Here is a 72,089-nt window from a genome sequence, read left to right as displayed (position 1 = left end):
ACAAAATTCGGCTCAAGCAGCAGAATTGATTGCCCTTACAAGAGCATGCGTGTTGTCTGAAGGAATGAGAGTGAACATATATACGGACAGCCAGTACGCCTTTGGCGTGGCTCATAGTTTTGGGCGATTGTGGAAAGAACGTGGGTTCCTGACTTCGCATGGAGCTAAGATTCAGAATGGCAAGTTGGTGAATGATCTCCTTGAGTCACTGACCCTACCGTTGCAAGTTGCGATTATGAAATGCAGTGCGCACAAGAAAATCACTGATGATGTTGGTCGTGGTAATGCGTTTGCTGATGAAGTCGCGAAAGAAACAGCAAAAGATGTAAAGACTCAAATGTATGTTGCAGGCCCTGCAAGATGGGTTGGTGATGTTGGAATGTGTGAAAACACAATAGAAAGTGTAAAGTCCGTTCAAGCTGAAGCCACAGAGAAAGAGTTGAGCAAGTGGAGAGAAAGTATGGGTAAGTTGGATGAGAATGGTTGTTGGGTTGATCTATCAGAACATAGGCGATGGTTGTTACCTGATGCATATGTGCTTCCAGTGGTCACTATGGCACATGGAATGGCACATATCAGTATGAAAGGAATCTGTAAGTTATTGGCTCCAGTATGGCAGATTGCTGGAATTCCCAAGTGTGCAGAGAATGTGGTCAAGAATTGTATGGTATGTTTGAAGTACAACCCTGGTAGGGGAACCCCAACTCCAGCTGGTCATTTTGCTCCTCCATCATATCCATTTGAAGTTTTGCAGTTAGATTTTATTCACATGGAAAGGTGCAAAAACCTGAAATATGTATTGGTGGTTGTTTGCGCTTTTTCAAAATGGATAGAGGCCTATCCCCTAAAAGATAATACCCCTCTATCCACAGCCAAAGCCCTTGTGAAAGAATTTTTCCCCAGGTTTGGAATGCCAAGAATGGTGTGGAGTGATAATGGAAGTGAGTTTGTGGGTAAAGTGATGAAGAATGTGTGTGAGGGACTAGGTATAAAGCAGAAATTCCACGCTACAAATCACCCCCAATCAGCTGGATTAGTAGAGCGCTACAACGGCGCTCTAAAACTTAAATTGGCCAAAATCCAGGCGAGCACCGGTCTTAAATGGCCTGAGGCTCTGCCTTTAGCACTCCTATCCACAAGAATGACCATACACTCACGAGTGGGACTTAGTCCTTATGAGGTAGTTTTTGGCCGCCCGGCCAATGTATGGGGTGTGCCAAGACCTACAAAATTCAGTGAAATCGAGCATCCAGTACTGCTTGATTACTTGTATGATTTGACGGTTAAACTGCGTGTTTTACACCAACAGGTGCATGATACTCTCCCCCCGGCCTCTGAGGCTCCAGGACACCCCATTGACCCTGGCACGTGGGTCCTCATCAAAAACTTCCAGCGGAAAAGCAACGATGAGCCCCGCTGGATTGGCCCTCATCTCGTACTTCTGTCTACAAGATCAGCTGTTCGAGTAAAGGGGAAGAAGAACTGGATCCACGGCGCCCACGTGAAGAGGATCCCTTTGCCTCTGCCGTATGACCAGTGGGTCCAGGAGGGTATCGCTGACTCTGAAACAGACACTGTACCTCGTTTTGTACCATTCAGTGATGCACGCATAAAAGGCACAACTTCAGCACAACAGAGTGACGATATTTTGCAAGAAGCTGTGCCACCGTCAATTCGACTGAACACCACAGAGCCTGAACTCTTGTTTCAAGATCAGACAGTACCTGGCCGTCTCCACTACAATCTGAGACCAAGGCCTATGGACAAATAAATATTCTTTTCCTCACCTTTTTATTTTTTGATACCATAGCTCCCCCATCTGAAGGACTTTCTTGATTTTTGTTTTTCGAACCACCATCCGGGTTCAGCCGCAGGGTCACGGTGCCAAGACTTTGGGGTACAGGCCGAAGACGTTAGGTCAACGGTTCTGGTTGGTCTAGGGCGTTCCCTGGACTGACAGGCGTACTCCTTAGCAGAAGAAACTCACCCGCCGCGAGCGGCACGATTAGAGGATGGAGTTTTTTAAGATGGAGAGACCCGCTGAGGAAATGAACTTTAAAGCAAGAATATGTAAAATAATGAAAAGCAAACGTTTTGTGTTTTTATGCCTGTTTATACTATGTAGTATGGTAGTGTTTTCTGTAGGATTTGTATTCTTCTCCTCTCAAGAGCCCATTGCACCCACTGTACAGCCTATGCCTCCTTCTACTGTCTCCTCACACTCTTTTCACCTTCTGCCTGAACATGAACAAGCCAGACGATCAGAATTTGTAAACAACTCGTTTATTCAGCTCCTGCACCAGCACCAACTAGACATGAATACAACCAATTGCTGGGTGTGTGGTTTAATGCCACATACCATTAACAAGGGTATTCCTTATCTAGTGCTGCCATTTAGTAACAATGGATCGTCATGGGCATTCCAGACCATGTTTCTCTTTGCCCTAGATGCCTACTCCCCGCGACAACCGCGTTCCATCAGACCTAGCACCAATAATAAGGCCTTAATGAAAGGAGTTGCTGATATGAGCAGAGATATCGATGCATACTCATCCATACCCAAGGAGGAATTGAGAGCTTATGTAGGGTGGAACGCAACGGGGTATAGTATTAGTCTGGGTGAAAGACAGCGAAAAATTTCATCCCCAATCTGGGTCGTACCCCACATAGGTCGGTTCTGTTTACAAGGTAATGGTCAGAATCCAAGAGCTCAACTGGGGAGAAGTGACTGTACTGAGACGTACACTTTTCCGTCACAGTTTTCCCCTGCGTTTTTGGCTGCCAAGGGTACCTATTTTGTCTGCAATGACCGAGCATATACATGGTTGCCCCCTGATTTCTCGGGCACATGTTATATTGCAAATCTGCTACCGCTGACATTTACTGCTGCCTCTGACTATCACAAGACCAGAGTTGTGAGAGGCGTGATTAGTAAGGAGGATACTGCCGGTCAGGAAGCGGGAGACTTCTTTTTGGGTTTCTTGCCGTTTTGGGGACCTATGGTCAATAGTAGGAACCTGAGACAACTGACTCGTGTGGTTGAATCCACTGTCAATGTAACGGCTGGTGCCCTTGGTAATTTGACAGCTGAGCTCCAAGCGGATCGCCTCATGACTTTGCAGAACCGCATGGTTCTAGACGTTACACTTGCAGACCGCGGTGGGGTATGTAAGGTCATCCAATCTAGTTGTTGCATTTTCATACCAGATAACGCTCCAACAGTTTATCAAGCCATCTCCAAACTGCATAAAATATCTGAGTCCATACACGTGGATAAAGGAGATTGGTCACTGGTGGGGTGGTTCTGGGAACTGATATCTGCCTGGGGTTGGAAGATTCTGATGGTCATTGGAATGATCTTAGCCATCCTTTTCCTGTTCTGTCTGTGCATTCAGTGTGCTCCTGCGATATGTGGCCTCTGTGCTACATTATGTGTAAGGAAACCTGTATCGAGGGACGAGCTAAGTAATAGGATGATGCTACAGCAACATCTCCATGACTTCGTGAATAGTGACCTAGACTCGGATTGAAATGAGTATAGTTATTGCCTATGTAAGGGCAAAAGGAGGGTCTGTCGTACTTTGCAATTTGGGACCGCGTAGGAGACAGGGGCCTACCCCTGTCTATCCCGGTATTAGCGAACCCCGAATGGTCAATGCGGTATGTACAAGTGCTTTGTATAACGTTCTAGCTATGAATGCACTGTGTATACGTTATTATACATCACTACGTGGGTTCCATCTTAGAGCGGTGGCCATCTTATGGTTGCCCTCACATAGGCTACATATTATGGAGCAAATACGGGCCTTTAGAGCACATGTGCTTTCCTTTGACTTTTCTGTGACCTGGGCAGCTTGGCTCCGCTGCCCCAGGTCAGTCCGGTCTCACGAGTTCCCCGTCCTCTGGCCACCTGTGATTAGCATCAGGGCTTGACACACCATAAAGTCTTTTCATCCAACACGAGCCTCCAGCTAATCTCTTTCACACCTGACTGTTCCTGCTTTATGGCTTGTTTTCCAAACAGGAGATGCTCATGTTTATTGGGGCCTATCGATATCATATCTGATGTGGGATCTGAGCCTTGCTGGGTAAATAATTACGGGCTGGCTTAACTGGAATGTGGGATGGTCATCATGACTCTGCCTTTTCGTTTGAAATGTATACATGTGAATGACCATATCATAAAACGAAGAATGTGTGCCTGAAGCATGATATTTTGTATTTAAGGAGAAGCCCGTTTCTGTGATTTTTAGCAGTCTCCTGAGAACATACACGCTGTTGTACTTCTAGGATACCTGTAATTGGTCTGCAGCCAATAAACTGATCTTTGACTTCACCCAGAAGACTCTGTGTTTCTGTAGGTCTGAAACAGGAAGAACCCCGAAGTCATAGGGTGTGTTCCCCTGCACCGCTGGGCTTAAAATACCCAGTACTTCAATTTGTGGCCTTGATTCATATTATACATGTAGCAATGTCAAACACATATCAAACACAAGATATGTTTTTGTATATAGTACAAATCCTGCACTCATAGATTTCAAGGTGCTCTCATATGGAATAATGAAAGAAGTTACGGTGAAATTAAATATTGCCTAGGGTCACACAATTTGGTCAAGGAGGGAAGCCGGGACTGATCTTAGTTTTTCTGGTTTCACTTTATGCAATTCAGCCCCTAAATGGCTACCAGTAAATCCTGTTTTACATCAATGGTTAATGCTTTGTCTTTGATTCTTGGTGCATGAAGCTAGAGCATGTGTGGCAATGATCTATGCCAGCAGGTTCACCTGATTCGCCAACTTGAAAATTATTTGGGTGTCTGTGTAGCTGTAATAGTTTAGATTGAAGGACTTGATTATGTCTGGTAAGGGGCTGAGGTAAGTGTTCAAGATGAGTGGCATGATGATTGAACCTCGTAGCATTCCAAAGTTACCTATCGAAAAGATAGGAGGAGATTCAGCCAAAAATGATTAGTTGCATGCCAAGATCTCCTAGCCTCTATAGTAGGGTGGGGCAGCGAACATGCCTAGAGGCAGTATATGGCAACTCCATTCCGATCAGCGGTGATGTTCTGGTAAATATGTGGGTGTACTATAATCCACTGCCAGCATTGAAGCCAATGTGACAATAACAGAAGCTGTTTTCTGCCATGAAGTTTGAAATGTGAGTGAATCAGTTCTTTCTTCTAGCTTGCACAGGAGTGCTGTGCTGTAGATGGAGCAGTAGTTGGCTAAATCAACCAGGTCAAGCTTCTTCTTTCGTTTGTATGATTGGCTTGGTGTAGGAGGTATTGAGGGGAAGATGTCTGTGTTTTAGAGTTGCTGGTAATGTGTAAGGCCTGGATTGGACTCTTACTGGATAGTTGTATGTCCTCTAAAGGTTACTGATGAGGGGCTATCTGGGTGGCTGGTATAAAGGAGTTCCTAACATTGGGTGGGGAAGAGTTTCTTAAAGATTGTCACAATCTGTTGTACTCCGGCACAGAATGTTGTGTACTTTGTGGACTGAGGATGGAGGTTGCTGGGTGACTTTGTCTCAGGCAGTGTTCCAGGATATCGGTTATCATGGCAATATAGTCTACAAACACCTCACACAGTTCCTGGGGTAGTGTGACCATGGTAACTGTGAAGGCCAAGTTATGGCCTTTGTTGAGGATGATGCAAAGTACCTTCTGGGGGCATTATACTTTGGAGCTCTAGTGGGAGTTGTGGTCCTTTTGAGTTTTTTTGACAGCCAATGTGTAGTTCTTTATGTGACTCTGGATTACTGAATGTAATCTCCAAGACGTCTTATTTCATGCACCCTTTGGTTTGCACAAGAGTATAATTAGAATATACACACATTGTTATCATTAAACACATGAAGACATTCTTCATGCATCTTTGTGAGTTATTTTAATCAATGCTATTGCTATTTAATAATCTGTCTTACTTCTGTTCAAGGGTAGTTGCTGATTTGGGTATCAGTTCAGAGCTGCCATGGCATTGATTGGCTAAAATGCTTAAGAGCCATCACAGTGTGATCCCTTGACACATGCTTAGCTCCACAGCAGCTACTTATTTGCTGCCCAATGATGAGCTGGAGAGACTGGATCTTGAGAAAATAAATAGGACTATTAGAGGTCTGTTTACTTTCATGGGGGCATATTATAGAGACGACGGCGTTAAAATTATTGCCGCTTGAGCAGCAGAAAACTGCTGCTAAAGCGGCGATAATGGGCTTGATAATATGCCCTTGAGAATTCCCATAGAAGCCCATGTTCTGGTGTCAACATGGGCTTCTATTGGAATGCTCTGCGGCATATTATCAAGCCCATTATCGCCGCTTTTAGTGCAGTGTAATGGGGGTTCCCAAATGGAAAACTAGAGCTACTATCCCTAATAACTCACAAATAAACATCCATGTGTGATGTGGGGATATCATGAATTATCTTACTTGTATGCTCCGTTTCTATCCTTAATGCATGTTATTAGAATACATTTTATCAAATATGGATTGCATTTTAGGCTAAATGACTACCCAAACATTTTCAAAATCAAGAATATTTGGTGTGAGTTGTCACAAAGTACCATTAATATATATTCAATATCCTATGTGCCATAGAGTTTGGACATGAGGAAGCCGCCTTCAGACAGCAACAGAGTTATCTACTTTTCTAACATCATAGTCTTGTTCCTATTTTGAAAAGGGCAAATTTTCCCCAAGATAGTCCAGCACTTATGTATTTATAGATTCTTTTAGGGGATATTATTTTTAGCATACTTAGTTTCCTAAAGGTTGCCGTAAGGTTAAGGAATAGACGTGATTTCGGCTCTGATGAGTTTTCAGTTGCCTATCAATTGCTATGATGCACTGTGTAACAACCTTCGCACTTTTAGTATTGTAAAAAGATTTGCTGATGTTTTATTTAACTTTTTATCTGTATTTATTGTTGATTTTATCGGATTTATGGTTTTACTGCAGTTGCTTTTATGGTTTCTATTCTCAAAACCGAATAAAGCTAATTTGAACTTGAACATCAAACAACATAAAAGTATCATGTGCAGGTAAATTAAGCATTAACAGAATAATAACTAAAGAATTGTGCTTGAACTCCACTGTTTGCTTCCTATTTTAGAAACCTTTCTGTGAGGAAACGATGCTCAAATTTCTTATAAAAGATTTTTTAAGGACTATTGTGTTGACGCTATTGGCCCAGTGGATAGTGCCACTTCCCACAAATTGTTAAGTAAAATAGAATCTGGTGTTTCAAATAGTACCAGGTCTATTGACCTAATGGGTATTAAAATAGAATATTTTTCATTCATTGTGCTAAGATTTCTTCAGGGAGATCCCCAAAATCCGCTATGTGGAGAACAATATTACTGACCCAGTATGCTAAAAAATTTGCTATTTGCCACATGTAGTCTTGACGAATGACTGTGTTAAAAACATTGGTCAAAACAGCGAAGGAAGCCCCCCAACAAGTAATTTTTACTCTGCTATTATGATGTCTCTGCCTCCGCTGATCAACATGTTAGCCCCCCCAAAGTTTGAGTCTAGTTGCGCCCCTGCCAGTTTCCCAAGATACAGGATATTACTGTAAAGAAGCCTGAAGATGACACATAAGGCCAGCACATCAACATGGAATTCCATCAGGAGAAATGGGAGAATTCTTCCGGAAAGACTCCCAGACATTTAACATTCATCGCATGGTTGGCCGAGTCACTTGTTCTGAAAGGCCAGAGGATGTTGTCCTATTTTTCTCTGTGTTTCCTCACTATCATCAGCTGGTCTTGCTGGAATTTAATTGAAGGGAATAGTGGGGTGTTTATTATTGTATGATTGCAAAACAATTCCCAAGAGACAAGTCAGACAGTGGTGGCTCCTCCGCGAAGACGTAGGAGCGGCGCCCACTACTCGTTGAGCAGTGCAAAAGACAAATAAAAAGAGAATAACAAGAAGTTATTATCATTTTAGTTTTATGTGTGGGACTCCAGCCAGGTCAGGCATGGTGGGGCTGGTCTCGCCGCTGTCAGAGGGAGCAGGAGTGGTTTGAACTCCCTTCCTAAGTGCACATGACGGCTTGGCCGGCCGTCTGGGGCAGGCCAAACAGTAATGCGCACTTGACGTGTTCTCCACTGGGCTGTGTTGCACAGCCTTGTGAAGAACATGCCCTGTCTCCCAGGTACTGCCTAAGCTGCCAAACAGGCGGCTCAGACCAATCATGATGCTGCCCCTTCAGCGTCATGATTGGCTGGGAGAGTCAGGGAGCCTGGGTGCTTCCGGTGGCAGAAAGCGAGGACTGAGGAAAGATGTGCGGCGGTGCTGGCGGCGGCGAAGAAGGTAAGTTAATTTTTAATTTTATTTTTTTGTACTGTGTTTCTGCAGGTGAAATTCAGTTGCCAAACCACTTCTTGCCTAATACTTTATTTCCAGGCAGCTCTCCAGGAAATCCAAAAATTCACTGAATTTCCCATCTTGCCTCTTTATATCAGGACGATCTTTCACCTGTTTTGCGCCATCTCTCTAATGACAGTCAGCTCAGTCAAAACAGCGTTTGTAAAGCGGAACACTGTCACCCCTAGGGGCATGTGGTCACTGTGTCTCGGTCGAAGAGCCAGGTCTCGAGTCTCTTTCTGAAGTCTGCCAGCGAGTGGGCTTTACAGAGCTGGAAGGCATGGTCATTCCAGGTCTTGGCATAGATGTAGGAGAAGGAGCGGCCACTGCTGCGGCTGCGCCGGATGCGGGCAGTGTGTGCTAGTGCACAGAGTGAAGAGGAGCGCAGGTGTCTAGCGAGTTGGTGGAAGTTCAGTCGGTGTTTGAGGTAGGCAGGTTCTAGGTCGTGGAGAGCTTCGCAGTCTTGTGTGAGTTTTGACAATAAGTGAATATATCTTTTTTAGATATATCCATCTCGAGCAGGACTATTGATTTTTTTTTTTCTGTTGTCATTGGCGCCAGAAAAGGTTCTGGGCTATCAGTTTGTGCTCCACAAATTCCCAAACTCATTTGTGAATCTGAAAATAAAGCTTCTCTGCTCTTCCTATTTCCTAGCTCTCCGCCACTCAGTAAGCACTTTGTCCCAATACCAGCACCACTTAAACATGCATTATTCAAGTTCTGAGATTAGAAGTACACTTACAATGAGAAAACTGTCATCAATGTGTAAGAATACCCACAAAGTTGCAGTGGCCACCACTGGTTGCCATTCTTTTGGCAACACTTCAGTGTTGTTCTTTTAAGTACAAAATTAAATATAAAGATGAGCACTGTATGTGGTGGTATCATTGGCCTCCTGTGACTTAACAAATGTGCTCATTTCACTAAAGGTCCTACAGGCTCTCGATGGGCAAAATCGGTGAGGTTTAGTTCTGATTCAAGATATATTTTCACTTTGCATATATGGACTGTAATTCAAATTCAGCTACACTGAAACAAAAAATCCACACATTTAGGATTTGATTATACCTAAACTACAAAAGGTAGCTCTGTTTCTAACTGGTTGCTGCATGTTTTTTTGTTTTTAAAGCTATGTTAGGTCAGAAGACTCAGCAGGCTTATGCGTAGCCTTTCTTGAGGACCTGATCTCCAAAATTACAAATCTAAAATTTGACCGCCAATTTGAGCTGGACAGGGCGCACGGAGTCCCCACTTTTAAATCTACAACAAGGCAAGCGGCCCGGCCTATCATTTGCAAACCGCTGAGATCACAGCACACGGAGGCCATCTTTAACTTTGCACGTACAAACCACCAGATAACCTGGAAAGGTCACAAGATCATTTTTACACAGGACTACTCAAAGCCCACGGTCGATACCAGGAAGGGATTCCTTGCCCTACGCGACAAATTCAGGAGCAAAAACATACATTTCTCATTTGTGGTCCCAGCCAAATTCAGGATAATCGACACCGGAAGACACCACCACTTCAACGACCCTAAGGAACTGGCTGTTTACCTGGACGGCCCAACATCCCAAGAAATGGAGACATCACACAAGCCGGATCCAGCAAAAGAGAGCGTCACCAGAGCCGGCCACTGTATGAACACAACTATATTACTAGGCCACTTTCAGGTCCCACCCTTCTTGGGTCTACGATGGAACCAATATTCACACCGACCTCACCAGCTACCCCGGTGTGCCATTTGGTCAAGATTGGTCTTGCAACCGCTATCTACCTCAATTATATACACACTTCCACCTCAATGGATACCTCAGTCTCCAACCACAGCCCATCAAGCGCCCGGCAACGGCGGGACAACGGCATGGGGGACCTATGCACAGCCTAAGAGACAAACCCTCATATCCTTTGTAGACTCTATTGTAGAATTGTAGAATTTTTTAATGCATAAGGGGGGCCTACAAGGTACAGAGACGGAAGTATACTTAACAGAATCTATTGGGACTACAGCTATATAAACTACACCACAGTTATTCTCCGAGAGACGGGACGACGATCCTGTCGCCGCATGTCCGACATACAAGATTTGACAGTAGGGGGGTAGGGGGGAGTGTGGGGGAGGGGAATCCGCACTAGGGTTTCTCAGTTCTTTGCTTTCTATATTCTCGATCTTCCTTTCCTTTTTCACCTCTTTCTTCTCTATAACCTGGCATGCCCTGTTAGCAATCATATTTAGGAGACCTGGCATATATGCATACCCAGACATGTTAAGTACACTGCTTGCAGAACACTTGGGGGATGTTGATGCAATATACTGTGGGTGTATGGAGTTTGAACAAATAGTCCTGCCTCTCAACTACAAGGCCCGAGACAGGGAATTTGAGAAAGGGAAAGATAGAACGGAGGCTCCCGCCACGCAACACCCTAGATGGTGGCCCGCAATAACACACTCAATCTGGCAACGGACCTCAACATAGTGTCCCTCAATGTCAAAGGTCTTAACCACCCTATTATGCACCGGAAGATTGTAGACTACCTAGCTAAAACTAAGGGCGATATAATCCTACTACAAGAAACCAAACTATCCATGGAGGATGCCAAACTAGTGAAAGGTAATTGGATCTCACAGACGGCTTGCTCACCCGCCGACAAAAAAAAAGCGAGGGGTTATGACACTGATATACAAAATAAAAATAGAATCACAATCCCACGATAGTGAAGGTAGGCTTCTGGTGACTCATCTGAGAAGGGGGAGGAGCTAATCCACGTGGCAAACGTATATGGCCCCAATGCGGATGATCCACCATTCTGGACGGAGGTGGCATGTACGCTAGCTTCCCCCAAAGCAACCACATGGTGGTGGCAGGGGATTTTAACATCTCATTGGACCACATAACGGATAGACAATCCTCCTGTCAGTATCACCCCACGAACTTGCATGCAGCGCTCCAAAATATCTTCTCCGAATTTAACCTGAAAGATGCATGGCGCCTCCAGCACCCGGACACTAGGGACAACATTTTCTACTCTAACCCTCACAACTCTTACACCAGGATAGATTATATACTAATATCTGGGACTCATACACATCTAATCGAACACTCAGACATAGCTCCAAGACTAGTATCGGACCACTCATGTATCAGCCTAAAATCGAGCGGGTGTCATAACAAAGCCGTTCCGCGGAGGTAGCGGTTTAACAGCGATGTGCTGTCAGACCCCGCAGACAAAAAAAGGATTGAGGAGGCTATAACGGACTACCTCACATATAACGCCTCCCCGGAGACTAATTCCAACACACTATGGGATGCCCTGAAAGCAACCGTCAGAGGCACAATAATTGAGATTAAGTCCAAAATAAACAAGAGTACAAACTTGAGACCTGCACAGCTTGAGCAGGAGGTCAAAAGCCTAGAATTGACCCATGCTAAGACCTTACAAGATAGCAAGCTCCTAACTAAACTAACACAGAAGAAGTACGAGTACAACAAAATCCTGAGTGAGAGAGCGGGACTGTGGATTAATAAATACAAAGCTCTTAACCTGTGCGAGGCCAATAAAGCAGGGAAATTGCTTGCCTCCTACCTAAAACACAAACGCAACCAGTTTGCTGTCTCTTCCATCACAGACTCAAATAACAAAACTCACACAAAACACAAAGACATCCTTAACACCTTCCAAGAGTTCTGTCAAGAACTTTACAGGAAAGATCAGAGCCTGAATTTAGAGGAATGCTCAAGATACCTCGATAGACTCGGGCTACCACAGCTAAGTACAGAAGAGACGCTCAGGTTAGGTCAAGAAATTAACTATGCCGAAATTGAAATGGCGGTCAAATCACTGAAAGATAATAAAGCCCCCGTGCCGGACGGGTTTACTGCTGCCTTCTTAACCTGTGCGAGGCCAATAAAGCAGGGAAATTGCTTGCCTCCTGCCTAAAACACGCAACCAGTTTGCTGTCTCTTCCATCACGTACTCAAATAACAAAACCCACACAAAACACAAAGACATCCATAACACCTTCCAAGAGTTCTATCAAGAACTTTACAGGAAAGATCAGAGCCTCAATTTAGAGGAATGCTCAAGATACCTCGATAGACTCGGGCTACCACAGCTAAGTACCGAAGAGACGCTCAGGTTAGGTCAAGAAATTAACTATGCCGAAATTGAAATGGCTGTCAAATCACTGAAGATAATGAAGCCCCCGTGCCGGACGGGTTTACTGCTGCCTTCTTAACCTGTGCGAGGCCAATAAAGCAGGGAAATTGCTTGCCTCCTGCCTAAAACACGCAACCAGTTTGCTGTCTCTTCCATCACGTACTCAAATAACAAGACCCACACAAAACACACAGACATCCTTAACACCTTCCAAGAGTTCTATCAAGAACTTTACAGGAAAGATCAGAGCCTGAATTTAGAGGAATGCTCAAGATACCTCGATAGACTCGGGCTACCACAGCTAAGTACCGAAGAGACGCTCAGGTTAGGTCAAGAAATTAACTATGCCGAAATTGAAATGGCTGTCAAATCACTGAAAGATAATAAAGCCCCTGTGCCGGACGGGTTTACTGCTGCCTTCTTAACCTGTGCGAGGCCAATAAAGCAGGGAAATTGCTTGCCTCCTACCTAAAACACAAACGCAACCAGTTTGCTGTCTCTTCCATCACAGACTCAAATAACAAAACCCACACAAAGCACAAAGACATCCTTAACACCTTCCAAGAGTTCTATCAAGAACTTTACAGGAAAGATCAGAGCCTCAATTTAGAGGAATGCTCAAGATACCACGATAGACTTGGGCTACCACAGCTAAGTACCGAAGAGACGCTCAGGTTAGGTCAAGAAATTAACTGTGCCGAAATTGAAATGGCGGTCAAATCACTAAAAGATAATAAAGCCCCCGTGCCGGACGGGTTTACTGCTGCCTTCTACAAGGCTGTCTTAAACCAACCATGAAACAGGTCTTTAACCACTCTGCATCTAGAGGGGAGGTGTCACAATCCATGTCAGAAGCTAACATAATAGTCATCACAAAGGAAGTTAAAGACCACCTGTCACCAAAAAACTACAAACCCATATCGCTTATTAACGTGGACTGCAAAATATATGCTAAAATACTGGCAGTCAGACTCAGTTCCGCTCTCCCCAAACTAATAAGCAACTCCCAGGTGGGTTTCTTACGTACTCGAATGTCTAATGACAAAAGGCGACTTCTCCACCATATTATGGAGCATGCGGCCACTAAATCAGAACCGGCACTTGCCATCACATTAGATGCCGAGAAGGGCTTCGATAGAGTCTCCTGGACTTTCCTGGAGTGCTGCATGCAATCTTTCAACTTAGGGTAAGGATATGGCCCTTTATGGGAAACCATCAGCCCGTATAATCGTTAATGGGTCACTCTCTGAACCATTTACACTGCAACAAGGTACCAGACAGGGTTGCTCACTGTTCCCCTTGATATTTTTACTAGCACTGGAAACCCTTATCCCAGATATCAAAATAAACATGAACATAAAAGGGGTAGATATCAACAGCGTTGAAATAAAATTAGCCGCCTATGCTGATGACATATTAATAGTAACGGAACAACCGAAGATCTCAATCGATGCCCTGATGCATACGATAGCAGAATATTCCGGATTGTCAGGGTATAATTTAAACAAAGACAAATCAGAATGCAAACCACTAAATATTCATTGCACGAGAGACAGCCTGGGAAGGTCGGGTTTAGCATGGCAAGCGGGGTATATCAAATACCTAGGTATAAAATTTGGTAGTGACCTAATTGACACGCTACATCATAATGAGAAAATGCTGCTAGAGAAGATTAAGAGACTTCTAGACTCTTGGTCAACAAAGTTCATAACGTGGTGGGGCAGAATTGAAACTATTAAAATGATGATCACACCAATGATTAACTATTTGAACAGTAGGCTCATGCTCCTCATCACAGATGATTTCCACCGCAAAGTTGATATTCTGATCTCTAAATTCCTCTGGCGAGGGAAGAAAGCTCGGATAAGCATCAAAAAACTAAGACAGGAGAAGAACCAAGGAGGGGTAAATCTAGCAGACTTCAGAACTTTCCAGATAGCTTTTCTGGCAAAACAAGGCTCATACTGGATTGCACCTCCGACCGGCTACACTCCGACATGGTTACGGGTTGAAAGGGCCATCCCAAACAACTGAAGCCCACTCGCTCTACTAACAGCAAATAGCTACCCCCATACCTCAAAGCCGATCTTTAAAAACACAAAAATCGCCCTACTAAAGGTAGATATGAAGCTAGAAAATAGCATCAAAGGTTCCAAAATGGAATCACTCTGGGCCAATAGCAAGATTCTTTATAAAGGGAAAAGCTTAACCTTCGAATCATGGATCGAGAAAGGGATCTACTATCCTTACCAATTAGAAAACAAAGCTTACCTCATTACATTCACCGCCCTCAAGGCAAGACATAACCTAACCGACATTGAATTCTATAACTTTTTGAAAATCAGATCGGCCTTGTCTAAAACCAAATTATCCACCTCACAACTTTCAATCTCCTGGTACGTGTCAAACATAAATAAATTAGGACAGCAGGTCTCGCAACTCTACAAACTCCTCCGCCCTAAATCCTCTAAACTTACTGAGAAGACAGTTGCCTATTGGAATAATCAAACTAAAACCACATATAACGAACAAGAATGGTCCACACTATGGTCCTCGGCCTCACGCAAAAGGATTTCCCCAGTGCTCTCACATACAAAATTTTGGCTGCTCCACAAGGCTTTTTGGACCCCTGCACGGTTATACTTATTAGGCCTCAGGGAGGATGCATTATGCTGGAACTGTAACAATGAAAAAGGGGATCTAGCACACCTTATCCTTTATTGCCCATCACTCAAAATATTCTGGGAGAAAATCTTTGCTCTTATAAATAAATTGTTTGACTGTACGCTAACAAAAGAATTCTCCACCCTCACCACGGCATTTATGAGCACAGAACTGAGTTCAGAACACGATAAGGACCTACTAGACCTGCTACTGACAGCAGCCGTGAAAATGGTCCTCGCCAATTGTAAAGACACAAGTAAGACATCGTACAAACGCTGTTTCAACTGCATCACGCATCTTAGAGGAGCGGACATCATTGCATTACAAAACTCACCCTGGAAACCAGCCTTCAGAAGGATGTGGAAGTTCCTCGACACGTTCCTTGACTCTTTTGAGCCCCCATGAAAACGAGTCAGGCCGGCGAGACACAGCCTGGCACCCCTATGTAAGCTCCACCCTGACAAAGGAACTTAACTGGGCCCTACTGGCCGCAACCAATGTGGCCCTTTCAGGTCTGTATGTGTGCCATCATGTGTAACAACATCCCCACTGTATGTCAGAGTAATGCAACTCTCAGGTGCCTGCCCCCTATCTCTTCTTTCACCCCTTGCTTTCCTGTCTTTTTTTGTCTTCTTTTCTCTCTTCTTCAATGATAACGGCATGTAGGGCTAGCTAAGAATCATAATGTCTAAAAAGCGATTGGTATACCTTATGCTAACCCTGTACAGAATTGCTAATGTGTTCTTGCATAAAAAATTAATAAAACAAGTTGAAATAAAAAGAAAGAAAGCACACATGAAAAAAAAAAAAGCTATGTTAGGTGAGAGAGAGAGGGGTGAGGTCAGTGCTCAAACCTCCTGCCAGCAAAGACTTGCTCATATTTTGAAAACGGGCAGTTTTCCACAAGTTAGGCCAGCTCTTATGTATTTACAGATGCTTTGAAGGGATATTATTTTAGCATACTTAGTTTCCTGAAGGTTGCCTTAAGGAGAGATAACACGGAACCATACATTTGCCTGGATGAAACTTTGTCTGGCCACGTGTGTATGTAGATTTGATAATCCTCAAGCGCCATCCTCTGTCCTGGGTGCCGTTCACTACTTCAGGAGGACTCATTCAGGAAACATTATGACCCATAGGTGCTTACACATTTTTCCATAGGTACAGAATAAGGAAACTCCTATGTCTAAAGAACTAGTTAACAAACCCATCAGGACCCTTGGAGCATGGCCTCAGCTACTCTTGACTAGCCCATGGTGGAAGCTAAAAGAAATTTTATTGTTTGGCCATCAGCACGAAGAAAACATTATGATATATAAAATACTGCTTTAATTGAAAGAAACAGAAGTTACATACCATAAAATAAATGCAATTAAAATATATTCGCACAAACTTTTTTAATTCGAAAACATGTTGAATAAATAGTAAACCATGCCTTGGAACTAATAATTTAGCATTTACTAACACATTAAATTTACCTACAAAAGCTTTTAGTCCTAAAGTCTTACATCTATGAAATCTAGGTAAGCTTTTTCCTTGATAATAACTTTCTGTTCCCCGGTATTGTTATTTGGTTCAGGTACTTCTCAAAATTAAAATACAAATTAAAGTCTCTTGGAATTCTGAATAATTAACTTCCTGAAAAAAACTATGGTACATTAAGCCTTTAATTTTGGCTTTTTGGTGCAGTGTGAGGTTTTATAAGTAACCAATTTTCGTGATAAATTTAGTTGGCTTTATCTTATTTTGAATTTCACAAATGAGGATTCGTATTGTAAAGGAAAGTGTATGCTTTCTATCAATGGGACTAGACAATAAATTGCACTATACTTTGAAGGAAAAGAGTTTGAGCTAAAAGGCTCTTTGAAGATCCCTAAATGAATTAGATAACGGGTGCTAGAACACACCAGAAATTAGTCAACGTGTAATAATAAAACAGAGTAATACTACTGAGAAAGCGAGGTAGACAAACTCAGACTTGCTCCTTCATCAAAGAGTTTTAATGGAGTATTTTTGTTAAACAATGTGGCAAAAATCAACAAGGGAGACTTCAAACATTCACAGACATTCACTTTTATTTATCTAATTGGTAATTCATTCTTTATAGTACATATATGGTCAGCGGACCCATCTGATTTGTACATGACATCGAAAGTCACGAAAGAGTGTTCCAATAGATGAATGCATCACAGTAGATTTTTAATGGTTTTGTCTTTTTAAATGTATCTCACAGTTAGTAACTTCTAAATATGCAAACGTCTTCTGAATGACACTTTGGATGTTTAAGTGTACCTTATTGAAACACTTATAATGAAGTTCCATAAAAGACAAAAAGTAAGTCGCATGAGGTGTCATCTCCCAAAGACAATTGCATTTATGATGTAAAGTTGAGGCGCCTAACCCACAAGTCTGCTCTGATAGCCTAAGTGTAAAAGCATCAAGCAAAAATGTCTTCGGAACTATAGGATTCTGAGGCGCCCAAGCATGGGTGTGGTTTCCGCTTTAGCAAAAGTTATAAATCAATATCGTTGATAATTATTTCCCGATGGATTTTAACCACTTGCTATAGCGAAATGTGCTGATAGTTTGAACAATACATATTGGAAAGTGTTTGTCTAGATTAAGAATCGAACCAAAAAGGTGGAGCCGTACTATTGCTGCAAATACTCTCTGGGATAGACAGTAACCCATTTAAATACTGCTGCTGGTATTAATACACATAGCCTTTAAGTCACCACCCGCCTTGTTGCTAAAGACTTATGGAATAGATTCTGCTAGGCTTAAATTAGGTACAAATTACAATAGCTTCTGTATACCATAATATCACAGATCATGCACCATCAACTAAGGTATGCTCTGTCAATATTGCTGTGGCAAAAACAAAAAATTAATAACCCTGGGAGTTTCTCCTCGGGTAAGGGGTGATTTTGTTTTCTGTTGAGGACTGCCAGTCTTTTCCTGGCAGTTCTGAACATGAAAAAAGTATGCCTGAACATCCACCCTAAATAGGACAGATGGTCTGTGGTACTGAGACCGAGACGCCATGTTTGTAGGACTGTAGGTCTAAGGTTTCCACCAGCAGAGCCAGCACCGATCCGCCGACTGAAACAGGGTGGTTTGCCTGACTCTATACAGAGCATCCGAATCTACACTTTGGGCAAGAGAGTACAACATCAAACTATGTCTGTACTACCTGCTTTTTTTTGCGGTCATTGTAATACAGTTTACCTGTAGACCATAAGTGCGCCATGGTGGAAGCAAACATGAACATTGTTGTCTCTATTACAGGATATTACCATATGTGAACAAGTGATTGGTCTGAAACTATGACCCTTCCATTGTGCCATAATCATAGCTTTCATTTGGTACAAATTCCCTTGCAGATTTAAAAATTCCATCAATACTTTGGACATTGAAATGCACAGCACAGCCACTTGATGAATGCCACAAATTGCAGTTTATCATTGTGCAGGTTAAGCTCTTAAGCAGTCACGTGTTCTTTTTGGAGATGAGAATCCATGGAAGTACAGCTGCCAAAATGGCGACCACCAGGATCATCAGTAAAAGCAGTATCAATGATGGAGAATGACAGCAGTTGAGTCCTGTGCGTGGGCTTGCTGGGGTTGGCCTTTCACTCTCTTCATTATCCATTGGCTGGCCAAATTCACTGATGACGAAGATCTGGGATGTGGCCAAGTTGTTGGTGGATGCAGTTCGCGATTCCGTCGGACAGATTGCTAGGTACCTTGCAAAGTCGTGCTGGATGTCATTCTCAATGGTTATGACCTCAGAGTTGGGAACTACCAATGTGTTTGTAGATCCCACTCCCGCGGGATGCCTCAAACAAGACGGCGACAGTGGCACCTCCAGGGTTTGTGCTTTCTCTTCGGGCTTGGGGTGCCAGCATATGGCTTTCTTGTTCAGAAATGTGACATATCTGCAGAGGGGGCAGACAATGTTCTTCTTGATTGGTCCTTCTTGTTTGGCCGTCACCAGATACTTCACCAAGCAGTCGTGGCAGAAAGTGTGGCCGCAGCTCAGCCTCCTCTCCGCCGTGGACTTACTGTGGAGGCGCTCATAGCAAACCGGGCACTCGGGGGAGCTATCCTTACTGCTCTCCTCATCTGACATTGTTGTGAAACGGCCGGGTCAATTTTCGGTCGCCGCCTCACTGAAAACGAAAAATCGGAATAATAAGTGGAGATGCAACAAGAAACATAGGCTATGTGGTTTTCATAAAAATAAATAAAGCTATTTTAGATACAGACATTTTCTTAAAAATCTAAGTGCTTATTACTGTAAACCACAACATTGATGCCCAGAGAAGAAGGGCACAACGTATACTGAGATGTGTCTGCTACTGTATGCTGTTTTTAACCAAAATATAGCATTTGCACACAGTAGAAAAGAGAGAAGTTTGTATATAATGAGAGTTAGAAGGGAGATGTGGAACATATGATAGGGTGTTGGGGGAAAAACCTTTGACTAGAATTCCTGTATTAAAAGAGTGAAATAAAATGTCAGATGTTGCTATAAGGTAGTAGGAAAAACCAATAATCATTTAAAAAGTCAACATGGCTTGTGTAGGTGCGTTGACATGGGTCTAGTTGTGTTGGATTCTTCGTGCAAGGAGGATGCTGGCACTTGATGGTAGTCTCAGAAGAGAGCTGAGAAGCCGAAACGCCACTCAGGCACAATTTCCCCTTTTCCCTTCTGAGTAGGTGTAATATAATCACACTGAAAAAGTGAGAAAGTGAGAAGCTTCACCAAAACGACATTGATAGCAGAAGTGACGTCAAACACCATTGGACGTCACAATTGTGTGACAGGGAGTGTGCTTTCTGACAGAGGCTGTGTCACATTACTTTGGTATGTTTGGCATCGGAGGGAGTGATTGTGAAAGGCCATGAACAGCGAGTTTGGCAGTTCAGCCTCCCTTGTAAATGCACTGAGGGTTGTTTTACTGGGCAGGAACCTATGAGCGAACAGAGGTCGTGTTTACAAGTATTATCATTTGACCTACATGCAAAAGGGTGGGGAGGTTATTGGAAGATATGTTTTTAGGAGGACACGCCAGTTAACTCGAGTTCACTTCCTGAAACATAAGTCGAGAGTAGAGTGTACCGTCATGCTGCCGTGCTGCTTGTAACACTTTAACTGCGTTCACCCTTATACCGTAATATTGTTTTGTACTTCAGTGAACAGAGGTGAGTCCGTGCACCTCTGCTTACTACAAACAACCATGCATCTGTACGTCCTAGTCTAGCTGGGGCAGAGGTTTTGTGTACTTTACTCTCTTTGAATAAACGTCCACCTTTACTGCCATACACCACTTTAGAGTTAACTTATCATCCATCACCCATGCAGCCTGTAAAATGCTGTAAACAGAAGATGGAAATGTTCAGTGATGTGCAGCAAGCCATGGACTTCTAAGAAGAGGCCAGGGTCTGATGCACAGCTGAAATATTAATGCAGCTATTCGATTCTATTCTATTCTATTCTATTCTGTTCTATTCGATTCGATTCGATTCGATTCTATTCTGTTCTATTCTATTCTGTTCTGTTCTGTTCTGTTCTGTTCTATTCTATTCTATTCTGTTCTGTTCTGTTCTATTCTATTCTATTCTGTTCTATTCGATTCGATTCGATTCTATTCTGTTCTATTCGATTCGATTCGATTCTATTCTGTTCTATTCTATTCTATTCTGTTCTATTCGATTCTATTCGATTCGATTCTATTCTGTTCTATTCTATTCTATTCGATTCGATTCGATTCTCTTCTATGCGGCACTAAAATAGCGCATAGCTACCCTTAGGCATCCCAACGGAACTGGCAGTTATACTTATAACAGTGTGGTGCTACCACCCGTTCGCTGTCTCCAAGTAGTCAAGACTCAATGGACACCGAATCAGAAGTCTCTTTTCACTTATAAGTTAGCGTGTTTCACTCTTGTGCAGTATTATTGTGCACACCGGAGCGTTCACAAGCTCTCAAGCTAGACACTCATACACACCCATTCTTGTCTTGTGGGCACCTGCTACATACTCCTATTAAAGAGGATTTTACTATTGTAACTTCAACAATATGTTAGAGCATCAAAACACAATTGCACAGATATAGGCGCACACACATTCGCACTTAGTTTATCTTTAGGGAGTTTTGTAAAGCTCTGCCTGTCTCCTTTGGGAAGGGCGATTGGAGAGCCCAAAGTCTCTTAAATAACCAATGGACCTCTTAGTCCTTAGATATTTCAAGTCTCTGGTCCTGGATTTCAATCTGGCCCTATCCCTTCAATCCCTTTTCGGTCGCGCCAGTGGGTCCTCAATTGTATAACACTGTATCTTGAACAAGCCAGTCCGCCTTACCAACTGACCTCTTACTCGCCTCACCCAACTTAAATCATCAGCACATATTTCTCTGGCACATAGAGCAGATACTTTTGTATTACATGCTATAATTAGTTTATGCCCAGACCTCAAGCAGAGGGTTGATGCAGTAATATTCCAGGAATTCACCTTAATTTCCAATCTAATAGCCTGGATCATAGAGCATAAGAGGGCATCTTAGAGTTTGTTCAGACACTCTTTCCAGTTTCATCCAATCGTGCCCTTGTCCTGGGCCAAGAATCTCTGCTTCATGAAGCAATTGAGGGAGTACCATTGCATTAAAAGCTATAATGACAAGTTAAAATGGGGCCCTGCAAAATCTCGTTTACATTTCTTCAGCCCACCTACTGTAGCTAATTCCCCCTGTTTTCACTGCGTGTTATAAGAAACAAGGGGACCCAATTACAATGTTCAGGGACCTTGGGTATCAATGAGTTTTGAACACAATGGCCCCGGATATGGACAATAGGAGCAGAGGAAAATGAATATGGACTATGAATCAGTTCTATATTTGTGCTGTCCAACCGGACAGGATCAATTTATTAGTTCACATATTTACAAAAAACTAAAGTGGGGACACAATCCTGTATCCAACTAGGTACACATAAAACAAAGCAAAAAAAAGGCTCAGGCAGAACAAATGTTTGTACGTGATACATTAAATAAAAAACAAGCATAGATGCGCGTTCTATTTTTAAAAAGCCCGTTTTGTACTTTTGTTCGTTTATTTTATTTTTCCCCTGATTTTAATAGGCAGTACTCCTGGGGCTCACCCCTTACTTGCACTGTAATTGGTAAGAACACCGCCGCTTGTGCGGGCCCGGTTTCGGGGTTGTGGAGGGTTTCTTTTTACTTCCTAGCGGGCGCCATCTTGAGAAGGGCTTTGACGCTCTTCCAGCACCATCTTGGGTGTACCGGAGGGTCGTTTTGCTCCCCACCTGGAGGGACTATTTAAGGCGGTCCTTGGGCACTGAACACATTGATAGAAACGATTGGCCAGGTATTGGCAGCTAGTAACAGCTCTTGCGCAGCGTGGTGAGCGCGTTCTGTTTTTAAAAAGCCCGTTTTGTACTTTTGTTCGTTTATTTTATTTTTCCCCTGATTTTAATAGGCAGTACTCCTGGGGCTCACCCCTTACTTGCACTGTAATTGGTAAGAACACCGCCGCTTGTGCGGGCCCGGTTTCGGGGTTGTGGAGGGTTTCTTTTTACTTCCTAGCGGGCGCCATCTTGAGAAGGGCTTTGACGCTCTTCCAGCACCATCTTGGGTGTACCGGAGGGTCGTTTTGCTCCCCACCTGGAGGGACTATTTAAGGCGGTCCTTGGGCACTGAACACATTGATAGAAACGATTGGCCAAGTATTGGCAGCTAGTAACAGCTCTTGCGCAGCGTGGTGAGCGCGTTCTGTTTTTAAAAAGCCCGTTTTGTACTTTTGTTCGTTTATTTTATTTTTCCCCTGATTTTAATAGGCAGTACTCCTGGGGCTCACCCCTTACTTGCACTGTAATTGGTAAGAACACCGCCGCTTGTGCGGGCCCGGTTTCGGGGTTGTGGAGGGTTTCTTTTTACTTCCTAGCGGGCGCCATCTTGAGAAGGGCTTTGACGCTCTTCCAGCGCCATCTTGGGTGTACCGGAGGGTCGTTTTGCTCCCCGCCTGGAGGGACTATTTAAGGCGGTCCTTGGGCACTGAACACATTGATAGAAACGATTGGCCAGGTATTGGCAGCTAGTAACAGCTCTTGCGCAGCGTGGTGAGCGTGTTCTGTTTTTAAAAAGCCCGTTTTGTACTTTTGTTCGTTTATTTTATTTTTCCCCTGATTTTAATAGGCAGTACTCCTGGGGCTCACCCCTTACTTGCACTGTAATTGGTAAGAACACCGCCGCTTGTACGGGCCCGGTTTCGGGGTTGTGGAGGGTTTCTTTTTACTTCCTAGCGGGCGCCATCTTGAGAAGGGCTTTGACGCTCTTCCAGCGCCTTCTTGGGTGTACCGGAGGGTCGTTTTGCTCCCCACCTGGAGGGACTATTTAAACCAGTCCTCCGAGCGCAGCGGGATCGCGCAGCGGGTCGGCCTCCGCTTTGCCGGAGTCTTGCCAGAGTCCTGCCCGTCTGCGCCCGTCAGCGTCTCGGCAGCGGCCGGAGCTGGACGGTGGGGTGCCTATTTTTGTATTTGCTTGTAGTACTTCTGTGTTATCTCACAGATATGTTTTGCTATATTTCGGCAGACTTACTTGCCTTACGCCCCCCTAGTGGCCAATGTCATTCTTTCTTTCCTGGCAGCCGGGCCTTAAGAAAAGGTTGTCCAACTTGCGGTTGGCGTCTTCCAACGTCTATCGGAACTGCGCTGGACAATATTCCGGCCCCTTATCAATGTCTTCTTCTTAATACTAGATCCTTGACCTGTCACTCCCTTGATATCTGGAATTTATTACAGAATTCCAATATATCATGCCTATTTCTTACTGAGACCTGGCTGAGTGACTGCTCTGCACCTGATTTAGCCAACGCCATCCCTCCGGAATACAACATCTTTAGGAGGGATAGAATATCAGGCAGAGGGGGAGGTGTAGCTCTTGTGGTAAATAAACACATTCCTTGCTTAACCTTCCCGGTAGAGAATATTCAGGGATGTGAAGCCTTGGGTTTCACCCTTCAGCTCTCCCCCCTCCAGGCTTGTACCGGGATTCTCCTGTATAGAGCCCCGGGACTTGCAGGGCCGTTCTTTGATGAACTACAAGTAGCTCTCTCAGTCCCTTGTCTCAGATCTGAGCATTGTATTCTTCTTGGGGATCTCAATGTTCACATGGATAATACAGCGGACCTCGATGCAATGAAACTCAGTGACATCACAGTTCCATTAGGATTGTCTCAGTTTCTGCAGAAACCGACGCACAACAAAGGCCATACTCTTGACCAGATTTTTTCAACAAAATCTATTACGATAACGTCTATACAACCAGTATTATGGTCTGATCATTTTTTGATCTCCTTTTTTGTGCCTGCCACTGCTCTTACTCGGGTGAGAGAATCAATAGAGACCACGCGAACTTCGCGCCCTTTCCATCTGCTTTCGGTGGATATGTTATCTGAGGCCCTTACCACCTTTCCATGTCCTCTTTTGGGCAATTTGGAAGAGAATCTTAGTCTCTTTCAGAATTGGCTGACAGCCAGATTTCAGACCTTAATCCCCGAAAAAAAGCTTAAAGCAGGCGAACGTAGAGCGTCGGCCCCATGGTTCACTCCCCAGCTAAGGGAGCAGCGGCAGGGTTGTAAAAGGGCTGAGAGAGTTTGGAGACGGACCTATGATATGACTGAGAAATTGAAATTTCGAGCAATAACTAAAGCCTACCACCAGTCAATCTGGAATGAAAAAAAGGCCTATTTTGAGCGTCGAATTGATGAGGCTGAAAATGGCTGTAAAGAAATTTTAAAAGTTGTTCTGGATTTCACCTCTCCAGCTATCTGTACACCATCTCATACTCATTCAGAAGTATGGATAAAACAGCTTGCAACTTTCTTCACCAGTAAAATCACAACCATTCAAGCCTCTCTTTTCCACCCTAGCTCTCAGTCGATCGTGGGTCCCTCATCCCCCCCTTCATGTAGGGAGGGTCTAGGCCCTTTTCTTTTACAATTTCCACATCTATGCCTTGACACTTCTCTCGAGCTTTTGTCAAGCTTGAAATCAGGTTCTCCACTTGATCCGTGCCCGGCTAAACATCTGGGGAAGGTGGCACCCGCTTTAAATGCCTTGCTGAACCCCCTTCTGAATTCTTCGCTGTCAACGGGAGTGGTCCCGCAGGCATGGAAACATGCTCTGATCCTGCCATTGATCAAGAAGCCTACCTTGGACCCCCTCATCCATGCCAACTATAGGCCTATTTCCCTTCTCCCTGCCCTGGCGAAAGTGGCCGAGAAATTTGCACATCGGACGATTTCCAATTTCATCGAAGGAAACGACCTGTTGCATGACACGCAATCTGGGTTCCGTGCAAATTTCAGCACGGAGTCGGCTCTTCTCGAGGTCACGGATGCCATCAGGGAAGTACTCGACTCTGGAGGAAGGGCCATGTTGGTAATGTTAGATCTGTCGGCGGCCTTCGACACCGTCCCTCATGATCGCCTCCTTGTAAGACTTTGGGAGAGCGGCATTCGGGGAACGGTGTGGAATTGGCTTAAATCTTTTCTGGCCGGCCGCCGGCAAACGATCTGGGCGCCCCCTTTCTCCGCTGATATGGCCCCACTAGAGGTAGGGGTACCGCAGGGTTCCATTCTTAGCCCCATGCTATTTAACATCTTTATGGCCCCTCTGGCGGTAGTCGCGGAGTCTTTTGGCGCCCAGATCGTATCTTACGCCGATGACACCCAGCTCCTGTTCACTTGTGATAGGGGCGGGTCATTCGACGGCGTACAGATCAGGGATTGCCTTGGTGCGGTTTTTGAGTGGTTCAGGTGTAATGGATTAAAGTGCAATTCCGATAAGTCGGAGCTGCTCTTTTTTGGTTGCACCTGTGAACCAGACTGGAAAGCTTGGTGGCCACAAGATCTGTTTCCACCTGACAACGTGTCTCTCAAGGCAAAAAATTTGGGCGTGATTGTGGACAGTGAATTGTCCTTTGGGCCACATGTTTCGTGCCTCTCAGGTAAATGCTTTGGCATTTTACGGATGCTGAGGAAGTTTCTTCCTCTAGTGTCTTTCCAGCATAGGAAGATTATTGTTCAGGCCTTGATCGGATCTCGACTGGACTACGCAAACGCCCTTTTCTTGGGTCTACCAAAATATCTTTTGACCCGTTTGTAAGTGGTCCAGAACTCGGCAGCCCGTGCTATTTACGGGCTCCCGAGAAGAGCAGGTGCCACGGCTTTACTGAATTCTTTACACTGGCTACCGATCGCTAAAAGAATTCTTTTTAAGTGCCTGACTTTTGCCTTCAAAGCTTTACAAGGATCTGGCCCTAAGTACATAAGGAAACGTCTCTCCCGATATGTACCCAGCAGGTCTTTGAGATCATCTTGTCTATCCAAAATGACAGTCCCGGTTATCAGGCGTGCAAGGATGGGAGGTCGATCGTTCCGCTACCTAGCCCCGAAGGAGTGGAATGAACTACCACTTTCTCTCAGACAGGCTCCCAGTCTCCTTGCTTTTAGAAAAGAGCTTAAAACGTGGCTTTTTACTAAATAAACTTTTTACTAAATAAACTTGATCCTTCTCTTCTCTCTGCTTTTTTAGTTGTTATGTCTTGTTTTGCCTGCCGATATTCTTCATCAAAGCGCCGGGATGCTCCTCGGAGTAGCCGAGCGCTATAGAAGAAATAAATTAACATAACATAACATAACATGTGCGGAGACACCGTTACACATGAGTAATGACAGGTTAAATAAGGTTTACGGTGTACAGAGAGTCGACGATGTTTCAATCCCATGTAAACAATTGTTGAATCATCATCAGAACATTACATTACATGCCAGAGTCAAAATTACTGTAGAGTTAGAACGGCGGTGCAATGCCACGCTACCAATGGCCGTGAGAAGTACCGCAGCAGCATGTCAATATGGGAAACAGATAGATTGAGTGCTGAGTATAGCGGCTCAATGAGCCATACAAATTGCCCAGGTTCCCTGCTCGGACACGCCGCTGCGTTTTTGATCGAGATGTTTACATTGATGCGCCCGGCACAGTTTATAGTTGATCGGACCTAGCTACTGGCACTCCCTCCCAGTTTCCCATCCAAGTACCTCCAATGGACACGGGGTTGCGGTCCTTGACTAGGCAATTTTGATCCCATGGCCTTACACCACAGGTCAATTTGTACAGCTCATTGATCCACTATACTCAGCACTCGATCTATCTGTTTTCCATTTGGACACGCTGCTGCTGTCCTTCTCACAGCAATTGGTAGCGTGGCATCGCACCGCCATTCTAACTCCACACCAAAGAGATTGCTAACATTTTCTGATACATCGTCTTCAGAGTCAACAGGCGATTCTGATCTGGGGGAGGGCCCTTCCAATCAAAATAAACAAATAAAGCCTTCTTTTTTAGGATCAGGCCAACAAAAAACGCGAGAAAGATACAAACCACAACCATGGAAAATGAGAACACGACGACAATAATACAAAACATAAAAAAATCGTCCATCATAAATCTGTCCAATACAGGTCTCACAAAAGAACAATCAGCAGTTTTGGAACTAGGACTCCCATTTGTTCCAGGGGTAAGACCTGACTTCACAAAATTGAAAATGGAAGCCATGGAATTTTTTCGAAAAATACGTCTAAGCATTTTCTTCAAATATAAGGAAGATACCACACGATCTGAGGCGAACGGATTACGGATGAAATCTAACTTTTGCTCTCCCACACACAGCATCTCCAAGGACATTGTAACATTTGAGCATGCCGTACTATCATCCTTAAATGTACTTGAAAAGAAAAAAGTGGTTGTTAAAAACAACATCTCACGCGAACACAGAATGGCCATTCAATCAATCAAGGAGTAAAAACCTTCAGTCATCAGGCCAGCTGATAAAGGTGGTGCCGTGGTCATATGGTCAAAAGAAGCATACCTCAAGGAGGGCAAAAGTCATGTGCACAATCCCCTGTGGTATTGACGCATCCCGCAGGATCCCACAAAAGAAGTTCAAAATGAAATAGCGATGACAGTCAACAAAGGGTTTGAAATGGGCATTTTGGGACCAAAGGAGTCTGAGTTTCTGATTAATAAACATCCACGCACTCCAATATTATACGTTTTGCCCAAGGTTCTCAAGGACGCTGTACACCCCCCAGGCAGACCAATTGTTTCTGGATGTGATTCCGTTCTAGAGCCACTTTCCAAGTATATGGACATCTTTTTGAAACCGTTCTTACCTGCAGTTCTATCGTATTCGCGCAATACCATGGAATTCAACAATAAAGTGGAGGGTTTTGAGTTTGACCCTCCAATCCATATCTCGGTAGCAATGGACGTAACATCCCTCTACACACAAATTCCCCACCAGGATGAGCTGGTTCAATGGAATTTTATTTGGAGCAGCGGCTAAGACCACACCCAGTACCAACTCAGTTCATCCTCCGTTTGGCCTCCACATCCTTACGCAAGAAATTTTTCAAATTTAAGGAGGATTTCTTCCTACAAGTCAAAGGGACAGCCATTGGTTGTCCTTTCGCTCCTGAAATGGCAGTACTGTACATGGCAAGGTACGAACACTGATATATTTACAACAACAATCCATTCATTGATCAAATATTGCAATGGTACAGATATATTGACGACGTTTGGTGCATTTGGAAAGGCACTGAATCATCCCTGAAGGAGTTCCACATGTGGCTGAACAACCTCAATCCTGCTATAAAATTCAGCCTGTCACACAGCAAAAAAGTCTCACATTTTTGGGACGTGGAGGTAAAAACATTGCCAAATGGTCTGATCATGACGTTACACACCAAACCAACGGATAAAAACAACGCCTTACATTGCAGCAGCTACCACCCAAGAAACGTGAAAAATAATTTGCCGTATGGCCAATTTTTGCGTATTAGACGTAATTATACCAGACAAGAAGATTATGAATTACACGCTGAAACGTTGGTAGGGACATTGAAGGAAAGATGTTATCCCCACAAGCTACTCAAGCCTTCCATGAAAAAAGCATGGTTTACACCAAGGGAACATCTTTTGACAAAAAAGCATAAAGCACCAACAGACCGTACAGTTTGTGTCACAACTTTTGGTCCTCACACTCATTCTTTCAAGAAGATTGTAAGCAACAATTGGCATCTGATCGAGAGTTCCATACAAAACGTAGGCCCCCCACTCTTTGCCCTGAGAAAGAACCGTGTCATTGGACAACAATTCATACGCACCACAGCAGCGTTCACTAAAAGGCAAGAAACTCGTATGCATTTCTTTGAAGAGATTGCTGCCAGCAGTCACTTTTGACAAGCAACCTGTGCAGAAGCTCCCAGAGTCATCCAGGAGAGAACAATCATCTACAGGCAAGTGAACTGGCACTGGCGACACAGCATCGTGATCGCCCATTGAGAAGATGTAGCCGCTTTTAAAATAGCGCAAGGGATGTCCCCCATGCTTGACGATCACGTTTGTCCTTCATTTAGGTGGAGCATATACAACAAGGCCAGATATCTCAACAAACTAAAGAATGGTATAGATACAGGCAAGTGTTTCCGTTTCTCGCACTCAGTCAGAGTCACCACTCAGTAAAGATTATACATCACCATTGAAACTTCCACATACTTTCTCCTGACAGGAATTGGATGCATTACAAAAACATTTTCCACTCAATCCTTTGACGATTTGCTCATGATTGTCACAGAGGACCATTGCAGCCCTCCCACACTCTCAACACATTGAAGTTACTTTGCTAAGTTGAATAAGAACACAGCAGTGGATCAGGGTTCCCTCAGTAAAATGCAAGCTTTTTATTTACTTTTTATTTATTTTCAGCTGACACAACCAAGTCCAGGCCCTGATGAGAACCCCTCAACAGGTCGGGGTCTGAAACGTGTTGACCCCAGCTCTTGGGATAAGGCACTCGCAGGGTATGCTGCGAGAGATTTTTTTCTACCAAAACTACTCTCTAACCGACAATACCCCAAAAAACTGGAATTCCCAGAGCCACATACACTGGCAGGACAAAAAAGACATTTTTCGTAAAAGTATATTTTTCCGCCTAGTGTTTCAGAATAGAGTAAGGGACTGGTCCTACATGTTTTGTTTAAGAATCTGTCATTATGTTTTGATATGTCATTTTTTGTTCAATTATTTGTTTGTTATGTATTTTTTCATTATGTTTGTACATATGTTTCAAAATCAAATGTTTGCCTTCATGTTGACCTGACCCAAATGCAATAATCTTGTTTTTCTGAATTAGATAAAGAAAATTGAAATAAATCACACAGGCTTTTGAATTAAGGACATTGGCTCGTTTATTGTAGAAACCTTTTTGTTAAATAATGCTATTTAGACACCAGGGGGCCGATTCCGATCCTGGAAAAACCGGGTACAAACCGTCGGTCGGAGCGTTTTCTCCGTCCGACTCGTACCCGGGAAAAAAAACCCTACAAACTTGCAAGTACGATTCGTACGCAAACACCATTTCCGTACGAATCGGAAAAAAGACCGACCGACAGAAAAATACATACAAATGTGATCCGGGACACCGCGGACGTGACGTCCGGATGGAGTTTGGCAGCTTTTTACGTACCAGCAAGTACGATTCGTACCGACTGCAGTCCGGATGGGAATATTTTTACGGCACCCAAAAAGTGCCGGAAAAGCTAAGTATGCGGCGATGCGAGCTAATTAGGGGGCCCGGTACGCGCTGTAACCCCCCCGCCCCCGTATGTTTGCGCAGTACCCCCAGCCCCCCCGCAGGTGGACGTGCCGTACCCCCCAGCCCCCCGTATGTACGGAGCGTACCCCCACCCCCGTATGTACGGAGCGTACCCCCAGCCCCCCGTATGTACGGAGCGTACCCCCAGCCCCCCGTATGTACGGAGCATACCCCCAGCCCCCCATATGTACGGAGCGTACCCCCACCCCCGTATGTACGGTGCGGACCCCCAGCTACGTGCTGGGGGTCCGCACCGTGCATACGGGGGTGGGGGTACGCTCCGTACATACGGGGTGCTGGGGGTACGCTCCGTACATACGGGTGGCTGGGGGTCCGCACCGTACATACCGGGTGGGGGTACGCTCCGTACATACGGGGGTGGGGGTACGCTCCGTACATACGGGGTGCTGGGGGTACGCCCCGTACATACGGGGGTGGGGGTACGCTCTGTACATACGGGGGGCTGGGGGTCCGCACCATACATACGGGGGTGGGGGTACGCTCCGTACATACGGGGGGCTGGGGGTCCGCACCGTACATACGGGGCTGGGGGTACGCTCCGTACATACGGGGGTGGGGGTACGCTCCGTACATATGGGGTGCTGGGGGTACGGTGCGTACACACGGGATGGGGGGCTGGGGGGGTGTTCGGCGCGTACCGGGCACCTGTTTGGACATCTCCATGGTTGCTATGGGAGTTCGCTCCGGACGGTCTTTTTTCCATACAGTTGTACAATCGGACGGATGGGAAGGATCGTACTTGCGCATTCGGACTTCAGTTTTCCCATTGTACGTAAAAATGTCCGGGGACGTGTCGGAGACTTTTCCCGACCCGAGGACGTGTGGGGGAATTTTCCCAATGCGATTCGCATGGACTTTTTCCCATACGAATCGTACTTGCCAGTTTGTACGGGACTTGTACGATTCGGTCGGAAAAAAATCCAGATACGATTCGTACGGGGAATATTTTTCCAGGATCGGAATCGGCCCCCAGGTGTGTATACAATATTAAAGTGGTACAATCTAGTTAGCGTAAGGACCCAAGCCTCCTTTAGGTTACAAACTAAATAAGACATACCGTGTGACAACAGAAGTAAAAGGAACAGTCCTCATGGGAGGTTACAAATGAAGACAAGGCGGTACTAAGGAGGGACTAGCAAGCCTATTAACGAATCAGAAACCAGCGTTTACAAAGGACAATGACTCAATCCAATGAAAAATATGGGCGGAGAGTGGGGGAGCTTCAAGTCCATACTTGAATACAGCATGCCTCTCAGAGCAGCGCATGCGCTGCCTAGGCTCGACCTAAAAATACTAACATGCAGCCCACAGCTCTTTATTATAGAGGAATACCAGTTGGGAGATGCATGGTACTTCCCTTCTCCCTTTTTTAAGTCTGTAGAAATTTGGAATTGTGCTATTAGGGCCAGCTGTTTTTCATCAATAAATTAGGCCTCTGTCTAGGGAAACTAATTTCCAGAAGTAGGGTTTGTTTTCTTACCACGATGCTCATATGTAACTCCATGGATAACAGCCAGTAATAGCTACCATTGCACTCTAACTTCTGGATGGTTTTATATTTCTCAAAATTCCAACTTGTGTAAAAATATAATTAATTGCCCCCTTCAAATTACCATGTTTGTTTTGAGGGCCTATCCAAGACCTTAGGGCCTTTAAGACATACAAATCCCCCTTCAAGTAGGGTTTTTTGCATTTCTTGTGCTATTACTACATTTTGGAAAAACAGCTAATAGGATTTCATAGGCAGTTAGCATATCTCCTAGTACCCTATCCTCTCGTAATGGTGACAAGCGCATATTGAATTACCCCATTATTAAAACTGGAGTATGTCCATATAATGCTTCTAGATGTGCTAGGTCTGTAGTAAACCGTTGTACTTGATCTATTTCACATAACTTTCCTTCCAGTTCCCCATTCACCACCACAACTCTTTTTAATTAGCACAGAGTTTTTGTCAGTTTTATAACATATGGTTATATCCAATCACAACCTCTTCTGAACCGTTCAATATCTTTGCAATTTTGGTTGAGACAAGAGTCATCAGCTCACCCAAAGATTGCCCATGATACATTTTCAAGCGTTTTCACTAATCAGAACAAAGCCATCCATAACAATACTTTCCTCAGACAGCCAGGTCTTTCGACATAATCGACTACGACCTTTGTAGAGCAGTCTAACTTTGATTATCCTCTTTAGCCATGTGCATTCCAAGAGAAGACTGCACGGTTGTCTGGGGTATACTCATCCTAGTCTATAACTCTAAGATTGATTTTGACGTTTTGATTTCTGGAGTTTTCTAAACTTCAGGTAGTTGAGCTCAAATGGTATAACAGGTATTCCAGATCCCCAGTTCTCATGTGTCATCTTCCTGAAAGATTGCTGATCAATCAGGTGTGCACAAAAGTGACATGGGTTCCTGGTAGGGACATAGTGAGGTGGCAGTTTCAAGGCTTTGTGGGTGGAGCATGGGACCTTAAATTCCCTGGGAGTCAGTGGAACGATGTTTGGCAATTTTGAGAAGTGTAAGGCACATTCTGGCTGCCTGGTTCCATGGTCTTAGGAGTCTGGAATTATTTTCTTTTTAGGGAACCCAGACTAGGTGATGTGTCAGTAGCCCAAATGAGCCAGAATGGTGTGTTTTGTCAGCTCAGTTCTGTGGTCAGTGTGAAGGACTGTAAGGATCTTCTTAAGTGGTGAGAACTGTAAGATGCCACCTCTTGCCGCTGCATTGATTTGGTGTGCTAGGGTAAGATTAGCGTCAAACAGAATTTCCAACTTTCATACTTTTGGTAAAGTGGATGTTGCATTCAGGGGCCAGTAGGACAGTCTAAAGTAATCCCATCTTAGTGCCATTAATACATAGGAAGTGCTGTTTTCTTACAGTGGAACACACGGTCTAAATTAATGTAATTCTGGTTGGATTCTCTTAACTGCTTTCCATGCGGCGGTGGATTTGAATACTGTTGTTAAACCACTGGAAGTTCATTCGATACTCTTCGATGAGATATACCAAAGGCCATAATCTAGATTATTAAAAAAAAAAAAGGTAATAAGGCATGATTCTAGGGGAGCGTGTGGAGAATTCAAATAAACTGATTCTTGTCTTATGACTGTCCTTAGTGGGAAAGGATTGGCCACGTTGTGAAGGCCCAGAGATGTCTGTCCAGTGTTCAAGTCTTTCTAGCAGCATTGTGTCATTGATGGCGTTGTAGGCTTCAGGCAGGTCAGTGAGAATCGGGGTCGTTTTTCCCCACTTCCAGGGAGAGGAGAAGCTTTTCCCTCATATTGGCTAGCGGAGTTTTGATCCTCCTGATGGCTCAGAATCCGTAATAGTAGTGTTGGAGAAAGCCGTTAGTTTTGTGTAGGCTTGCGTTCTCTCATCACCTTCCTTTCTATAAGTTTGATTAGGAAAGGGAGATTGGCGCTAGATTGGCGATTGGGCAATACATGTAGGTCAGCAGGAGGTGTTTTCAGTAGTTGGGTAATGATGGACCTGGAACACTTCCTGGTGTGAGGGAGGTGCTCCTCATGTCTGTAGAAAGGGGTGGAGAGTTGTTTGAGGTATGCAGTTGTTGGGTGGCAGTGAAGGGGTATTAGATGCCTTAGTACTGTGGAACGGGTTTAGGACCTCAATTGTTTTCAAGGCTTTTTACGAGGTGTGTCAATCTTCGTTTACGCGGTAGGACTGGATCCTAACCAATCACTTCCAGAGTGCTAACGATGGATTAATGGAGTTTAGTAATTTTGGATTCAAAGAACTCAAAGGAGAGGTTGTCCAGTAGTGTTTAAGGAATAACTGTGGCGAGTTAGTAAATTTTGGTAGCAAGATAGAATGTTTAAACACCATTGTGATTACATTTTTTAAATGTATGGAGGAATTAGGGAGATAGCTGGTCGCTTCTGAGGAAGGCAATTGGTCAGTGGGCTAGGTGTGAGAGGTCGGTAGTGGCATAGGAAGGAATGGCCACACCAAACCTGCAGTTGCAGTGCCACATTTGAGGTTTCAAGTTTAATATGAGGTCAAGTATGTGTCCTGCCGAGTACTTAGGGCAACATATCACTTGTGTAAACCTGGGCCTGCATTTTGTGAGGTCAGTGGCAGGTTTCATGTCAGGTTTCTTGCTCCATAGGTTAAAGACTCCCCCTGTAACAAATGTATTTGCTGGGGACTGCAAGTGGAAAGTGAGTTCAAGGAACATGTCCATGAAGGTGGGTTTTGTACAGCGGGATGGGGAGCTACTACAGGGATATATTTTTGGGGCTGATGATGCAGTGACCTTCTGTGTGTAGGGTATTTGGTTTAAAATATTTCACTGAAGGACAGTCTGGGAGTGCAGTCCTATGTTATCTTAGCAGCCGACTAAGTGACATTGAGAATTGGGCAGAAGTTTGTAGAAATCATGGGAATGGCTCGAGGCAGAGCGGGAGTTAGTTAATTAGGTAAGTTTTTAGATAACGATTTGTGCTTTGAGATGTGTCACAATCAGTTCTGGCACTAGGGCATGGATTTAGCGGTAACGAGGCAATGGGGTTCAGTGTATAGTGCAAGATGGGGGTGCCAGAGTGTTGTTGTGGCAAGATCCACGTAAGAGGGTGAAGCTCGTCCGTGGCTGTCTGAGTAGTGTGTGGCTGGGTTGAAGATCCAAGTTTTTTCTGGTCACACGTTTTTATTTCGAAATATATATAAGAAAGAAAAAACTGAGAAACAATGAGCTGATACATAGTGAATGATATTTGGCCACCACAAGGTTCAAGATCCGAGTTTTAATGGCAATGCAGGTACGTGTGCTAGAAGCAGTGGTGGGAAAGGGTGGAAACGGGTAAGTCTGCTGGGGTGTGAGGGTGACATGTTAGTGACAGTCTGGATAGACTGGAGGCAGTAGGTATTTCTGAAAGCTCAGTTTTTGTTTCCAGTCTCCCTGTGGTTTGAAATATGTTATGATTTTAAAAGCACCTGCTTCAGAGTTCCTTGTAAATCCAGCAGTTTTCAGCAACAATAAAAGTGTCAAGATATCTCTGGTGATAAATATTCCTGCTGGGGACAGTTTGAAGTTTTGTTTAGAGGCATCTTTGACTCGTTTAAGGTAGCACAGCGGGTTAATATGCCTGCTGGAAAGAGCTAGTACCACAGAGATCACAGAACTGTATTTTATGTGCATAGCTCAGTGGGATTCTACTTTTGTTGCAGAGCTCCATTTGCTACTGTGCAGTTCAGAAGGTACAATTGTAATCTAGCACAGCAAGCTATCTACTGCCATCAAAGAGCTGAATGCAAACTGCATAGAACAGACTAGAAAGTTATATTTTTCCCAGTCTTTCATTATCCTAACGTTGCTAAATGTTTGTTTGGGTAGAAATACATTCTTATTAGTAAAACCAACCCTAACTACTGAGTTATGTTTGAATCCTGAGTTTGTGCTTCTCAGGATCTAGCACTCTTAAAAAATGCTTTCCAGTATGGATAACATGTAAATCCTACATCTCATAGTACCTTTTGCCTTATGTAACATTTTCTAAATACTGATTTACACATGTTTTATTGATTGTCTCTATGTATGTGTGATGTAAAGAACTCTGATACCCTACACTACTTTGAGAGGTGATATAAAACAAAGGAAATACATGTGAGAAAGGGCTATGGGTAGATGAGGGGTACTGTTGGAGAGTGATACTGAGGGAATCTTTGAAGGGACCTTACAAAGATTGTCACATCCTGGTGAACTCTAAGTTCATCATTTACAATGCTTTAAAAGCTAATACAATTGACTTCATAGTGAGAAATGTGTTGTAGAATACACATTTTTTGCCATTTCCCCCAAATTGTCTTGGGGGGAGAACTCCCCAAACTTCCCTCCCCCCGTGTAGTGGTGATGCTCTCTTGCTGCACTCACTCACTACACAATTTGCCTGTCCTGCTTTGAGTCCCAGTCCTGCCCTAGCTATGAGCCTTTATGGATGTACTGGTTATTTAGTGGTCTCTGTTAGACATTACCAGCCTTAGGGTGGTCTTCCTCCCAACTTTTATCCTTCCTCCTCCATTTTTTCTGACCTCTCTTTTGCTGGTAATTTGGACTCTGTGCATGTTACCACTGCTAATCAGTGCTAAAGTGCTTGTGCTCTCTCCCCTAAAAATTATAATATTGGCTCATACCCAATTGGCATATTTCATTTACTTGTAAGTCCCTAGTAAAGCGGTACTCTCTGTATCCAAGGACCTTCAATTAAATGCTACTAGTGGGCCTGTAGCCCTGACTGTGCCACTCCTTTACCTTTAGAAAACTTTATTCGACAATTAAGTCATGAAAGTATCGTACATCAAGCAATTACATTAACATAATTTATAAAAAAACTGTGATAAAATAAACTCAACACATGATTTTTATACTTAAACACCCTAGATTACGAAATACTCCATGATTACTAATCGATATTAATTCCTAAGCATCCAATTCGATTAAAACAATTCATTTTTAAACGACAAAATTAACTCATCCTCAACAAAAATAAGTTGAAACCACAAAAAAACCAAGGCTAAAAAGTTTTTACATGTGAGGATGGATGAGTAAATTTATATGACTTGATAAAAACATGACTACATTAGGGTGCCTTATCATTAGTCACTTTCACATTAGAGTGTCTATTACGTATAGTCCAAGCCCACTTAATATATTTAGCCATTGCTATTGCAATTGTCGGGCTTGGGTCTGAGCGCAAGATTCTTAGTGCCTCCTCGTACCTTCGAATGCCTACAGACAGGTAATACCCATTTTTTGCGAGGGTGCTCATAAAGAGGACAAAAAAAATGAAATGACTAAGAGACTCAGTCGTGTCTCTACATTTAGGACATTTGTCCTGGGACCCGTTAGTCCATTTGCACGTAAATGTACAAATGGGAAGGGTACCTATCCTAAACTGAAAATATAATTTGCGGTCAGTTGGTTCTTCAATCATGCCCCAAAATTGTTCCTGCCCAGGGTGGGCCTTTATCTCTAGGTATCTAGCTGTTAACTGGGATGTACTCCCCCTGGAAACAGATTCCGTAACTACGAATTCCCAATACTTAGCTTTAACAATATCTTTTGAAGGGAAAACCGCATTTTGGGGATCATCCCATAGATTGCTCCACCCCAATCTAAAAAGTAATGTTTTGATAGACTTCAGCCATTCTATTTTGTGAAAGAGGTCTTTCTCCATTATTTCTTTTAATCCCAGGGCATAATGCCTGAGCTCCTCAGTTGACCAAACCCTACGCCAATACAACAATGGTCGCAAATTAGCAGTATCTTGTAAGGTTTTCAGACCGAGGTCCCAAAAGAGGGGTAACAGGGGAGTACTTTGTGGTACACCAACGATTTTCCGTATAAACTCACTCTCCATTGTATTCAAGCGTTTGGGATTGTTACCGTAGCCCCATAGCTCTGAACCATATAATATTGAGCTACGGATCTTCATTGAATACATTTCTAGAAGTGGGCTTATTGGCTGCGAGTGCGAGGCTTTAAATCTTTTTATAAGAAAGCCTGTCTGCTGTTGGAACTTCAGAATTGACATGTCTAGTTGGCTTTTCCAGCACATATTCTTCTGTATAGTTACTCCCAGATATGTAAAGGCGTCAACTTGTTCCAGGGGCGAGCCACCCATTACAATTTTACCACCAAACGGTTTGTAGGATCTACATGGGTTAGGACCGTTAAGAACCATAAACTTGGTCTTGGAAACATTTATTTCCAGACCACGAAGCAAGCAAAACTCTTCAAAGCGTCGGAGGGTAAGCTGCAGGCCACTCGGAGTTTTAGAAATCAGCAATGTGTCGTCCGCGAACATGAGAACTGGAATTCGAGTACCATTCATAGCCGGTGCATCCGAGGGGACCCGGGAGAGGAACTCGGCCACCCCGTTCACGAAGAGCGAGAACAAGGTCGGTGCCAAAACACAGCCCTGCCGAACTCCTCGCTCCACGGGAAAGGACTCCGTTACCTCCCCCTGCCGCCCCCATCGGACCCGCGCAAAATTGTTCTCATGTAAGCGGACCACCAATGCCAACAACTCCGGCGCCATCCCCAACTCCTCCAATACCCTCCACAGCTTGCCTCGTGGGACCAAGTCGAAGGCCGCCCGTAGGTCAACAAACACAGCATACAAAACCCCTTTTTCTAGGACGACTGTCCGCCAATAGAGGACGACAAACCTGAAGACCTGATCTATTGTACTTGTTTTTGGACGAAACCCAGCCTGTAAAGGACTTAATATACTGTTATCTTCCATCCAAGTCTGAATTTTGCCCAAAACCAGTCTGCCCAGAATTTTTTGCATGGCGTCTATTAGGCTTATGGGCCTATAATTGCAAGCCAGCGATTTGTCCCCTTTTTTATATATCGGGACGATTTCGGCACCCTTCCAGGAGTGAGGGATACTCATTCCCTGAGCTATGGCGTTAGCTAGATGAGTAATATATAAACACCATCTTTTTCTATTGTACAGAAATGCATCAGCCGGGATACAATCCATGCCAGGTGCGCGTCCCTGGGTAATCATGTCAAGCGCTGTGTCAACCTCCTCTGTGGTAAACACAGGGCTATTATAGAACGGCCTCTCCCGTTGGGGCATTCTAGCATCCTCGATACCTTTACAATATTGTGTCTTAAAGAAGTCTATCCAAGAATTCTGGGGTACATGATTATGGGGACTGTCAGTAATTTCGCCCCTCTTCCATTTGAAAATATCCCAGAATTTTTTCTGGTTTTTATCAGCGCATGCTGCTTTTAAGTCTTGCCACTCACACTCGTCCCAATCTTTTTTTGCTTTCCATAAGGTCTTTTTGTGTGCATTACGAGCTATTTTAATCTTGCTCATATCCTTAGTTTTAAGAGCAAGACCCAGGTTGCTGCGGGCATATTTACAGGAGGCGTTATACCAATCCTCCTGTTTACGTTTAGGGGCTTGTTTTGCTTTAGAAGGTCTACAAAAACATGATTTCAAATTGGCTACTAGTTTTTCATGTATAATCTCTAGTTCAACTAAAGGTTGACAATTGTTACCTATTGTCATGATTGATAATAACGCCTCTTCCACATAGGACTCGATACTGCCTAAAAGATCAGGGTGCTCAACTACGTTACGCCATTTAAGGTGGCGTTCATCATTTGATAAAACAGCAGCTGGACCAATCATTTTTCCAGAACCATGGGCCTCCCTATCGCCCAATCCTAACTTGAAAGTTGCAACTAACGGATTATGATCGCTTTCTATCCGTGTCACAACCACCATATCCACAAGGGTATACCACATCCTTAGGTGAACCAAGAGGTAATCTATGTTGCTTGCCCTGATACCATTATCGTACGTTTTCTTGCATGTCCTATCTGATATGGTTCTGCCGTTAGCCGCCCTCAATTGGTTGCTCAGGCAAAACCCATTCAGGTACAGGGCCGCCTCAGTCCACTTAGCCACTGCCTTTGTCTCAAGCAGTGGAACACCCCACTTCAAATCTTCTTCCTCTACTAAAAGCATATCTTGAGACCCTAGAGGCTCAAAATTTGTATTAAAATCACCCGCACATCGATGGGATTAGATTCGACGAGAGTACTTAGTGCAGGCATCACCTCAGAAATTTTCCCACCAGGTAAGCCCCTTACGTATACATTGTATACGTCAACTTTGAGGTTTGGCATACAGGTCAGTCTGACTCCCAATATATCATTAGTCTGAGTTGGGATGGATTGAGTTTTACACCCTAGACTCTGTTTGATCCAAATAACCAAGCCTCCTGATGGCCGTCCCTTGGAATTTTTGACCGCGGGGACAAAAAAATTCAAATAGCCCAACATAAATACAGGCTCTGTTGACCATGTCTCCTGAAAAAGACAGATATCATGCTTGTTAATGAAGTCTGCCCACAAAGGAGAAAGAAGTTTAGAACCAATACCCGCAACATTCCAGGATAGGAACAGCACATGACCAGCGGGATTAGTTCCGCCTTTAACACTCCCATTTTTTGATATAGGTAAAGGGACTACACCTTGTGAAAGGCTAGGGGTGCCCTCAGTGCTTAGATTTTTATTTTGGAATTCACCTTGTGAGCCTCCCTCACCAGCCCCTCCAATGTTAGTTTGGTCGTGAAACCTACTGGCGTTTGTTCCATCAACTATTCTAGGGAGGTCCCATTGGCGTGTGCCCTCTACTTCCTCTGTGGCTATATGCAGTTTATCATGATTGCCCGATGACATCGGGGCCGCATATAACATTTTGTGTTTAGAATATACTCTACCCTTATTCAGACTGTGCCACTCAGTTAAGTAGCCCTTTAACTAAGTCTCTGCCTGCCATTGCAGAGCATGTGTGTGCAGTTTATACAGACCATGTCAACCTGGCAAAAGAAACCCTTTGCCAGGCCAAAACATTCCTTTTTATACATATAAAGGTAGGCCCTGGATAACACAGAGGACAGGGTGCACCCTATTTAAAAGGCAGAAAATGTACTTTTAAGTTTTACATGTCATGGTAGTGAAAACTCTCAAAGTATTTTTTCACTACTGCAAGTCCTATATCTCCCACAGGATAACATTGAGACTACCTTATTACATTTTATAAGGGTAATTTCCAAATAGGAAGATATGACTGATTCAGGGTTGGTGCCTCCGGAACCCTAATTTAAAATCTTAACTTATGGTGAAGTTAGATTTCAAATTGCAATTCTGAAAATGCCACTTTTAGAAAGTTTGCATTTTCTTGCTTTAGCCATTTGGTGCCTAGTGTCAGCCTCTGATAACATGTCTGGGGTGGATGACTGCTGGGCTGTGTGTATTCACCCTAGACAGCATCGCACAATTGGAGATTAGGTGTGACATGATGCGCCATCCTGGCAGGATGGGAAGGAGGAGCCGGACACAGCCTCACTTACACCTGAATAGGGTGTGTACTGTTGTCCGCACACAAAGGGCTGCATACCCCCCCCCCCCCCCCCTGTAGTGAGTCTGGAACCAGGGCAGGAAAGAAGGACTTCTGTGCATTTCAAAGTCATGCCTTTGAAATCCCCCATATCCCAAAGGAACCACTGGGTATGTGTACTGGACGCAAAAACTTGGGGTCACTGTTCCTAGTAAGGAAAGAAAAACTGGAGACGTTTTTCTCAAGGTTCGACTTACTCGTGGAGTGGCTGTCAACTAGACTGTTCTATGTTGCCCTCACACATCCCGAGGGATGTCATGCTTCGTCATAGGGTGATTGCTCCTCGTCGGGCGAGCGCCGCAATGCCTTACAGGTCCCCCGAAGGCTCATTTCAGGAGAAATCTTTTGTTTTTTTTGCTGTATGATGAGTGCAAGTAAGGTCTAGGTGGGGTGGAGAAGGGTGTGTAATTGTGTAAAAAGTAATTAGGGGTATCAGTAAAACCTTTAATAACTGAATTCACCATCAGATTAAAAATACCTTTTTAAGGTCGGTGCTACTAGTGGGATGAGAAGGTAGCCTAGTAGCTTATCGTTTGTACCTAAAGATGGGTTCAAATGCTAGTCAACATGTTTCGCGCCCCTGGTGGTCATAAGGATCCATGGCGCTTCTTCAGGACAAAACTAATTATGAGTGAAACTTCCAACCACACATTTGTGTTGGTATAAGTGTCCTAAGGGTGGTACCTACTTGTCTTGGTATTGGCTGTCTAACCTAAGACTGAAAAGTAAGGTGCCCCTCTTAGATGAGGCAGAGATACAGCACTCAGGCATGCTGTAGGTTCCCGACAGCAAGCCACGTGTCGCACCTACCCTGGTCGCACCTACTCCAAAAGGGGGAGCAGGGGACCAGGGTAGGTGCGACGATCACTGGATTTTCATCCAGCTCCTAGTCCCCCCTCCTTCATTTTTGACAGATATAAGTACTGGACTTCAAGCACCACCACTTCAGTACACGTCTGGACATGTGGATGTGGATACTGTGCCTGGAAGAAGGACTGCTGTGCTGTTGGAGGACTGCCACTCTATTGAACTAATGCTTTGTTGTGCTAACCTGCTGGCCTGATGGCCTGCTGCCCTCCTGCCTGGGTGAGAAGGACTAGACCTGCATTACTTGGCCCCAGAACCCAAGTGAATCCAAGGGCTAGCTGGCTGGCCACCTGGTCTGAAGTCTTAGGGACATAAAAGACTTCCAAAAAACCTGCTTCAGCACCTAGACTCCGCCATCTGTGAGTCTGCCCTGCCAAGTGATTCCACCCCAGTCCTAGACCCTTGGAAGTGGGTCTAAGGTGTATCTCCAGTAGAATCAACATGTCTTCTGCTGAGCGACGCATCCCTGAACAGAACCGATGCATCTCCTCGGCTGAGCGGCACATCTTTGAGCAGAACTTATGCATTTCCGCTATTGTGTGGATTGGACCCATTGCAAAAGACTCACATCACCACCGCCTTCCGCATCTGGGAGTAACGCATCGTCTTCGGAATTGCCGCTGTGCGATGCTCTACTCAGTACAAGTTACTCACTACACTCACCTACAGCACAATTTTGCTGCATCGCAGCTCGTCAAACATCAGAAAAGATGCACTGCCTCTGCTGCGCCTTGCATCCTTGACACCGGCCTTTGCATCGCAAGCCCCATCGACAGTATCCTTGGTGACGACACATCATCTTTGCTTCTGAGAACCAACGTATCGCCTTGGCTGCGCAAAGCATCTTCAATATGGATCCATGCAAGGGCTTTACAACCAGGATTATGGTACTTTGATTCAGCTGGCCTAACTGAGTCCCTGTAGCTGGCCCACGCTCCATCGCGGTCGGCCTGTACTTTGACTTTGTCCCAATCTGGCGAGACCAATATCCCAAATAGCACTTTTTGCTTCTTTAAAACTTTGACATTCAATATCTCAAGTGCTACTTATTGGATTTTGTCGTTTTGGTCTTTGTTTATTTATTAAATTAATCTCTATTGTTCTAACCTGATGTGGAATCTTTTTGTGTGGTGTTTTCAGTTTTACTGTTTAAAGTGTTGCACAAATACTTTCCACTAAGTTAAGCCTAACTGCTCTGTGCCAAGCTACCAGAAGGTGAGCACAGGTTAATTTAGGGTTTGCCTGCTTCTTACCCTAGGATTGTGGTTGCTGCTTGACTAGAGCTCATACCCCAGTCAACTAACAACCCGATTACTGACAGTCTCTTTATAGCCTTTTTGGAATTAGGAGTTGGTGAATAGGGGATACAATAACACTCAGGCATGCATGCATCCCCTACGAAGCACAGCCAGCAGTAGTGCAATCTTACTCATACAGTGCAAGCTTTCACTTACTCAACAGGCACAGCACATCCATTATCTACAAGGCTTTATTGGCACACACAGAATGAGTAAAGCAAAGGCAGCAGCAGTGAAAACCTCTTACTCCTCCACTCAAAGCATAAATGGCTGCAAACAAATGTGTTGGTAACGTGAATATCAAAGTAAAATGGCCATTCAAAGCGTGCAGGCTTGCATACAAGTGCAGCCTAAGCGCTCCTCAATTCCAGGGGCGTAAGGAGGGGTCCCTGAGTGTCCCATGCCTCACAAATACTCATTGACTGTGGACGGAATGGGGCCCATCTGAAAGCTTTAGGGGCCCCTGGGGGTTGGGAGCCCTCGTGCGCTGCAGGGGGGGCTCCATGCTACATTACTACCCCTAGCTCAGTCCAAAGGTCAAATGTGCTTCAAGTCACTGTTACTGGCCCATTCAAAGCAATGCAGCCCTGTGTGAAATACTAGAGTTCTAGTTACTTGGATTGAGGGCCTGAAGAAAATGCTGGTACTGTCCTGCAAAGGAGTACCGTATTCAGCTGTAAATTACTTATTTGTTCATTTTTGGGGAGGGAGGAGGGGGCGGAGGAGCGGTGAGTACAAGTGAGTGTCTGTGTCATCTTGAAGAGTTTGTGGGCCTGTGGCAAGAAATGTTTTGAGGGTCGCTGTTTGGGGCAACTTTTAGTTGTATTATCCATTTTATGCTAATTCAAGCCTAATGTTACCGAACATACTGAATTATACATTGAAGATTGAGAAACCTAAATACGCATAGATAGAGAGAACATTCACTTTCCCAGGCACCCCTGGAATGGGGTACCCTGGGCACTTTGCCCAAGGCTCTCTGAGGAGGGCTTAGGGAGGAGGCAGGCAATACTGCTCCTGGCCATTCAAAAAGAATCCACTCAGGAGACCGTTCGGGAGCACGAGTTCCTCATAAGAGCAGTGACTCCTACCTTCAAAGAAGCAGATAGCTCACTGGGTTGAACACTGGCTGCAGCGATCTGCGCATAACTAGAGGGTCGCAGGTTTGAATCCCGATGGAGCCGACACAACCTTTCCCACCCATGAGTGCTGTGCGTCTTATCAATCGCAAATCCGGAATGCCAGAAATATATGCTTCTTAAATGTTTGTTGTAATTCCTCACTCATTTGGTCATGACATGAGCCCTTTCCGTTTCTGCCAATCCATACTATGTTTCCAGAATGTATACCTTTTGGACATTGAACGGTATGCACATTTTATTTTGCACACTCCTTCCGTATTTAGTGATCTTTGGTCCTTTGTTAGACACTTGTGTTTCGTTTCTATTTCGAGACCTTGGTTACACACAGCACATTTTTAATTTGCAAATAAGTAACTCAGGAGGGAAGCTCTTAGAAACTTCACTGTGAGTTATGTATCTCCTTAAGAGTTCAGTTGTGCCTTGAAACTATTATTCATCCGTTTCCGCTCACTGTTTTTGAAATCTGGTTGAATAAATTCTTTGAAATGTTCAGTACCACCTCAAGAAAGAGATAGACTTCATGAAAACAGGATGCAAAGTCAGCGTTGGTTTACTTCCTCCTTTGGGTGAATTCGTCACATTTCAATGACTAACAGGCGCTATGCTTGCAAGAGTGAAGCAGAAGGGAAACATGCAGGCAGGGCCAACCCTGCCATCAATCATATTATGAACTGTAGAAATGTATGTTATATTTGATGACCTCATTCCGAGCCTCAATTCAATCCTAATTTGTGTGCAAACGGGAGTATGCCCCCAGCGCGTGATCCCCAATCCTGTGGTAATTAATGCACCAGCTGTTTTTTTCCTGCACAATTTTCGCAGAATCTGTGCACTGAAAAAATGTAATGTCCTGAATTGCACACTTCGAACCTAGAAAAAATGTGATTATACTATTATCCTCCATTAAGAAATGCACATTTCAGAACACTGTGGTGATGTTGCACCCGCTGAATACCATCGCACATTAATAGTTTTTACTGGGCAGTATTGCCCTAAATAATTACAAGCAATTGAAAAATGTTCTTGGAATGTCTGCTACGACCTGCAGAAGGAATCATAATCTTGGTAGTATTGGTGTATATGCTGTTGAAACCCTGAACCGACAGCTGTTAACATTTGCACATGTACTTCATAATCGGCCTTTGAATGATAAAACCCCTAAGGCCTGCCGGATACTTGTCAGGTGCATCACATATGTTATTTACACGCATCACTCTCCTACTCTCGTGTTTTGCGGTGGCTACTAAGCAACGTGGGGCAGAGATCAAACGTTTCCACGTCAGGTACAACATGTTCAGACAGATCTGACTTTGTAGTTTGCTACTTGTAGTCCCACTGGGTGATTCCCCTTCCTTTGAGGGGGTGGTTAAGAAGGACAAAAACTCCCTTCCTTCTCTTGTTGCATACCAGTTAAAGAAAGGAAGCAGTGGCCTTACTTTCACTTGAACTAATTTCACAAAAAACGTCTTTCTCTAGTCCTTAGCATCATAGAGGGCTCAACCTTCTCTAGTTCATCTTTACCTTAACCAAGTGGTTCCCAAACAGTGTGCCGTGGCTCCCAGGAGAGCCCTCAAACATAGCTAGGGGAGCCGCGCACCAAGCACTTTAATGCATTTAATGTTGATGTGTCTGTTGGCTTCAGTTACGCTAATTTTACTTAAATGCATGATTCGATGATTTGTAAGTGACATGCCTAGAGCTGTAAATGTAGGGCCACATGCATCAACGAGAAAACTGCTCGCAAACGGGCAGATTAGCAGAATCTGCCCCTTTGCGACCGGTATTTTTGCATCATCCCAAATGCAAAAATTGCTATTTAAGGAATCTCTAAATAGCAATTCCTTAAATTGCGATTGCATTTAAGGAATCCCAAATTGAGATTCCTTAAATGCAATGCATGAAAGTTTAAAAATTAGCGATTTCGCTAATAGGGGGAGCAAATTACCATGAAGTTGAACTTCATGGTAATTTGCAAAAACTTTGAAAAATGCACTAAAGTGCATTTTTCAAAGTTCCATTTTACACACACACATGCCCTTGGGGCATGTGTGTGTGCAAGATGTATTCATATGCAGATTTCAGGGGTGCAACAGGGCGTCTTTTTGACGCCCTGGCACCCTTGAAATAGCATGAGCAATTTGCGATTCTCTAATTGAGATTAGCAAATTGAGAAAGTCCTCCCATTCATTCCTATGGGCCTCTAGGCCCATAGGAATCAATGGGGAGGTATTCCTTAATTGCGACTCGCAATTTGCGAGTAGCAATTAAGGAATGTTTAGAAATCGCTATTTTGTAAGCGATTTCTACATGCATAGCCTTTTGCTATTCCTTATTAGCGAATCCTTATTGTTCGCTATTAAGGAATCGCAAATGGCATTGTTGATGCATGTGCCAGGTAGTGCTTAATTGATGGCATGTCGACAGAGATGACCTCCATATTTCACTGGATCACCATGTTCCAACTCTCCCAAAGTAAGCGGAAGATGCTTGGTTTATTTTGTTAGACTCGTTAATAGTTTCAGTTTTTTCCAAATGCATTTTACACCAATGCAAGTTATCAGGAAAGTACAGTTGTCCTGTCTATTAAACATACTAAGTATTATTAACATTTGTACTTGGATCATAGGTACTTCCAGTACTCATATCTTTCAGTACACACACATTTCCAGGCAGACCTGCTCTCTCCTTGAGCACAGGGAAGTACAACACCATATACGGCGTAGTGCCAACATTTGGAAGCTAGAAAGAGAGACATTAAAAAACATAAATCTGAGGAGTTTATTTTACTTGCATTGATTTCGAGGCAATTTTAGGGAGGATACAGCAAAAATAAAACTATGTGGTTTTAAAAATCGTGAGTCACCCTGCAGGTGTGTTGACACGTATGACATGGGTAGAAATGGAAGTGCATGCAAATATTCTTCAAGCGCAAAAACACTTTGGCAATGGGGCCTACATGCTTAGGGGTGCTACCTAGCACTGTAAGTGGGATAAAAAAGTTGGGCAAAGAAGTGTAACTAGGAATATTTAATAATCCCCAGGATTTTATTGGAGAGAGGATGTAGCCTTACGGCTAGAGCAGTCAACCTCGAAGCGGGGGAACCGGGTTTGAGTCTCGGTAACGACGCTCAACATTCTGTGATTTTGGGCAAATCACTTAATCTCGCTGTGCCTAACAAAAATGAACGTGTCCATCTGTAATAAAACTGGTGCTCATGTAAAGCGCTCTGATACTGAAATCTTTAGGTCTAGTTTGTGTTGTATAAAACTAAGAAACAAACGATAATGAGGCACCGCCTTAGTAATATGAAACACCCTGCGTATATGATTGTAATAGATATATCCCAATTATTTTCAGGGAGAAAAATGAAAGTACTACAGAGGCCAGGCTTACATCCACCCCACCCTCCAAAAAAAGTAACGATGGGGACCCATGGGCAATGGCCAATGGTTCAAGGGAGCCGCGGGTCGAAAAGGTTTGGGAACCACTGCAACCAATCTGCATCCATTAACTTCAGTAACTCCAGGAAAAACAAATCTAAGCCTCGTCAGTGTGGGACACTATTTACATCTAACATGCACCTTATTAATAGGAGAAAATGACAACTCCCAGCAGGCATTTGCGTGTATGTATTTGCATATTGTATTTCTATAGTGTGAACCTTGAGAAAAGGCAGAGGAGCGCTGCACAAGGTCAACGAGAAGCAATGAGTAATACAAGAAGGTGCGGATTGCGGATGAATAATGCATTATGATGTAATCTTCTTTAAAGAGGTGAATTCCACTCTTTCCTAAACTGGAGCAGTGTTGGGGAGGTAACAATAGATACGCTGGTGTCATGGCTGCAGGTTGCCCAGAACCACCAGAGATGGGGAGCCTGTCTGCAAGATAAATGGCTTTGTAAATGATGCAGCTGGTTTTGAAAATGATGCTCCCCAGCAAGGGGGGCTTATGGAGTTCCATCAGGATGGGGATGATGTGCGCATATTTCTTCAGCAACTATTTTCATACTTTGTTTCCATTCACTGCCCATCAGGGCCAGGTTGGCCGTAGCAGGCACCGGGCGTTTACGTGGTGAGCCGCCAGGGTGGGGGCCGGTTTTGGGCCCCTGGGGGCTGTTTTTGTTACTGAGGGCTGGCAATACAGCCCCCTGTAACAAAATTGGCCAAAACCGGCCCTAGCAATCAGCTTGGCCGCAGCCCTCCCCCCAGTCCGAGCAGTTTGCCAGGACTGGTTTCGGTTCCCAGTCCGGCCCTGCTGCCCATTTTCCCACAGATTTATTGTTGCACCTTGTGCCCTAGTGTTTGTGCACACCTCCAGCCTTACCACCTTCACAAGTTGCTTTGCCTCTTATGCTTTTCCTGGGTTATCTTAACTAAATATCCATAGCCTTTATAGTAAAAGTAATCGGCTATGTTATCAGACAAATAAACAAAAGACTGCAGTTTTATTGAAAGACTCAAATGTCCTCTCAAGAATCACACAAAATCAAAAGGATACAGATTTACTGATAGTGAACAGCTGTCCCTTTGGACATTACATGGGTACTTGAACCTGAAGTTCCTTGATAGCTTTCAAATGTCCTCACGAAGATTTTTTAGGGTATCAGTAAAAACGGCAAACAGTGAAAAGTAGATGGAATCAGTCATGTCATTGGTGATGTCATCTGTGATATCATGTGTGAGGTTAGGAGCAATAGCTTGGGGTGTTAAAGTTTAGTAACTCTTTCCTGCATTAGCAAAGGTGAACTTTGCCAACATTAACTACACCGTGTGCCATAAACTATGTCCCCAGCATATGCGGGGCATAAGGCATGGCGATGCCCTAGGCCCAGAATCCTAGCTCTCAGCTCCCATGAGCACCCAAGTGACAGAATTGTTTGCGGCAAAGCTTGCGGGGGCGCAAGGTGAAAGACAATTATGCTAATGTCATTTAGCTGAATGCGTGGTAGAGAGTCAAACAATTGCATGTTAGCTTATGAGCCATAAGCCGAATTAGTGAGTCCTGTGGTCAAGTGAAACCCTATTTTTGAATGAAAAGGTCATAATTTACCACTTTGGGGGAATGCCCCATGCTTCCCCAGAGGTAGGGTCAGGGCTGGATTAACCATTAAGCAAAATAAGGACGTGCTTCGGGCATCAAGGGAAGGGGGACACCACACACATTTTCCATTGCTGGATTTACTATGGACCATATGGTGCAAAACTACAAATGCTGCAATTAGAAAACGGAGGAGAAAACTTTTCAAATATAAATAATGTGGAAGTATACAAAAATAAACATTCTTTTCCACCTTACCATAAGTTTTGTTTCATTTCTAATTTTGTATTTTATTTTACGGTTTAATATTGTTAATATTTTAAATTAGATCTAAATGGGACACCAAACTCTTTTAAGTGCTTAAGGCCTCTAAAGGTCTTAATACGGCCCTGGTTAGAGTGTCCCCACATCACCCATCTCATGGCTGCAGCAGATTCATTTTCACAGCATGTTGACTGGTACTGTGGGGGTTGGGTTGCTGACCTGTGAATTTGGATGTGACTCTCAGGGGCATATTTTCAAGGAGCTAGCACCGCCGCAGAGTTATTTTTACGCAGCGGCAGCACAATCTGTGCTCCACAATGCTCCATATTTACAAACTGACTCATTGGGCCCAATGCGTCAGTTTGTACATGCCTGCGTCACATTGTACCTGCGCCAGGTATAATGTATGCAGGGTATGCTTTCCCCCGTTATAAGCCACGTAGAACTGACGCAGTGAAATGTACAACTTTTCACTATGTAACTCTACGACTTTACTGAGTCAAAATCCCTACGCTTTCTCAAACCAGGCAAGTCAAGTCACTCAGAAAAATTGCTAAATAGATCTACAAAGAATAAAAAAAACATGGTGGAGGAAGTGGCCTCTTTGTTTGTGTCAAATTTGCTGTTGATCTGGCTAGATGTTTTGTGCATACCCTCCTTACAGAACTAGAATGGGAAACGCACCTATCTCGGTAATTCTGCATGGAACTTTCAAGACTGATGCTTACGTTCACATATACTATTGCCTTGAAAATGTTGTTTCAATTTGTCAGATGCACCCAATTTTATTATCAATCCAAGAATATGAAAGTAAGAGTCGCTATCCCAGACTGTAATAATAATGGAAGTAAAACTGTGAATACCACAATGTAAATAGACTTGAACTAAAATTATGAAAGTGGCTGAACATCTCAGTCCTGACATGCGCAACTTGAAATCTGAAACAGAGGTTCTACTACACCCATAATATGACAACAGAAGCAAATATACAAAAGATGTTCCTTTTGCCAAATTCCAGATTACAGCCTAACACATAATATACTGCACTATCGTTTATAAGTTCACCCAAAAGCCCCTGGCTTTTAGCTGGCCACAATCAACCGAAAAGTGGTGCATCCTTCAGTATAAAGACATCAATGTTTCATCACTCATTAAGACACGAGGAAACCCACAGACTCAACATCATATCCTAAGCAGACGACACACAACTCATCCTCTCTCTCTGAAGACACCACCAACAGCAAGACCATCTTCAACACCTGCATGACATTCGTAGCCAGCTGGATCAAGGACAACTGCCTGAAGCTCAACACGGGCATGGCAGGGGTTCTGATCTTCGTAAACAAAAGCTCCCCATGGGACACATCCTAGTGGCCCTCAGAACTCGGACCTACTCCTATCCCCATTGACCATGCTAGAAACCTAGGCATCATTCTGGACAACAAGCTAAACATGACTCAGTTCAAATCCGTCTCCTCCTCCAGCTTCTTCATCCTCTGCATGCTTCATAAGATAGTCAAATGGATATCTGAAAGCTCAAGATGCACCATCACCCAGGCCCTCATCAAGAGCCAATTAGACTATGGCAACTCTCTCTACACAGGGATCGCAGCTCATCTTTGACGACTACAGACCACACACAGCGCCGGAGCAAGACTTGTCCTGGATCTCCCTAGATGAACCCACATCACCGCCTACCTCAGTGAACTCCTCTGGCTCCCTGTACAGGTAACATGCCAGTTTAAGCTACTGACCCATGCATACAAGGCCCTACAGAGTGGTGGTCCCGCGTACTTGAACCACTGCTTGAATTTCCATCAGCTCACCAGACACCTCTCCTCCACTTTCCTTTCTTTAACCCTCACCCCCGCATCCAACATAATAGATGCGGAGGTTGCTCCTTCTCCTACCTAACAGCGAAGACATGGAATGAGCTACCCTTTCATCTCTACCAAAGTTCTAAAAGTCCCTGAAGACCTGGCTATGCAATAAATCAAATGGACCCTGCCCGAGCCTGGGTAGCCTCACAAGTGACAAGAAGAGCTCTACAAATCTACGGATGGGTTGATTGAGATAATTACAACATAATTCCACCTAATAATAAACAGAGAGGACATACACTCATACAAAGGTAACAAGACAAATTCACCATTTCAGAGTCAATTGTGTCATGGGCACCCATGAAGAAAACCTCACACAATAGGTGTGTAAAATACCTGCATGACACAGCAAGCCTTCATAACACCATCATATTTGCAAAATGAAGGTTCGGATTGTGAGATTTTAGAGTTTAAAATGTCACGATTCCATGGCAAGCAAGCACATGAGCAATGGAGAACAGAATTGAATCCAAAGACACATAGGGGCACGATGGAAGCAAAGCACAGACCCTCTACCAAAAGGCACAATAATGCAACTCCACATCCAGTATTGCACAGTAACAATTAAACATGGGCCCCATTCCAACTAGCACAAGAGCAGCTACTTTAAACCCACCCCCATGCATTCCAAACAGGCACAAAGTCTACACCGAGTCTCAGAATTCTCCTGCCCCCAGATGAACAGAAAGAGGCATGAGGCCCACATATACCCAGTAATACAAGAGTGTGGCCTATCAGGTGGTGCTCAAGCAGCTAGCCTGAGGTCCTTCTGCCTTTAATGTGGGACAGCAGGTGCTGAAAGACCCTGAAGGGGCTAGAGGAGCAAAGAGATCCTGCTGGGGTGAGTGGGGGCCTCCCTGAGGTAACTGTAGAAGAACCTTGATAGATATCTGGGAAACCTCCCTACGGCCCAAGAGGGTTTGCATGGGGGCTAGAAGAGGTATTTGGTGGCTAGTAGAGACTGCTGGGAAACTTTCTGGGATAACACAAGTGGTCTGTAGAAATTTCCAGTGCCCCTAAGGACTGTTAAGGGGCATGGCTGTGGCTTACTGTCCTATAGATGACTTACTGGATTGCCCAAAAATATTTTACCGGACAGTGGTGGTCTGGCAGTAAGAGCTTTGAGGTCTGACTGACTGACTGAGTGAAGAGCTTATAAAGCGCACTTTTGCCGAGGCGTCTTGGTGCTGGGTGAGTATGATGCCGGCTGCTGATGGATCTTGAGGCTTTGTAAAGAGCCAAGTTTTTATCAGTTTCCTGAATAAGGCCCTATTGGATTCTAACCTGACAGTCACGGGAAGAGTGTTCCATAAGACGGATGCTTGGTAAGAGAAACCCTTTCCTCCCCATCTAGCTCTTTTTATTCTAGGAACACATAGCAATCCTGTGTTGGCTAACCTAAGACAGCGTTGGGGCTGATATACAGAAAACAGGGTTTGAACGTCCATAGCCCCTCCTCCATATATGGCCTTATGCGATAAGCACAGGGCTTTAAAGTTCACTCTCTGACGGACTGGGAGCCAATGTAGCTGCTTGATCACCGCTGACGTGGGGTGGTGTTTAGGTAACCCAAGCAGAACCCGGGCCGCTGCATTCTGAAGTGATTGAAGTTTTGTGATCTGTCCCTTGTCAACCCCTAGGTACAGGGCGTTACAATAGTCGACTCTGGACAGGACCACAGCTCCAACCACTGTTTTCCTAAGTTATAGGGGAATGAATGGCAAGATCTAGAAGCACCATTAATCTTGAAGGTGCATAAGAAAGAATAAGGGGAGTGTAAATGAGCATATGCCAAGTTCAGAAATTGACGGTCTTACTTACGGAATATGTTTTTTGACTCCTGACGTTATTTTTGTTGTCTGGAATGTCCTTCTTTTCAGAACTCCCAGTTTTGATAGTCATTGTTTAGTGGTTGAACCCAGTGGTGTAACAATAGCCCCGTAGCCCCCACGGTGCGAGGTGGGGCCTGAGCTCCTGGGGGCCCCCTCTGGCACTGTTCACGGACGGGCCTGTGAGCTCCTGATTGGGTCCAAAGCGAGGAGGGCCACCTCCATGCACTTTGCAGGGGGACGCCCTCAAGTTTAGTTGCGCCACTGGATGAGCCTTTTTTGCTCCTGAAGGTGGGGAGGCAGTATCCTCTTCAGCGGCAGAAGCTCTTTTTTGCTGCATTGAAAGAAAGAAAGAAAAAGTAAGAGAGAGAGGGGTAGCGCAGAGCTGCACTGCTTGGAAGAGGGAGGGATAATTTCTCTTTTTCCATTTGTTTCTTCGTTGAGCCGTGAAACGCTCCATTGCGCCTACAATGCAGTGAGTTAGACTCTGGGTTGCTGGGGGAGGTGGAGCTTGGGGAAGTGGGTGGCTCTAGCTCCTTCGTCCGCCCAGGACCACCTTTGCAATAAATAACATCATTACCTGAGAGTCAGGGGCACCTAAAGTAATAAAACAAAACTTACATCGAAGGTCATCATGACGTGTTTTAAACTATTCTGTAGATGTGCAATCTCCCAACAACGTCTGTGAGTACAGATGCGAATTTATAAGCATTTTTTAAGTTAGATAATGGTACTGGTTTTTAGAAAAGAACTGTAAAGTTAAAAAATAAATTTAAAAAACTAGAGGCTTCAGGTTACGCTTGAACCTGTTGGATATCCCTGATATACACTTGGATAGATTAAGATGCTTGAATGCTCCAGTTTCAATTATGTGCTTGGTTGGCACACATTGGCAAAGCGCCTTCAAGTACATAATTGGCCTTCTAGCTTGATTTATGGGCAACGGGTGAGAAATCTGAAACAATCGGAAAATGCAGTAGACCAATTACAAAACAGCATCACACACCCCTCTACCAAAAAAACGAGCAATGAGGCTTACATATATATGTGCATGCATCGCCATGGAAGTGTGTGTGTGTCATGATGATACGGTGGCCAAAGCACACACATGTGTTATGAAGAGGTGGTCATTTTGTTTTTTTAATTTTATTTATGGGTCCACGAAGCGTACAGCTATGTTGGAGTGGTAAATTTAAAATATAACAAATACGATAAAGTGAAATTGTCTTTAAAATGCAGTGGTTAATCAACGAAATGCAGCTGGTGGGCCCTCCAAAAATTAAAAATACAATGTAAAAAAGGAAATGAGGAGGTGGGGGGCGAGTTGGGGCAGCAATGGTCTGATGGTAGTGTTACCAACACCGATGACGGCGGCGGGGGAGGGGGGACAATGCAGATGCTGGCTGGGGGTTCGGGTGTAAACACAAGACAAACAAAACAACAACAAAAAGACGATGCTTGGGGGAAACAATGCAGGGTCTGGAGGTGAAAGGCAGTGAGCACAGCTCAGGGATTTCAGTGGGTACCAGGCGAGAGAGAGAGAGAGAGAGAGAGAGAAAGAGAGACAGAGAGAGAGAGAGAGAGAGAGAGAGAGAGAAAACATGCACTAGCTGGAGGGCGGAAGGAAATTCCCAACAAGTTGTTTACGGAATGTAAGCGCTGGAAGGACACTTGTCCGTCAATCAAAATACGTTATGCTCCAGCCCAGCCCAAAGCCCACTGTTAAGTATTTATATTGTCCAAATTGGCGTTAGACAACAGACAGCTTAAAACAATAGACCTCGTTAGCATCCGGAATTATGCCACAAATCCACTATGTGTGCCAATATGATGCATTGTGCCGACTGAAATTGTTTTGGGCGTTTAGGGATTCAGAGATTTTTACTTGTTTGTGTAATAGCCAGATGTTCGTGCTCACTGGCTAGTTTTAGTCTATTGTCCACCATGAACTTATCTCTGCAGCTGTTCTCTTGAAGCGATGCCATGTGCGCTTCACAGCACCATCCTAATCCCTGAGTTTGAGAGTTTGATTACGGCTAAGGTTCACTCTGCCTCTCATCCTTCAGAGATGTTCAAACGAGTATCAACCTCATTGGGTGAGAACTATTGCGCCCCTCGTTAAGCGCTTAGATAACTATACCAAAAGCGCTATACATGAAAATGAATAACGCTGCTGTCGCGTTCGCTGCAGACCTCACCTGCCCTCTCCAGTGTGCCGCAGTGATAGGTGGATAAATCGCTCTATCTGAATCCCACAACGGCGGTGCACCTGCTGCGCGCGAGTCCGGTCAAAAGTGAACGCGCCTGCAGCCAGGGCCATGGAAGGCACAGGTTTTATAACATTGGGGCGTACGTATGATTGGCAGACGCGCGCCTCATCGCCTTATTGCACAATAGGAGGAGTGACGCGAACAGAGAGCAAGCAGCCCTACCAAAAGTGAATGTCGTTCAACCGGTTTGTGTGTTTGGGGTTCCGCGCTGTTCTCCCTGACATGTTTATAGTGGGTTATTATTTGATTCAACCCTGACCCCTCGTTAGAACCTGCCAGAAGCGGGGGCAGACAACAGACTCTCGACGCCCCTTTTCTTTCAGGCTTCCATTAGAAGTCTGGAATCATAGGCGGACGGTTTTGCATTAGTCAAGAGCCGGATGAATCATCAATAAAGACAGCGCCTTCATCCACCCCAAAAAATCTTGCAGAACAGGAGAGGCGTGTTATGCGTAGGGCTGTAATTCTCAGATGCTTAATCTAGTGCGGTATTTATTGGAGCACACTGGCTTCTTATAGAATCATAGCGGTTACATGAGTTTATATAAGTATGGCGGCAACACCCTTGATCAGACGACCAATGATACCCCTCTTTGGACGTACGTAGGCTATCACAGATGTTAAATCGCTGTATTCTGATTGTTGCTGATCCCCCTATTTAGAAATTTTGTTTACGGTTTTTTAGAAAACGTTTTTAGATTCTTTAAGTGGATTGGTGCAGAAATGTAGCACAACGGCAGGGCCTGCATCTAAACTACACAAAATGTGATGAGTCAAAATGCATAATTAAAAAACTATTTACAAGGCTGTCAGCTGACTCCATGCTTTAAGGCTGACTTTCACTCAGTCCTGTTTTTTTCAGCCACTCAGACTCAGCATAACGGGATTGATAGGCTCATACTTTTGATTAAAACAAAAATAAGTCTCAATGTTTGCTGCTCTTGGGGGAAAAGCGAGGACTGGCGGAAAGCCACAGCCGCCAAGTGGCCCTTTGCACGCGTGACACCTTCAGCATATCCATGCGTTTGATTCAACTTCATGTGTCATTCTGGGGCTTGCAGTTCTACTTGTAAAATTCTACGTCTGAGATCAAGATTCCCAGCATGCAAAGTGCTGCAGGCTGAATGATGTCACACACATCTGGTGCAGGCTGAAGATGTCACACACACCTGGTGCAGGCTGAAGATGTCACACACAGCTGGGGCCAGTTGGTAGCCATGAAACGTAGCACTTATTAAATGAGACTAGTTAAGACATCTAATGGGATATTCTCAAGAACGTGTGATAATTATCGCAAAATTAGCTTAACGCATCTTCGCACATCGCAGTCTAACGTGACAAAATAACACCGTGTTAACGTTTTATTCTCAACCCGGCGGCACCATGCGATAGTCTCACGATAACGAGCCAAATGACCGCGTTAAAATTAATACGATGCTGAAAAAATGCGAAACACGAAAGTGAAAAAAGTTGCGACGCCCCAAAACGCGATACAAAAATCAGCGATAACTAGCGACAGGCATGCAATTTCTACGCGTCATACGGGAAAATGCACTATAAAGGCAGAAAAAAAGGCAAAAAAAATAAACTGCGTAGCACAATGGATGCACCCAGACCGAGTGCAGAGGAGAAAGTGAACCCCACAAGCCCCACAGACGACCAGCAAGGAACATCGGGGTCGGGAAAGGCCAAGGAGAAGAGGAAGAGGAAGAAGCGGTTCAGTACACAGGAAAACAGGATCATTGTTACGGAGGTGATAGAACACTACCAACAACTGTTCATCACCTCCAACGTATCATTGGCAACAAAGACACAAATATGGCAGACTATCTTGGACCATGTGAATGCAGTTGCAGCGTTGAGGAGGACAATGGAAGAGGTCAAGAGGCGCTGGAATGATGTGAAGGGCAAAACCAAGAAGAAACTTGATGCCAACATGAAAGCAGTAACGCTGATTGGAGGTGGGGGTCCACCTGCACACCAGGAGCTGGTTGACATGGAGAAAAGGGTGGCCACAGTCATCAGTCGGGATACGGTGCCAGGAGTTGGGGATCCGGACACTGCTCTACATGACATGACACAACATCAACAGGGTGAGTACCGGCCAGGGACTGAGGGACGGGGGTAGATGGGCACAATGGCACACATGCACAAATTAAGTAGAGCACACTGCACACCCACAATGACTCTGAATCATGTCCCTGATCCCCTTGGCACACTGCAGCACACATACAAACACCAAGTAGGCCCCCGTACCCCATGTCCCCAAAGGGGTCCCACCCCACACATCACCAATCTCACCACCAACAGATGCACACGTGCGAAACCCAGCAAAGATGCATATATGTGAGCCACACTGACAATGCAAGTGACACTACATGACGATTAGCATGTCTGCAGTCCAATCATCATGACATTATGCACGCCACGACTCTGAGGTGGCTGAGTGTGGACCACATTCGGAAAGTAGCAGGTCACACTCTGACACATCCACGTGCACAAACAACCCCTGACGTCAACAACATATCTGCGGACAAACCATGCCCAAGAGTCACAACCTCACAAAGAGCCCATTTCACCCAAGTCCGCTACATCTCAGCACTGTAGAAGCACAGAAGTCAAAGGCACACCACCTGAAAGGGATAAGGGGCAGCCAAATCAGAGCTGCAGGGGCGACTCACCCACAATGCAGCACACACACATAAGAATAAGAGCACCTCAACATTGACAACAATGTGGTACAGACTGGATCACTTTCACAACAGAACACAGGACACAACTGGTGCCGCATGTTGTTCTTCAGATGTAGCTTTGGGCTGGGCTCCCTTTTATGGTGTAGGTTGTCGTCTGACTTAACACCATGTAAGTGCAGGTGTTAAATCCCTGCCGCTAACGTGCCCTATCGCCTGTTTTGGGATCTTATCGCCGATCTGGCTGGTCGTTGAGAATATTGCGAAGTGGTGTTCTCGTGAATTTTTGCACGGCAACCCCTACTCTGCATCTCATTAGCGTTAGATGCCGGTGTCATCTGTGGCAATGTTTTTTCGGTTGCTAGCGCAGGAAAACTGGCGATATCGGCTGTTAGCACCAGCTTGTGAATAGGGCGACAAATCTATCGCCACTTTGGCTGAGATAAAGTGCCGCTAACTCGGCGATAAGTCCTTGAGAATATGCCCCATAGTTTTCTTCAAACTGGTTTTATTTCTTTTAAAGAACATCTCTTCAAACATACAGTATACAAAGGTTCATCCTCCTCAGAGGAGGGTGTACAGACAAGAATCGATTACTAAGGAAAACAACAGGTATAAATCATAACAGTGAATCTGAGAGTCTTCTAGTGAACTTAAGTAGCACTCCTTATAAGTACTTATCAACATATGGACCCAGAAAAGGAAATAAAGCTTTGATGCCAAGGTAAATTCCCTAAGCAAAAGTGGACGAGGTGATTCATGTCTCTCCAAGCATATCAGGGGTGGGAATTCATGCAGATTGAAATTACTGATGTGACTCTGAGCCCATATGCTGATTAGCACTTCCAAACAGAGCGATGCTGATCATATACGGAATAAGAAAATATGTCAAGGACCCTCCAATTAAGCTTCAGAGACAAGTGGGAGATGAAGCACATGTGTGGTGATCCTGTTTCCTCCTTCAAATCTTCTGGAAGAAACTCCTTAGCCACTGAGATAACCAATGCAGCTGGGCATTACCATAAACTTATTGCATAGGCCATGGAATATCAGCATTTTATTGAAACTGACTAGAGAATAGGCACTAACATGATTCTCTAGGTAAACAGCTGATAGCCTTGAAGTGGAAATCAGCTGTAGTACCAACAAACCATGAGTGGGCAGAACCTATGGCACTATCAGTGATGAACAAATTCACATGGTACCTCCATGACTTGGGCTATACATATGAACACACCTGATGTTGTCTAATGGAGTACCTATTGACACAGATGTTAATCTTAGAGATCCTTGAGATTCATGAATTTGGAAACCAACCAGACTCTTGGAGCAAGGGCTATTGTGAGCACAGGCGTAAGCAAAATTGACTGAATAGTGCAATGGATGTCTTCTGATCAGGATTCTGCTACCCACCAGGGGCGGCTGGGGGGGGGCGGGGGGTTCTCCTGTGTTTCTGTTTTTTTGTGATTGCATTAAGGGGCTGCTTAAGCCTTGATGTGTTCTGCAAAAACACCAAACCAATAAAAATGTCTATTTAAGAAAAACAAAAGACACACAATTGATGGACGGAATGCAGAACAAATCAAAACATTCACCCTTTCAAGAGATCTGGGTTAAATCCATCATTCTTTTGATCACCATGCCACCCCAGTTTAGACCAGTACAGTTCAGCCTGAACTGCCAAGCCAGGTCCTCTCTGGACCAGAAACAAGCATCCTAGGACCTGTTTCGGGGTTTCACCCCTCTTCCGCCAGGATAGCTTGATTCCAATGGCACAGTGAGCCCAGGACCCACGTCTGGGCATACCTGGCACACTTAGGGCGAGAAAGCACAAGACACACAGGTTTCATATGTCTTTATTTCGACTTAATATCATAAAAGACGGTACACACAAGGACAATAATATATACATACATTACATTGCATTAAAACATTAAAAACCGCCTATATTCAGCATTTAAAAAAAACATTAAACAAAATATTATAGACTTGATATATGAAGAACCCTTATATTACGACAAAACAAAACAATCAGGCTACCTGGAAATGTCTGGCTCTAATGACCCAAGCCCACCCAAGGAACTTTGCAACACCTACTACCACAGTCTCCGAGGTATTGGTTTGCAGAGTCCACAAGGCCTCTGAGCTCCTTCTCAATTTCAGCATTTGACAGATGGGCCTAATCCATCTATGCCTAGGGGCATGATAGGCAGGGCATGCAAAAAAGAAGTGCCCCACACTCTCCTTGTGGTCACTACACCAAGGACAAAATTCATTTGGACCAGACCAATTCCTAGAAAAAGACCTTACAGGTAGGGACCCAACTCTAAACTGATGGTATAATTTTTTATCCAGACTCTTAGTAATAGTGTCCCAATAGTTTTCCAAAGAGGAATCGGTTTTAAATACCAAAAATCTACCTGTTAGGGTAGCAGCACCTGACCGTGCAACAGAAAGGGATCTGGCAGAAGCCCAATAAAGTGCTTTAAAATCTTGTTTAGGGGGGAATACATTAGAACCTGGGGAAACCCAGAGTTGACTAAGACCCATATCTTCCAAAATTAGTTTCACCTCACGTAGCCATGGTATATTCGCAGAGCCCAGAGATGATCTAACTTCCGCCAATTCGCTGGCAAAAAGACTGAGATCCGGCGACGTCCAGAGCCGTCTCCACAGTGCGACTAACCGATATCGCGCCATTTCATTAATGGGCTTACAGCCCATATCTAATAAGAGGGGTTTAATCGGTGTGGATTGGGGGAGTCCTACCAGTTTGCACATAAATTTGTTCTGGACTTTTACCAAGGGGGTTAAATCCATATACCTCCACAAGTCAGCCCCATACAAAATGGCAGAGCTAATTTTGGCCTCATAGTTCTTAAGTACAGGTGTAACCCGTTTAGTTAAGGACATTTTTTGCTCCTGGATTAGACAGCCCGAGAGGCGGGCAAATCTTAATTTAAGGGCTTCAACCTGGGGTTTCCAACGTAGGCGATTGTCTAAGGTTACTCCAAGGTAGGTCATAAGTTCCACTTGTTCAAGACTTACGCCATTCAAACTAATGTGGCTTTTAATGGGGCGATTTTTCGTTAAGACCATAAATTTGGTCTTGCTCACATTAATTTGCAGATTATTAACTTGACAAATCTCCTCAAACCTATTTATTGCTATTTGCAGCCCCCTTCGTGTCTTTGAGAGGAGTAAAGTATCATCTGCAAAGATGAGCATAGGGAATCTTGTCCCACCCAATATAGGAGCATCAGTCGGGGTGTTATCAAAAAACTTCACCATCTGATCAATAAACAATAAAAAAAGGGTGGGTGCCAGAACGCACCCCTGGCGAACACCTCGCGTTACGGGGAAACTATTTGTCACCTGTCCTTGGGCTCCCCACCTCACCCTGGCAAAGTTGCCCTCATGCAATCTAATAATAAGTTCAAGGAGATCCAACGGCATCCCTAAATTACCCAAGACTGCCCACAGTTTTGCCCTAGGCACAAGATCAAAAGCGGACTTAAGGTCCACAAAGGCAGCATAAATGGATCCTCCGCCCAACAGCACCACCTTCCAGTAAATCAGAGTAAATCTGAAGACCTGGTCGATGGTGCTGGTACCTGATCTAAAGCCAGCCTGTAGTGGGGAGAGAATGTTCTCCATCTCCATCCACCCTTGAACTCTAGCAAGGACCATTCTAGCAAAAATTTTCTGCACAGAGTTGATGAGGCTAATAGGGCGATAATTCCCCGGGACCGAACGGTCCCCCTTTTTAAAAATGGGAATGATTTCCGCCCCTTTCCAAGACTCTGGGATACTAGCCCCCCTTGCTATGGCGTTTGCAATCTGAGTTATGTAGGGAATCCAGAGTTGGAGATCTGATTTAAAAAGGTCTGCCGGGATGCAATCCATCCCGGGAGCTTTCCCTGCTTGAACCAGACATAGGGCTGACTCTGTATCAGTATTCGTAAACACTAATGGTTTGCTAGGAGAAGTGGGCAGAGATATCCTGTTCCCTGGGTCATTATGAAATTCTAGGTCAGGGTCCTTAAACTGGGAAGACACACAATTGATGGACGGAATGCAGAACAAATCAAAACATAAACCCCCAGTCAAGAGATCTGGGTTAAATCCATCATTCTTTTGCTCACCATGCCACCCCAGTTTAGACCTGGCCATATGCAAATCAGTCTTGACCCTGTGCCTCACGGGAACAATCCAGCCCGAACTGCCAAGCCAGGTCCTCCCTGGACCGGAAACAAGCAACCTAGGACCTAAACTGGGGTGGAAGGCTGGATAGCAATGTTGGCTCAGCCCCCTCTCACAGCCCCTGCCCTCTCTTCCCTATTTCTAGGATCTTGGCAGTGATAGGGCCGGATTCTTGCCTACCTGGTTCTCTCCAAGAATCCTCTCAGGTCGCCAGGATCTTTTTTATCTGCTAAATAGTGTAGAGGGGAGAAAATTCAACTTTCGATACATAATCAACAAAATTAAATCTTATTTCAAAAAGGACCACTGACTCAGAATCTAAAATTGATAGGATTTTATTACAACTAAAAATAACTGCACACATACAGACACCTTAGCACAGGGTGTAGAAGATAAATGGGCACTAAAACAAATGCAAGTCTACGTAAGAGTCTCATACGACTCAGAACGAAAAGAATGACAAGTTCCAGGAGCATAAGAAATGCAATGTTTAATCCAATGTCTACATTAAGAATCATTAGCCTAAAAAGATAACAGTTAATCTGTCCCTACTCTATCTCTAAGGTGACGACCCTACTTAGCATTTCCCTTCCCAGGTAAGAGAATAAAAAGGTGTCAGAAGTGAAGACTTCCTCAGAAGTACATTCACTTAGTCAGAGCTCATTCTAAGATGCTCCATCTAACTTCCCATCTAAACCTCCACTGCTCAACCCTCGGGGCACTGTCCCTAATACAAAATCCCCAAAACATAGAACACGCCCTTCGGCACACCTCTTCAGCCAAGTCTTCTCCCAGTACTTTTCCAGAGAAACTTGTACTCCATCCAACGACGGTTAGCTTGACCTTGAGTCCCAGGCCCCTTCTCCGCCGAAAGTATCATCTGTAAATTCCAATGTACTCCCCTGTTGGCTTCTCGTACCATCCTAACTCCTAAAACAAAGACCTAGTCTCTCTAACGAGCTAAATGTCCTTGCGCCTGCAACAGAAACATGGGAACGAAAAACTATTCACTTCCCTAAGATTTTCCATCCTCCTGAAACCTCAAAGCCTTTACCAAGGAAAATCATTTTCGGCCTACAACGTTAGCTAACATAAGAATGAACAGGCCTTTCTCTTTAAACGTATATGCAATCAGGCCTTTACACTGTTAAACACATTACTAAGTCACACGTTAAGCGTTAGTTCATTATTCTTTTATACGTGAATAAGCAGACTACACGTGCAACTTCAGCATGACACACGTTTAACCTAACACGTTGCATTACATAAAATCAAACATTATGCATTTACTAAATACATTCGCAGTGATCTACGACATTATTCTTTATGAAAAGAATGGTTACATTTCTAATCATCTCTATGTTAAACGATTCTAGTAATATAATTTCTATGGCACCTCGAAACTAATTCGAATAATATGTGGGTGCGGACTAACAGTGAATATGATGCACCCCTACAAATTTCAGAACAGTGTGGCGCTCTATCAGTTCCCCCCTTTGATGACAAATGTCATCACACCATCACACAACCAATTCCCTTGGAGAAAGAACCGACCTAAACAGTACTTGTCGCCATCCTCCCCGTCGGAAACTCTCCATATTCTTAATATTCTGATATTGACTGTCCTGCAGTCTGGCCATTCGCATTTCACTCGCTCTGAGAGCTTTTTCAATTTGGTTTCCTCTGTACCACTTATAAGCTCTGATGAATGCCCACAAACAAATCACACAAACCACAACAATGATAAGGGGTTTTAGCACAAACCCAAGGAACCCTTTCCCCAAATTCGCAAACCAATTTCCCACACCACCAAATCCCTTACCAATCTTTTCCCACAAACCTTCTTCCGTCAGATACTCAATCTCTTGGTGAATCGTGGTAATGTTGTCTATATATGTCTCCAGATCCTTGCTATTGTCTGGAATATACGTACAACATTCCTGAACCTTCAATAATTTACAGACTCCGCCCTCTTTTGCTAATAACACATCTAAAGCAAGGCGGTTCTGCAAAACCATCGTCCTTATTGATAACATCTCTCCATCCACAAATATCAAAGACCTTGCTGTATTCATTGACAACTCATCAACCACCGTCGCCAGCCTTCTGATCTTCACATCATTCAAAACCACGCCCAAACTCGGTATTATTGCTCCAAAGACATCACCAATTACTGCCCCTGCACTCGCAGCTCTTCTCACTTTAGAATGATGTCCAGTCTCCAAAAGCTCCAGATCTTCTGCATGATAGATTTTCGGATAGATAATGGCCAAATAACATGTACCATACCAATTCGCAGGCAACCTCACATAGGCATTCCTTTCGCACACATAATAAACAGTTGGCATCACCTGCACCGAGCCTTGCAAAAAGTTCTTAGCTGAATCTTCTATAGTAAAAACATGGTCACGCGTACTTTGTCCTACCAAAACCTTTTCATAGGAGGTCTGAGGACGTCTCACACACAACTTCCCCTTTTGCACCTGGTCCAATGCTATGGGTCCATAACTCCCCTTAGATCTGTGTAATCTTTCCTCATCGGTCCAATCTACTGGACTATCTCCTGTATTTCGTGTTTCAGTTAGTTTTCTATATCTATCTTCTACTTGACCTATAAACTTCTTCTCTGTATTTGACAATGAACAAGTCAAATTATGACGATGAGCATAAGTCGTATCCAGTTCCAAAGATGGTATGAAATACTTCCGGAGTCTGTCCTACGATTTATAATAATCATATTTATTCAAATGCTTGTAAGCTGGAACCTCAGGAAGTACTGCATCGTAATTGGAAAAGAAATACTCAAACTGACCTCTTTCATAAACGATACTAAGCAACAGACTACAAGAAATTCCATATGTTAGTGGAAGGTTATGATATCTAATACCCTTATCTACTGAAGAAGGTAACTGCATGCACACATAACAGTCTTTCGCATCCATCGCATCAACATACTCGTACAACAACTTCGCATAAGCATTAAGCTTAAAATCACTTCTAGACATGTCTATGACTCTCTTTGATTGGTAAAGCTCTTTTAGCTCCTATAGTGACCTCCTTTTGGCTAGAAGTGGTAGGCGTAGGGGTTTCCTGTACCTCCGCTTCCTGCTCATGTGAAACGATATACAAGGCTATAACTATTATGGCTATTGAAACTATTACTAACCCTATGAGTGTAACTATCACTAATTTAGACCTACGGTGAGTATTTCCAGCATCTACCATCTTTACAGAGTTCTCAAAGTTCTTGGGTTAAGCGACAATTAAGAGTCTCTTTTCCCTCCAGATATCACTTGTCAACCAGTTCGAACGATACTTCAAGAGCTGGAAATCCCCCCTGCACTTTCAGTTCCCTATTTACACAGTCCACAAAAAGACTTCCCTAGCCCTCTTTCGTCGTCTCGACGGAAAGTCCCTAATTTTATTCTTCTTCCACTCGGGCCTAGGTTATCTTCTCTTAGACTTTTATGTACAAGAAAGTTCACCTTCAGTCCAAAATAAGATCAGCTCCCAAGATCTCTAAAACACGCTGCAAAAGTTCAAGACGAAGCACCACTATTTCTTGATGCGGTGGTACATAACCAAAGGTTGGAAAGACCAACGTCTCCAGGATCAGCTCACGAATCTTGCTCAGAAGTGGTGGATTCGGAATAGTAAGAGTCAGTATTCCTTCGATCTCCACCCCTGGAACCAACAGCAACACATCCACCTTCAAGTTCGGAGAATCGCTGACCAGCGTCAAGGACCTCAGCCTCCCTGAGCTCAACGCTCCTGACAGCGTATGTCCACTCTGGTGAGGCGTACCTTTGACACGGCACTCTTCTCCTCCTGGACCTTCTCAAACCACCTCGAACTTGTTCTTCGTCACTCTGTTCAGAGTCAGAAATTTCAGAAACTGGGGCAAGATCTCTTTCAGGTGCCAAACCTCAGGTTCAGCCATCTCTGACTCACAGGCCAAACCTCTTCTGTTCCTGCGGCACCTCTGCTCTCCCTTTGGGTACCCTGTGCACTACTTCTTCCTTCAGCAGAATTTGACTCTACTCCACCCACAACGCTTTCTCCGTCTGAGTCAAATTCGGGGCTTTGATTTGCACAACCCCTTTCAGCTCGATCTAGTGCACAACCAACTGCATCAGCAACCCTCACAGCTTGGCTTGCCCTCTCAGATGGCCCTGCCACCTCAGCTGGATTTTCATTCATGAGAGGGGCTGTATCTTCCAAGGGTGCTGGAACTCTGCGGGTATGGGAGGCATGCACCCAGTTCGGCAGTCCCCCACACTTCATTGCTGTGTTCGTGACCAGAATTACCTGGTACGGGCCATGCCAACGAACATCCAGGCAACTTTTCCTCACATGCTTGCAGACAAGCACCCAGTCTCCCGGGCACAGGTCGTGGCACAGGCCACTTGCGGCTGGAACAGTTGCTGCTTGCACCTTCTGGGACACAGAAAGGACTACGTCAGCCAGTCCCTTACAGTAGTCTAGAATTAAGTCATCTGTGATGTTAATCAAAGCAGTAGCAGGTATCGTTGGTAATCGCATTGCCCTCCCCATCAGGTTCTCGTGAGGTGACAACCCCGTTCTCCTATCAGGAACGAAGGCTCATGAGGACCAAGGGTAGTGCATCAGGCCATTTCAGGGATATCGAAGAACACACTTTGGCCATCCGAGCCTTCAAAGTCCCATTTATTTATTTATAAAGTTTTATATAGCGCTGGCTAGACCCGGAGGTATCAGAGCGCTTTACATAAGGATCAGTGCGTTACAGGTTACATAGTTACAGGATCAGCCATGGTTGCTCGGGCTCCGCAGTAGGTACATAACAGTTTTGGAATCAGCCCCGGGGGCATCGTCATAACTCCATCAAAAAGCACCGGTCCCGGTATTCCTGGAGAGTGTCGTCCGCCTCGTCTTTCAGCTTACCCCCAGGACATGAGTTGTGGGTGGAGAGGAGGAAGGGACTGTTCCAAGGTCTAAAGAATTCACACAGAGCTGACCTGGGAACACAGCACAGGGATTCATGAAACCAACGCCCATACTCCATAGCTGTAACCAGTCCGGATAAGAAGACCAGGGAAGCAGCGCTGGGATCCCTGAAACCAGAGGTCATTCTATGGGTCTGAAGCCAATACGGAAACTTGCAACCCCTGACCTCACTGGAGAGGAGTGAAATAACTAGCGGATCGTCGCATCTTCAGGAACAGCGCTTTGGTGGGGTTGGCGATCAGGACAGGAGAGGAAGCCCGCGTATCATCGGTGTTGGGGGCTGTTCGGGGGTCAAAACTAACATGGAGGGAGGCACTCGTGGGGGGGGGGTCTAATTCATCACCAGCTCATTGTGGTACTTTGAGGTAGAATCGGGTTGTGGGGGAGGACAGATGGGCGGGGGAGAGAGGTCACTCACCCTGGTCTCCCTGTAGGGCCACGGCGTTCACCATCTTGCAGAGTGAAAGCTGTCGGCAAGTCGCCATCTTGAGATTGGCGCATCGTCACCATCTTACAGGGTGGCCTTCGGGGATATAGACGAACAAGACAGATGGAGTAGTCCGAGTACCATCGGTGATGGGGGTTGTTCGGCGGCGTGACGCCATCCAGGTCCCGGCTGGCATGATCCAGCAATTGTGGGTGTAGCACGGCAGCAGAGCGCAGATAAAGGTCGCGATGTCTGGGGCTGCGCGACGGCAAGGCTCAGATCAGGTCACGGGGCTCCGTTGAGCACTGCGAAAGTGAAGCAGCCAAACCACCGGGAAAGGGCATGGCAGCGGTCGGAGTGGTGGGAGGGCCCAGTATCCGAGGATGTTGAGCCAACACTGGGGATACAGGCATGGTGAGGTCCAAAGACCTAGATGCCTTAAACATGCCTTAAACATTCTATTTTGTAGACCACACAGGTGAAGTGACTGCAGAAGTCTGAACCCGCTCAGTCGTTCGGAGTCAACTGTGTAAAAGGTTAGATAGCTCAGCACCTAGCCCTGTAGTGAATATAGTGGGGCAACTGCAGCAGGAGAGTTCGAACTGAGCATGAGGTGGATTGTAGGGCAGCATCTATCTTTGAGAGGAAAGAAAAAAGGTTTTATGGTCCCAGGGATATGCATGGGATCAATCTGTTGATGAACAAGTAAAAAGATCTATGCTTCTAGTCTGCAGAGCTCAACATTGGCAGACTCAAACCAAGGAAAGGAGCATTTCAGATTTTCTTCTTTTGAGACTCAGTGCTGAAGTGCTGTAATACCAACATCTCCTTTTATGCAGCATCCACAAACTACAGATCAGTCCACTCAAAGCTACAGGCATAAAAGTGTGACAATTTGTAATATCACAATTTAAACATTGGAGGTAGAGAGAACCATATGCAGCAGTCAAGTTAGACAAGCTGCAGTTCTGCAAAGGTCAAAATGTTGTTCCACAATCCCAGAAGCCTCTGGTCGATAACTGCAATGCAATCTCTGATCCACATTCAAGGCAGCACAGAGCAATTTCATGATCTCACTATGGAAGTGTGTCCCTCTGTCCGACTCCAAGTAGGTCGGAAATCTGAATCTAGGGATAAGTTCCCTCAACAACAGCTTAGCTACAGTGAGAGTGTCACACCTACGTGTTGGGTAAGCCTCCACCCATCTTGAAAAGACACATACCACAACTAAGATGTACCTCAGTCCATTACACTTCGGCATCTCAATAAAGTCCAACTGCATCCTATTGAAAGGCCTTCCTGACCTCCCAATGTGACTCAAAGTTACAGCAGTCTTCTTCCCTGCATTCATCTGCTGACATGTAACACACCTCTGACATACAGCTTCAGCAACCGCACAAAACTTCGTATTGTACCATGTTTGTCTGAAAACTCGCACCATTGCGTCTCTACCAAGGTGTACTGCACCATGTATCAATCTTGCCATTGGGTTCAACAGATTTTCCGGTAACACAGCTTGTCCATCACTCGAAACCCACACATCCACATCTCCCTTCTCACATCCCTCTCGTATCCAGCTATCTCGTCCTCGATCAGTAACCTCATCCTGCAATCGTTTTAGTTCCTCCCATGTATCGGCCATGGCTAACATCATGCTGAGCTCGGTTCTTTCTTGGCTTTCTCCAGTGTACCCTCCTGTGAATATGCATCCTTGTTCTGCACAGAACCGGGCAACTTCATCCGCATAATTATTTCCCAGGGAAACAAAATCACTCCCCTTACTGTGTGCTGAACATTTGACAACTGCAATTTCCTTCGGACATTGTAACGCTTCCAACAACTGTCTCACATATTCCCCATTTCTAACGGGTGAACCAGAAGATGTCATAAATCCCCTCTGTGACCACAACTGTCTGAAATCATGAACCACACCAAAACTGTACTGACTGTCAGTGTAAATCGTTATCTGAATCTGATCAGCAGCCAAACAGGCACGGGTCAAAGCAATGATTTCAGCTACCTGTGCGGAGTGTACTCCCTCTAAACAAGCAGCTTCAACCACTCCTGTGATGGTACATACAGCAAACTCTGCTCTTAATCAACCAACATCATCTCTTAGACATGAACCGTCCACAAAGAAAATTTCATCAGGGTCAGGGAGCGATTCATCGACAATGTCTGGTCTCGGTTTGGTGCATAGTTCAGTCACATCGAGACAATCGTGATCCTCACAATCTTCACCATCTGCATTTGGAGTAGGCATCAATGTTGTGGGATTCAGAACAGAACACCTCTTCAAAGTCACATTTTCTGCAGCAAGTATAACTTGCTTATAACGTGTTAATCTGTTATTCATGAGGTGCTATCTTTTGGTTCTAGTCATCAGAAGTTCAACATAATGTGGTACATAAACTGTAAGTGGATGACCCATTACAATACTCTCGCATCTTTCGATCCTGACACCTGTTGCAGCAATGGATTTGAGACATCCAGGCAATGCAGAAGCTACTGGATCTAAAGTAGCTGAAAAGTAGGCAACTGGTCTATGGACACCTCCATGATTCTGAGTCAGAACTGACACTGCACAACCTTCTCTCTCCAAACAGAACAATGTGAATGCCTTGTTGTAATCAGGCATCCCCAAAGCTGGGGCGCGACACAGGGCTTCTCTCAGCCTCAAAAATGACATCAAACAGTCATTGCCCCATGGTACCGGATCACTCACATCCTTGTGCGTCAGCCGTTGCAAAGGCTTCGCTTCAAAGGAGAAATTGGGAATCCATTGGCGACAGTAACCAACCATCCCAAAGAACATTCTGACTTCTCTCTGAGTGGTGGGCACAGGCATGTTCATAATAGCCTCAATGCGATCTGGTGACACCTTTCTCTTGCCCTTCTCAATTCTATGACCCAAATATTGCACTTCACTCAGACAGTACTGCAATTTATTCGGGGACACCTTGTGTCCATTCTCAGCCAAATGATTCAATAAAGCAATGGTATCAATTCTGCAAGCATCTTCCGTTTCTGAAGCAGCAAGCAAATCATCAATGTATTGCACCAGAACAGAGTTCTGCAGCAACACAAGACCTTCAAGATTCTTCTTCAGGATCTGATTAAAGATCGATGGACTCTCTGTATACCCCTGTGGGATACGACACCTTGTTAACACACGGTTCTCCAGCCGGAAAGCAAAAAGAAATTGGCTTTCCTCATGGAGTGGGATAGAAAAGAATGCTTGGCACAGATCAATTGCTGTAAACCACTCAGCTTCACATGGAATTCG

The 72,089-nt window shown here is 44.5% G+C and overlaps 1 protein-coding gene across 2 annotated transcripts; it reads right to left on the bottom strand.

Moving 5' to 3' along the window:
• Positions 1-16,659: 16,659 nt before the first annotated feature.
• RNF222 (ring finger protein 222) lies at positions 16,660-56,531 on the bottom strand. Of its 2 annotated transcripts, none has more exons than XM_085616847.1 (2): positions 56,426-56,531; positions 16,660-19,369 (listed from the first exon to the last, which is right to left on the bottom strand). In XM_085616847.1, exon 2 carries the CDS (start codon positions 19,327-19,329, stop codon positions 18,688-18,690), a length of 642 nt encoding a protein of 213 aa, XP_085472973.1. In that variant the 5' UTR covers positions 19,330-19,369; positions 56,426-56,531; the 3' UTR covers positions 16,660-18,687. The 2 variants fall into 2 exon arrangements, with proteins under 2 accessions (XP_085472973.1, XP_085472974.1); XM_085616848.1 differs by lacking the exon at positions 56,426-56,531 and adding an exon at positions 54,220-54,540.
• Between the last annotated feature and the right edge of the window lie 15,558 nt (positions 56,532-72,089).

This window comes from Triturus cristatus, chromosome 7, assembly GCF_964204655.1.
Source record: "Triturus cristatus chromosome 7, aTriCri1.1, whole genome shotgun sequence".
Lineage (NCBI taxonomy): Eukaryota > Metazoa > Chordata > Amphibia > Caudata > Salamandridae > Triturus > Triturus cristatus.
Note: the sequence above shows the minus strand (reverse complement) of the source record. Positions and strands in the feature narration are given on the sequence as shown.

Excerpts from the sequence above, each read along its gene's own strand:
- RNF222 (XM_085616847.1), bottom strand. The coding sequence starts at position 19,329 with ATGTCAGATGAGGAGAGCAGTAAGGATAGCTCCCCCGAGTGCCCGGTT.